Source organism: Lactuca serriola, chromosome 7 (genome assembly GCF_051521515.1).
Source record: "Lactuca serriola cultivar US96UC23 chromosome 7, Lser_US96UC23_V15, whole genome shotgun sequence".
NCBI lineage: Eukaryota > Viridiplantae > Streptophyta > Magnoliopsida > Asterales > Asteraceae > Lactuca > Lactuca serriola.
In genome coordinates, this window is record NC_136414.1 from 180,458,831 (window position 1) to 180,530,919 (window position 72,089).

General features: G+C 34.1%; 1 protein-coding gene, 1 long non-coding RNA gene and 1 pseudogene across 2 annotated transcripts; 1 reads left to right on the top strand and 2 right to left on the bottom strand.

Moving 5' to 3' along the window:
- The first annotated feature begins 23,365 nt into the window (after positions 1 to 23,365).
- LOC145064600 (cytochrome f pseudogene) lies at positions 23,366 to 25,708 on the top strand (annotated as a pseudogene).
- A 10,232-nt stretch (positions 25,709 to 35,940) lies between these two features.
- On the bottom strand, positions 35,941 to 38,162 carry CAT8 (cationic amino acid transporter 8). The gene is made up of 2 exons (XM_079008290.1): positions 37,448 to 38,162; positions 35,941 to 37,358 (listed from the first exon to the last, which is right to left on the bottom strand). Exons 1-2 carry the CDS (start codon positions 38,022 to 38,024, stop codon positions 36,064 to 36,066), a joined length of 1,872 nt encoding a protein of 623 aa, XP_078864416.1. The 5' UTR covers positions 38,025 to 38,162; the 3' UTR covers positions 35,941 to 36,063.
- A 653-nt stretch (positions 38,163 to 38,815) lies between these two features.
- LOC145060957 (uncharacterized) lies at positions 38,816 to 46,787 on the bottom strand. Its single transcript, XR_013687068.1, has 3 exons — positions 46,559 to 46,787; positions 46,309 to 46,444; positions 38,816 to 39,518 (listed from the first exon to the last, which is right to left on the bottom strand). It is a non-coding gene; the product is annotated as an uncharacterized LOC145060957 (long non-coding RNA).
- Between the last annotated feature and the right edge of the window lie 25,302 nt (positions 46,788 to 72,089).

Consider the following 72,089-nt stretch of genomic DNA (forward strand, 5'->3'; position numbering starts at 1 on the left):
TTGAAAAAGATATTTAAAAAGGAAAGAATTAAGAAATTGAGTTTTTGGCCAGAAAGTGTAAATAATGCGAAACTTGTTGCGACTGGGAGAGGTTAAGTTTAATATTTCGGGGGATTGAAACCAAAGTTCAGTTGGTTGAGTTGGCTAAGCACGCTTGGTTTGTGAGCAAGTGGTCGCGGGTTCGATCCCCGCCTCCCCCTAACTTCGCGTCCTTTATTTTGCTGAAGCGCTAATGCAAGCCGGCTGCTGAGCCGAGATCCACCGAGCCGATCTGCCGAGCCGAGCCAATCTCTAAGCCGCGATTCACCAAGTCGAGCCGCAAGTCGCGAGACGCAAACTCCGAGCCGCAAGTTCTGAAACCCTAGCCGCAAACACGAACTCCGCCGCCGACCGTGAACTGTTTCCGGCAGTAAGCTCCGGCCGAAAACCCTTCAACGATTACGTGAAAAACAACGATTTTTCGGCTTTGAAGCTCCAAAACTCGATCAAAAATCTTTTTTTATGAAAAACACGAAAAACAAACCCCCTTAATTTTGCGAGATCTATCCAAAAACGCAAAAATATTTCGAAAATAAGATCAAATAATGCTCCAAAATAGAGTTTACGGCCCAAGAACTCGGTGTTTACGGCCGTAAGCTTGGACCGTAAACACAGAATATTCGATTTTTGGATGAAACAATAAACCATAAATTAATAAAATATTACATAAACTCCGCCGTAAACTAGACCATAAATTAATAAAATATTATATAAAAATAATTGCCTAGAAAAGTAAAGTATAAACCATATTTTTGACCCAACATTCTCTTCTTATCCCCCAAGCATTTTGGTCCCTTATGATTAGACTTCTCTTTCTGTAGTTTTAGTATATTAAGGTGAGCATTGAAGCGCTACAAGAATCTTTTTAGAAATATTCAGCTACGAAGTTCTATCCCACAGTGCCCAGCTCCTAGCTAAAACCCCTTGTAAGTGAGTTATGTTTACCTTACTTTAAGTATAACTTATGTGTAAGTTCTTTATCGTTATTATGAACCTATAAACAATACATGTGCTAAGTGTTATAAATTATACAAAATGTTATTATAATACCTTTTAACTGCTCACAGTACTGGGAATCTGGTTTGAAGGGCTGCATATGGTTGTTGGATTTTGAAACATCCAAAAAATACGGTGCAAAATTTTCATTTTAAATCATTAATAAAAACCATAAGTATCATTCTTCATATAAAATTCATAAGTCGCGTATCTCAAAAATATCGTAACATCTATCAAGATATTGAAATCATATGTCAAAACATCAGGATGAATCCTCCTAGGCTAAAAGTTGTGGTGTGTGCAATGTAGTCATCTCGAGGTCTTCCCCTTACTAGCGGAAGTACCTGAAACCAAAACTAAAAACTGTGAGCACGAAGCTTAGCGAATCTCCCCAAACTACCATACACCATACACATAAACACATATAACATACATTGGGCCCTGCCCAGCTACATCGGGCATTGCCCGGCATCATCATTGTCCGACATTGAGCCCCGCCCGACATCTGACCGTAGCTGGCATGGGGCCCCGCCTGGCATCGAGCAAAGCTCGACATACATACTAGTATATCTACTAATACACATAACATGAGCATGACCACCTAATGAAAGATATATAAACATTCCTCGGGCCCCGCCCGGCATAGGACTGAAATCCGAAAGCATACAAGCATTCCTCGGGAACTACCCCGGCATCGGACCGTAGTCCAGAAACATGCAAATACATACACATGCAAGAATCACGAAGACATCAAGCATACTAACATTCTTCGGGTACCGCCCCGACATTGGATCGAAATCCGGAAAACAAATAAACCTACATCATGTTGGATTAGTGTCTAAGTCCATAACTATTTTGGTATGTACTTGACCCGATGGTGCATGGTCCTTTTGGGTTGCCTTCACCAAAACAACTTGATAGGATGAATTATGGAGAGAAAGGAATAATTATGATTTATTAATATATTATGAGAATAATATATTAAAGGAGAAATCATATTCTTTAATTAATATTAGTCAATAATTAATTAGGAATTAATTGTGTGGCTAAAAGACATTAATTAAACTTAAGGGACTAGAACTGTCAATTGTATGATAGTTGAATATTGAGCTAATGGACTCCATATTAAAGGGGTGGACGAATTCTATGGGGAAACCCATTAGAAATCATCCTAGGCCTTTAAGGAAGGAGTCCATGGGTTGCTTAGGGCCTAAGCATCCAAATTAGGGTTTCCTTGTTAGATAACCCTAATAGCCTCACTATTTAAAGATCCCTGGTGCACCAAAAACGTGTGGAAGTAACCCCTTAGGGTTTTGGATGGTTTTGGGCAGCCTCCACTCTCCTTATTCTTCATCCTCTTGCTCTTGGTGTTTGTGAACCATTACAGGAGTGACATTTGTGACTCTAAGCTTTCTAAAGTCATTACAAGGAGGAATTGAGATTGTTATTGCTACATAACAATCAAAGGTAATTCTTTAAACCCTAATTTCAGTTTATAATATGTTAGATCTAAGATTGTAAGTCTTGGATACATTGCATGTACAATAGAGAAACCTACATCCAAGCATTAGGGTTTGTATGAGCACATAGGATTGTTCTTATGTATAAAACCCATCAGTGGTATCAGAGCCTTGAGTGGTTTCTGTTGTATGTGATGTTATGTTGAATTATTTACTGAAAATCGAATTCTGGCCCTCTGTTCGAATTGACTAGGCGAGTCACTATATGGACTCGGCGAGTCTGCCCTACTCAGTGAGTTCCAATGTGTGACTCGGCGAGTTGGAGCGTCAGACAGAGGAAATTTCGGATTTACTTGCTGTTTTGCTTAAGGATAATTACCATATTCGTTTTAAACTGATAAAATACGATTTTTAATGTTTCTAAAAGATTATCCTTACCAAAACACAAGATAATTACCAATTGATTAGATAATAACTTCCTTATATGATTAAAGATTGATTATTTGTGTTAATTGGGAAACTTATCTTGCAAGAAATTGAAATTAGGTCAAATATAGATAATGACAAAATTAATTGTTTAATTTCTATTATTTGTTGTTTGATCCTTGTGTTGTGAAAAAGTTTCAATTATGCCCATGTAAGTTTTATGGTTTAAATTTGAACTTAAGGTTTTGTTTTTAAATTTAAATAGTTAAAACCCTAATGTTTTGAAATGTTTCAAAACTTGCCCTCAAGTTTTGGAATTTAGAAGTTGATTAATAGTTTAATTTAGAAATGTTATATTCTAAAACCCTAGTAATGTTTTGAAAAGTTCAATTCACACCCTTATGGTTTTATTAATTAATTAAAGTGTATAATTAAAGGAGGTTTAATAAATCCATAAAGTTTTGGTTCACAATTTAATTAAATTAAAAGTATAATTATTAAATTTGACCACCTAATATTTTAAAAGTGTAAAATACACCCTATACTATATATAACATTAAAAGTCTAATATTATATATGTATGAGTAAAAGTCAGTCTTACCGTTAGTAGGTCTCATTCACGAAGCTGGTCTTTAAGGGGTATTTAAGGAAATTGCCTATAAAATGGCGATTGAATGGGTATCTACTCTTACCCACCGCACTCTTGACTAGTGGAGGGTCGTTAGCCGAATGGGTAGGATAGGACAGAAACCTTCCATTATAAGTATAATGAAGTACAAAAGTAACTAAACGCTTTTACAAATTCCCAATCTTAGTTACTTTAGGCAAAAGTGAATTGATGCAATTCCATGAAATTACACTTTGTGCCCTTGCGAAGACGTTAGTGGAGCGTGTGTGGTTAACCGGCACACTAAATGGTTCTAAGCAAAGGTAGCAAAGGGTGACTCAATGTTTGTCATAGTTCGGTGGAGTGTGTGTGGTTAACCGGCACATCGAATAGGTGATTGTAACATGTGGGGGCACCATGTAAGTTTGCATGGTTATTCACACCCGCTTTGTGATCCTCGGTATCCCAGTCACAAACTAGAGGGGGATATCAAGATTTAAACATGCCATTGAAAAGTTCAATGAATCTCAAAGATCTAGGAATTTTCAATAGATTTAAAACTTAAATTTCTTTTTTGTTTTTCATGGTGGAAATTAGTGAATCGTCATTCACTTACCTTCAAATATTCTGCAACTAGATTACGGCATCCCTTTTCTAGGTTGTAGAGTATTGTGTTGGGTCCTAGCCTTAATATCTCATTTGGGTGATTTATTAAGGACTCAATCAATCAACTAACTTGAATTTCATTTTTCTCCCGTTTTGTAGATGTCAAAGTATGACAACTATGGTATTACCAAATCCCATGGAACAAGCTTTCCACATGAAGATGATATTCCAAGATTCGATCGAGGAACAAGAGATCATGCTTCACTTCTTCCACCTCCTCCTATTATTCTCCCTAACCCACAAATTCAAAAGATTGAAAAGTTCAAACACACTCAAACCTTTTTGGCAAGTAAACATGAAGAAGGAAAGTCGGTGTGTGCACACATCCTAGAGATGAAGTCACACATTCATAGATTAAGAATGTTGGGATCTGTTGTCTGTGAGGAGCTGGCTGTTGACTGGGTTCTTCGGTCACTTCCTGAGTCATATAGTGAGTTCGTAAGAGAGTACTATATGATGAACCACGACGTAACCCTCATTCATCTCACATATATGCTTATTGCTGCTGAATCAGCAATGATTTGGCGCATTGGAAAAGCAAAGTTGATTGGTGGATCTGCCTTCCGGACCTCTATGGATATAGGCAATGGCAACGAAAGGCATGCCATGATCGAAAAGTTTGATCATAAGAGAAAGGCAAAGTCAGAAGTAGTTACGTGTGTTGTTCCAAAAGAGTCAATTTGCTTTTATTGCCAAGAGAAGAGGCATTGGAGACGAAGCTGCCCTATTTACCTAAGAGATCTAAGAGATGGGAGAGTCGAAACGTATGGCTCTGCTTTAGTTAAAATCCATTAACTAACTCTTTTAAGTTCCTATTCTAGATTCTTAATACATGATGTGATAAGATTACAATTGATGTTTTATAGGATCAAAGAAAAGGAGAGGAAGCTTAAGGGAAGAAGTGAGCGGAATCTAATCGTGAAGAAATGGATTTCGATCGCATTGCTTGAAGATTGGATTCTTGAGCTACTACTTAGAGTTAGAAAAGTTTGCTAAGAAATATGTATTAACATAGTTTTTCGATGAGTTGCACTGTAAGGACAAATTTTTCCGCAATAAAATAAAATTTTATTACAATGGCATGCATGAAAAAATTGATGTTTGAAGATTTCTATTATTAGAAATAATGGATTTGATTCTTAATTATGGTATTTGTGGAAATGTCAAGAATTTACCAAATAGGGAGAGTTTCTCATCGTCCAAGTTTCAATTGGACAGAAACTTGGAATCATACAACAAGTATTGCATGATGAATGAGAAGTTTCATATTTGTAAATTAGACTAATTTGTTGACAAAGTGTCAAGTGAAGGACTAGGAGATCAAGTACACAAGGTTGTGTGTTGATCAAGTCCACCACAAGAGTAACAAAGATATTCGTCATGATTTACTAAGGTTAAGTAAACATGACTATACTTATAAGATTAAGTGTAATTCTGAGTTGATTGAGAGAGTTTCGATCAATAGCAGAAAGAATAAGAAGAATCAAGTAGGCAGAAAGATAAAAGTTTCTCTATTCTAAGAAGAAGGGAGAGTACCTTTTATTATGTTTTATGATAGGTCTTGATGATTAAGAACCATATCTCAATTGATCCTTTAAGTGAGTCTTAGTACAATTGTATGTCTGCGAAGAGGAATCAAGAATTGAAGAAATGGCTAAATCAAGAAGTCAATCATACTTCGTTCCAAAACAAGTCTGAGAGTTAAGATTGTGACATTGAGTGACAAGTCTTAAGAAGGTTTATAACATTCATCAAATGTAGAATTTGGAAAAAGTTTTTCTTATTCTTGCACATTTGAAATTGGTAAGTTGTGATGACAAAGACCAACGAGGACCAATTTTGTGAAGTGTTTTGTCTTGATAAAAGCTACACTAACTCTTGAATATTTGTTTGTCAAGAAATGTTTATTGAAAAGAGAATCTTATATGTCAAGGAGTCATTGGGAGTCTTAATAGTCTTGAAAGGGTTCAAGAGCAAATCAAAATAAACCTTATCGAACATCACTAGCACATGACTTGAGGTTTACAACCTATCGTGTTGACACTATATTGTTTCTGTGTCGTTCCAATTGAGTTAATTATGCATATGAGTTCTCATTTGAACGCATAAAAGGAAAGCACCTTGATCAATGAAAAGTACATTGATAGGAAAGGGTGAGCTGCTTAACTACTTGGAACACATGGTGAGCACTCATGTTACCATAAGGCAAGAAATCAAGATTGAGAAGGTTCGTTCCATATGAGTTTGAATTTGTCGTAAACCTTGGTTTTTGACAAATTCACATGGATAGGAAAACATACACCATTAAAATCTAAGTGTCATAAGATTCCCTCCATCATAAAGATGACTGTGAGGAAATGTTTTCACTAAGAGAGATTTTAAGAAGATTGTGATTGTGAAATTGTATTCTCGAATTCGATTATGGTTACGGTATCCCTTTCCATGATTCGAATTGTGAGATTTGGCAATTAGTCTGAATTGTTTAGACACACATATGAGATATCTAAGGCAAAGGTGTATAAGTTTAAGAAGCTTAGATAAAGGATTACATGTCAAAGCTAGTGGGAGCATAAGTGTTATGCTTATATGATAATAATCATCATGATAGTGGGAGCATAAATGTTGTGCTTGTATGATTATTAAGGCAAGTATTGCAAGTTAGCAATATTAATTATAGAAAACAAGAGTTATACTTTGCAAAGTCGTAAGGATTGAAAAGTTTTTCTGCTATAATTAAGGAAGAGAATATTATGCTTTATTTAAAATCTAAAGGCTTAGGTTGTGGAATGTTAATAAATTTAGTCAAGGATACATAGTGCGTTCTCAAATTTCGATTATGATTATGGCATCCCTCTTCATAGTTCGAATTGTGAGAACGTGACACATAAAATATTATGGCAGAGTATCAGATCTTTATGTAAGACATTATGCATCGTGTCCTATATGCTTTGGGTAAAGGATCGATTGCAAATGCTATAATATTTGACCATTCTAAAATTTTCCAAATGTCTAGCGCATTTAGAGGGAAAAAGGACAAGAATCGGTTTTGACTAAGATAATTAAACAACTATCAAAGGACGATCCAAAGCTCGTTGAGGATTGGTCACTTGTGAGTAGTTGGAAGTACGATATTGGATGGACCATATTGACATTATTATGGAGATTCTATTAAGAATAAGTTGTCATATGGCAAATATGGAAATGTGTCCATATTAGGAGTTGGATATTGAGAGTCTATGTCTAGATTAGAAAATTTTATGCGAAAAGGTGTTCGAGGAATGTACTTTGAGTGAGAGACATCACGTCTATGGAATTGTATTGTAACAATTTTAGATAGAGGACTTTTTAATTTCATTGGCAATAGTCATTGTGACTTTTGTACTATGACATTGTGAAAGGATCATTGCATAAAATGTTAGAATCTAGCATATTCTATAAGTGGCAAGAATTTGATATTCTTTCACTTGTGAAAAGGATTAAGAGTTGTGAAATGAGTACGATTGGAAATCTATTCATTTGATCTATTTCACAAAGTAATGACCATAGGTAAACATTGTGTGCATGCTGAGAGCATGGGACAAGTATTGTTATAATTCAAGTAAGAAGTTGATTACCCGAAAAAACAAATAATGAGTAATCGATATGGTGATAAATAAAAGGTGTTTTATTTATACTCAAAAGTTTTGGGGCCATATGGGATTAGTATTATTCTTCTGTTTCACTTTGCATGTTTTGATTTCCTGAATAATTAAATTGGTTCAGAACAATTAAATTATTCGAACGGACCACAGTCGTTCATATATTGAAAGTAGGTATGAATGAAGACTGTCGTGAATTGGTGTGTGGATTGTCTAAAGTGTATTAGACATAAGCAAACTTTTGGTGCAACGTTCATGAGTGCTTATGAATATGAGTTTGAGCATTGGATTAAACCCACGCTCACTTGGATCACTTCATGGATTTTATCACGAGTGATTGGTGAGACGATAATATCTTATATTCTTGAAACCGAGATGTGTGAGTTGTATCTTGCGAGTCGGTTGCACATTGATAATATGTAAACGCACCAGTAACTTGGTGTTATAAAACATATTGTTGTGTGTAATTCGGTAAGTGAGTGCAAGCAAGCATTGAGTCAAAGTTTATCCGTTCCTTTTATCCAAAGTGGGATAAAAGCGATATATTTGGGCCCCTCGATGATTTAGTGATGGCACCTAAGCGCTTGGCCGAGCCGAGACTAAATTGACGGTTCAATTGTAGTCTATTGTCAGTCATCATAAATCGGAAATTCGGGAAATAGTATAGAAGGAATGATTAATTCATGTCTCATGTCTATACGATATCAAGAATGGAGGAATATATGATCCCTTATCTAAAGGACATGCGTATCTGATAAGATCAGAGTTGACAGCAGCTTTGGAAAGCTACGATTGCATATCAGGATCTGAAGTCATACGCAGAATAGTTATTAGACTTATCCAAGTGGGAGACTGTTGGATTAGTGTCTAAGTCCATAACTATTTTGGTATGTACTTGACCCGATGGTGCATGGTCCTTTTGGGTTGCCTTCACCAAAGCAACTTGATAGGATGAATTATGGAGAGAAAGGATTAATTATGATTTATTAATATATTATGAGAATAATATATTAAAGGAGAAATCATATTGTTTAATTAATATTAGTCAATAATTAATTAGGAATTAATTGTGTGGCTAAAAGACCTTAATTAAACTTAAGGGACTAGAACTGTCAATTGTATGATAGTTGAATATTGAGCTAATGGACTCCATATTAAAGGGGTGGACGAATTCTATGGGGAAACCCATTAAAAATCGTCCTAGGCCTTTAAGGAAGGAGTCCATGGGTTGCTTAGGGCCTAAGTATCCAAATTAGGGTTTCCTTGTTAGATAACCCTAATAGCCTCACTATTTAAAGATCCCTAGTGCACCAAAAAAGTGTGGAAGTAACCCCTTAGGGTTTTGGACGGTTTTGGGCAGCCTCCTCTCTCCTTATTCTTCATCCTCTTGCATTTGGTGTTTGTGAACCATTAGAGGAGTGACATTTGTGACTCTAAGCTTTCTAAAGTCATTACAGGGAGGAATTGAGATTGTTATTGCTACATAACAATCAAAGGTAACTCTTTAAACCCTAATTTGAGTTTATAATATGTTAGATCTAAGATTGTAAGTCTTGGATACATTGCATGTACAATAGAGAAACCTAGATCCAAGCATTAGGGTTTTTATGAGCACATAGGATTGTTCTTATGTATAAAGCTCATCACATCGGTCCCCACCCTGCATCGGACGTTAATCCAGAACATACTAACATACATAAACAGGCCGTCCTTGGTGCCTTCGACCTGTTCCTACTGGAGGAAAACTCACCTCGTATGCTAACTGTGAAATATCGTGTGAGGAATCTCTAACAGCTGCTCCAACAACTCCCCGACTATCATCATCACAATAACACTTAGTCAAAATGTGATAATCCTTCATAGGGTAAAATGACCATTTTACCCCTGGTCAAAGTCAACATTTTGGGTTGACTCGAATCACCGAGTTCTATAAATCAAAAACCCTAAAATCGCGATCCAACTCGTCGAGTCATCCCCCTGACTTGTTGAGTTCCCTAGCTACTCATAGTCGCGATTAAGCAAGTCATCTCATTGAGTCATCCTCAGACTCGTCGAGTTCTACCATATTTAGTATCGGGACAACTCGCCTCAACTGGTCGATTTTCTTAATGAACACGACGACTTCCTCTGTCTGTTTTGGGCCATTTTAACGGATTAAGCCCCTACACCTCATATCTGAGCTTCTTGTTTCTGATAAACACTAAAAACACCCTTTTAAGGGTAAAGTTTCCAACTTTACCTGTTCATACCCTCATTTAACGGGTTTGGATCAAACCCTAACTCCTTAGAACTTAGGTCTTGGTCCACAAGTCATCCATACTCCAAACTAAAGCATATAAACAAAGATCTAGGCCTTAAACATCATTTGAACACGTAAAGCTTCTGCCTTTTCCTGCATGCATGGCCTTTTGGGGCTTAAAAGGCCAAGATGACATCTCAGAGCTTTCATGGGGGCTCCAATGGCATAAATTTTGCACCTTTATGGCATAACAACCCTTAATGATTCCAGATCCGAAGGTATCCTCACTTGGGACATCCATATCCCAAGGATCATGCTTCTTGGACCAAAAACTCAATAAAAATCAAATAAGGAGATCTAAGAAACTTGTTAGTTCAAACTTGGAACTCCATAATCATCAATTTTTTGTTTTTATACACGTACCTTTCTACTCCACCTTACTTCACCAATGATTTCGAAGCATCAAATTGCGAAATTAGGGACTATGAAACCCTCCTCAGTGTCAAACCCTTCTCGAATGCTTGAAACCCTTTAGTAGTGATGGTTCGTGAAAGGTGATGGCTAAGGAATAGGTTAGTGGTGACCGGTTGGAATAGGTTACCTGTTGATCACCGGGTATTAGCTCTCAAAAGATAATTCCACGAAAATATCGTGGTCACAATAAACGAAAAATTAAATCCAGGGCTTTTCCTAATTTAGTTCCAAAAACATGGGTCTTTAGTGATGTTAGTCCTTGTTCTTATGTTTTAAAGTCATGCTTTTGATTTCAAATATTTGAATGATTGTTCTTGTTTGTTTTAAAAATTATAAATTTTATTTTTTAAAACAAAAAATTGACAAATTACTTAAAAGGATGCTTATCATCCAAATTTTAGTCGAAAGACTGTGTACATATCCAAGCTCATAGGAACAAAAACATCTATGGCGGATTTTGATAGAAGTTGATTGTAAATGAATCTTAATATCTATGTATTTGCTTCACGATTATTAAGATACATATCCAAGCTCATAAGAACAAAAACACGAGGAGGTGTTGCATAGTGCTTAAAATTAGGAACTAAAATGAAGAAATATAAGACGTGTGTTGTCCGACAAGCAGATTTGATAGACCTTAAAGAATTATACATGTCCTTCCAACTGTATTTGACAGGCCATCCTAACCGTACTTTTGAAGTGTTGTTGATGTGTCCATGTATGGCTTGACAAGTGAGTTTGGAAGGCTATACAAAGTTGAGCGGCCTCCAAAAAGTAGTGTTTTCCTATCAGAAGTGTAGGTCTCCTTCCAAGTAATATTGGTAGGCCATGCATATTGATCATGCCTAATATTTTTAAGACACTTTTGCCCCATTTTTCCATGCACATTCTTCCAAGAACTCCTCTAGGATTTTAGAAAATTTTCCTTCATTTTCCTCTTAGATTAGAGTCTCAATATAAAAAAAAAAAGAGAACTTTGAAGAAAGAAATATTTTAAGGCTTGGAAGCTTGTTGCATATATATCTTCCTCCTCCCTATTAAAGCTTGATTATGTCAAAACTTCCCTTAATGTCTAATTTTCAATTCTTCTATTTTTTCCCCTTGCATCACTCTATGATTATTGTGGAATTATCTCTTTTAGTCTTATTAAATGAAACATTTCTTGGACTTCAATACACAAGATTTGGTATTTTTTTTTTAAATGGTTTTTTTCCAATTCATCTTTGTAATGTCTCAATCTAGAGTTTGTTATTCATTTTACTCAAATTGATGTTTAAACTCAAATTAGTGTTGGTTGATTAATTTAAAGGGCGCAAGAAGTTATTTAGATAATGGTTTAATTGGAATTGTATATGATTATGCTTTTTAAGTAGTGACAACTTATGCTTGAGTTTACGTTTTTAGACATTGTTTGGCCTTATTAAGTATCGGCTATTAGTTTGTGAGGTGGAACTTAATTTTTAATTAATATTATGATAATATATACTATCTACAACTTTAAAGGTTCATTGTTTAGTATACAAACAACTTGGATGCTAAATTATTTTAAACATTTAACCCATTTTTGTGTGTTGAGTGTGGAGGTTGAGTTGCTTTTGGCTATCCACATAAATAGTCTGCTTATGGTAGCTTGTACAAGTAGTCTACTTATGGTGGCTTGCATAATTAGCTTGTTTATGACCGCTCGAATACGTAGTCTACTTATTGCAATCCCAAGAGCATGGCTGCTTATGGTAATCCGTGGGAGCAGGTTTGTTTATGGAAATCCACAGGAGCAGTGCTACTTATGACAATTCGCAGGAGCAGAGCTGCTTATGGAAATCCAAATGAGCAAGGCTGGTTATGGCAATAAGAATCCAACATTTCTTAAGCGGTTAGCAATTGCTTGAGGAGCAGGGAGGGTTTTCTTGGAGAGCAAGCTTTGTCTCGAATAATCAATGTGGTCTATTTTGTTAACATTGACTTTCGCCCGTGATATTTTTTGTCCCATTATTTTTAGGTCAACCACTCTATAAATAGTCTCATTTATTGTAACCCTAATGTATTATACGGAAAATCCTTTTAATGTAGGAAATAATACATCTCTCTTGTGTTCGTTGTGGATATAGCTGAACATCTAAGCGTGTGAACCTCGTAAATTGATTGTGTCTTGTTCTGTTGACTTTGCATTTACTACTCTAGTGAGATCATTTACTGTTTTTCGAAGTGTTGTTTTAACCTAACAACTGGTATTAGAGCTATGGCAGAAGAACGGACGGTTAAGATCGATAAATTTGAAGGACACCAATTCGGGTTTTGGAGACTACAAATCGAGGATTATCTCTACCATAAAAAGCAACATCTACTATTGAAGGAAACGAAGCCTAAAGATATAGAGCCAGAGGATTGTAATTTATTGGATCAACAAGCACTTGGAATGATAATATTATCCTTGGCAAAGAATGTGTAACATCCCTTTTATTGATTAAATAAGTAGATAAAGATTTATAAATGGATAATAGTCATGAATCAAAAATATTGAACGGGGTGTTGGCATTGGGGAGCAAATTGATATAATTATGGATTTCGAGGGTTAAAGTGTAATTTCTAGGCCACTTTGTAAATATTTCTAGAGGTGAGGGCTGGTTGGTAATTGTTGGGACATCTATTGTAATGAATTATTAATGATAGGGGGCTAATTGATAAAAATGGTATTTAAGTTGAAAGAGAAATGGTGGGGAGGGACCAGAAGTGAATAATATATCAGAGTTGAAAAGATCACGGGATTAAACCGTGCCTTCCCCTCGTTGCAACAGAAAACCCTACCCACTATTCCATTGAGCCACCGACATACGGGAGTCTTCCTTTCCGCCGCCACCATTTTCACTTGCGGTGAAGTCGTGAGAGGCGAGATCGTTGCCAACTGTCGGTGAGGCTGCTGCTAGTAGCGATGAGCAGCACAACAAAGCCATTAGTGGGTTGTTGTTGCCTCCTCCAGTGAAGACGCAATCGCTAGCATCCGTTGTAACCCTCCTTCTTTTATATCTTCATGTTGTTCCTCCGTCAGAAGCATCAGGTAGCCACCTTTATTCCTTCCTTGTGTGCGCAATATGGTTATTGCTTCTGCTACCGGCTTCCGTTGCTTTTCTGTTAACCGCAGCAGCGTCAGTCACCAAGTGGGTAGCTAAAGGAGGCCATTTCAGGGTGAAATATATGGTCCGAGCTCGTGAGGACTATTGACTCGAGGTTTGGCACACCACCATGGCAGCCAACGATGGTGGTTGCCATTTCTGCCGAGTCCCGCCGCCACCAACCACGTGGGAGGTGGCTGTGGGTGTGTTTATGGGTTGGTGTTTGAGCGTAATTTTGGTTCTCGAAAATTATGAGGTTGAGTGGGTGTTTGTATGACCGGAAAATACCCACCACCACCGTGAGGTGGTGGCTGCCGCCGTGAGCAGCCACCAACCACCACCACTCGAGGTGGCAGTGTGTAGCGCCCGTTCCAGTGGAACACTATTGGGCCAAAACACTTAACATTGGGCTGGGCTGATTCGTTAGTGGGCTAGAAACCCTAATTAGGGTTTAGAGAAAAAAAAACCTTATTGTGAGTTTGTTGGTTTGGGCCTATTGTGACCCGCATTTGGACCAGTGGACTGAAGATATAACTCATGACGATTCTATTTTATCATGGCTTAGTGGAATAATTGACTTAATGGGTTAAGTCCCTAATGGGTTAAGTGAGAAACACTTAACCCTAATCGTTGTTTTATGTGAAAACCCTAAATTTGTTATGCCTTGTGATGGGCCTTTCTATTGGGCTTTGGTGATTGGGCTATTGATGGGATATCCAAGAGCAATCATGTGGACTAGAATATTTAGATGGGCTTTAGGGTAATGCCCATATGAGGGTTTAGGCCCAATTCGGAAATTTGGGCCATAGTTGGGCCATTAGATGACTTTTGTCGACCCAATTGTTATTGGACCTTGGTGGGCCCATTGGGCTTGGATTATTTGTGAATCGGATTGGTGGACCATATTTAGACCTAATAATGTGAAGGTTGGTCTTAGATCCTAATGGGGTTATTTGTGGGTTTGGCTTAATGATAGAAGTCGGAGTGTAGCAACAGCATTTATAAGATCTTTTCGCCATCCAAAGTGAGTCTTCTCACCATACTTACATGTGATATAATTTGTGTGTACCCGGAGGGTCTTATTCTTGTTGATGACCGGAGGGTCGTATTTACACTATTGACCGGATGGTCATTGTACGTTGTAGACCGGAGGGTCTTAGTACATTATGGACCGAAGGGTCTTGTTTGATAATAATGAGATATGTATTATCGTGCATACAATTTTTGTGACTTATGTTGTTATAGTAATCTGTGAAAATATTGATCTTATGTGCTTACTTGAGTTAGGTGATAGTATGCATTTTCTTATGTGCATATATTATGTATTGACATATCTTGCTTATTGTTGTTGTGACATGTATACTGTGATTAATTGAGTTACCGAGTTGAGGGACTGGAGGGTCCATCTGAGTTGTGGGACCAGAGGGCCCCACTGAGACACATTGACTGGAGGGTCTTGGTGTGAGTATAGCCATGAGGGGCTAATGGGATGTGTGTGGTATTTTGGGGAACTCACTAAGCTTTGTGCTTATTGTGTTATGTGATATGTGTTTCAGGTTCTCTCAGGATCACGGGAAGGCGCCAGCTTGATTGTACACACCAGAGAAAGAGTTATGCTTTAAGGATCCTGGATTTTATTCAAATAATTATTAACACATGTTTTGATAATTGATATATTGAGATTTTGTGAAATTTGTTGATGTCATTTATTTGAATTTAAAAATGAAAATTTTGTTTGAAAATTTTACAGTGTTACGAGTTGGTATCAGAGCCTTGGTTTGAGGGATTCGGATGCACCTTCAAGTATGTCTGGACGCAAACTGGGGATTTGAGAAATTTTTTTCAAAAAGAAATGATTTTACTAAAATGAGTAAGAGTTTCTAAGAGAAAACAAGAAGGATCAGTGTGTACAATCAGCTAGAGCCCGAACGGTGATTTCCCAAAATACCCTTACTTATTTGTGAATACCCTTACTTATGTGAGTTATGAGTTATTATTGAGATATTAGAGATGCATGCTAGAAGATAGGCTAGTTATTTCATATATTAGGGCTAGAGTTGCCTTATTTGTGATGCGTTAGCCTAGGAGTTGTTGTTATCTGTGATGTGCTTTGGGTGTGTGTGGAGTAAGAGTATCCATTAGGAATCTTTTAGAGAGAACTTTAGGTAGAGGAGTAATCTAGGAGAGATACCTAGATGAGCATTGGAGGAGCCTACTGAGGGAGTAGTTAGATACCCGTGATGGGTAGGGATGCTTGAGTTCAGTGATACCTTTTGAGTGTAAGTAGAGCAAGTTAAGTGGCAACCTGGAGTGGTTTTGCGTGCTGGTGGAGATTATTCGATGCCCGAATGTTGTTTGCTTCGTGCCTTGGGGAGCTCTTGATGATAAGAGTCAGCTACTAAGTGAATATGACGATATTCAGGAGGTAGATGGCTGGCATCATAAGGAGTTCTTCAGCAGCTGATGGCAAAGAAATGTGAGAACTTAGGAAGAGCCTAAGGAGTGACCTTTGTTAGATGAGTACGCTGATAAAGGAGAGTATTCGTAGGAGAGTGACCAGGTATGACGGGATTGGTGATTGAGGAGGATGAGCAGCCACTTAGGAAATTTGGGATGATCCGTGTGGAAAGTCTAAGTAGATGTGGCAGGTAGTATGGGCCCGCACTACTGAAAGCAGAGGACCCATACTCGATATAGAGAAAATTCCAGAGGTTCTAAGTAGCAAACTGAGAGGTGATCATAGGGTTCTAGTACCATGGTTCTTGGCGGTTAGCGTTTTTGGTTTTACCAGTTATCCTGTTGTGTTTGAGTAGTCTGAGATCAGATATGATAGATTGTGGGGCCAGAGGGCCATGTCGAGTGAGTTTCAATGGAGCATACCTTGAGAGAGGGATCAAGTTAGCTTCTGAGGGATCTTATTGGTAAGATCCCAGCTAGAGTCTCAAGACTCAAGGATGAGTAGAGATGATGCTTATTGGAGGATCACGGTCTGAGTTGAGCAATCGACCGATAAATGAGACGTCACCTCATGTGACAAGAGTTGCATTGTCCTCGTTTCCTAGGAGAAGCAAAAGAGATAACGAGTTTCCAATTTTAGAATTGGAAGTAAACCCCGTGGGGTAACATATGATGGTGACCTTTTCACCAGTGTATTTGGGCAATGTGTCTGTTGTGAGGTGTATTTCTTATATATATACCCTGAAGGTGTCATCAGTGGGGACTAAGATGGAAGAGAACAAGGAGGTGCCTTATTGAGGAACGCATACTTTAGCAGCAGCTTCGGGTGATTAAGAGAAGTATATTTGGGTGGTGGCCCTCATTCTCTATGTTGTGTATCGACTTTGAGAGTGGGGTCTCTTACTTTTATAATGATTCCAGTGATGGGGGGCTGATCGAGGAATCAGAGATGAGGTGCGCGATAGTGCATTATTTCCAGATTGAGAGTAGAGACTAATTCAGAACAGTTGGGGTATCCAATGATGTGTTGGTTTGAGGCTTCGAGATAATTAGAGGCAGTCACGTTGGGTGGATTGAGTTATGGGATATATGGAGTTGCTTGGCCCTGTCTGGGAGATCATCAAGTGTTGAGTAGTACGTTCCAAGAGTCAAGTGTGGTGTATCTAATGAAACAATCTGTGGAGTAGACTGTATATGCTAATTGGTGTTGGTCGAACCCTGAGTGGGGGAGAACTGAGTATTATGTTGTGAAGATCCATGATATGTTCAAGTTGTGGTTAGAAGGTTTGGTTATGGGGATCTGCGGTATGGTCATATGAGACTTAGGTTTATTGGTGGACGAGGCAAGGTGCAGAGCGAGATGATGTATATGGTACGTGTGTAGGAAAGAACGAGCGCAGACACAACGAGTATCCGTTGGTCAGGGATCTTATTGTGGTCAAGGATCTTATTGTGGTCAGGGACTCTTCGGGGTTGCAATGGTTGAGTTCGAGGCGGGTGATTCGTTGAGGTCCAGTTTCAATTGTTGGGATTTGTCAAATCAATGTGTAGATTGTTATCTATACCCTGGGAGGAGCAGCATTTGATTTGTCAATTAGTTTCAAATTTTATTATGATTAGTTTCGCATGGGTTTTGATCAGTAAGAGGATGGGGTTTCAGATGATCCTCAATGTGATCTCAGTCATTGACGATTTCTCTATATTTCAATTTGTGAGTGGAGTATTTCGAGGTTATGAGCTGTGCGAAAAGAAGATCAATGGTCGTAGCGAGACATTATGAGATTATGTGATGGTGTATCGCGGCATCCAAGTATGATGTCGTGAGTGGAAGATCAGAGGCTGAGGCAAGCGAGCGTGAGATTCGATGATGATGTATTGGGGTATCCGAGTATGATGCCCTAAGTTGTTGGGTTATTTTGAGTCTCGAGTTTATGATATGATAAGTGGAGTATCGAATAGCTATCTGGTCCAATGGGAACCCATCAATTAATTGTCATCGGACGGGGATTGTCCAATAATGTGAGCTGTATCAAGAGAAAGTGTGTGATTTCTACAATGGGCGTCAGGAGTAGTGATGCTCAGTCTAGGTGGGTGGGGGCACCTATCCATGATGGATCATGGAGCATGAGTCCAACGAGCGCAATGCGGTAATGGCTTAATGATGAGATTGTGGGGTGGTAAGAGAGTGGAAGGATTCAGGTGGGAATAATCACTTTGTAATATCAAGGAAAAACCATGGGGACAGCCCATGGCGAGTGAGTGAGTGATGTAAGCCTGTGGGGAGCCGTAGCATTCACGAGTCAGTATGAGAGTGTCGTAATACTGCAGGAAGCCGTCGTAATCCTTAGTCAGAGCTTGACACAGAGGAGTTCCTTGGCTTGGGTAGCCCTATCAACTTAGTCTTTTGGGAACCTGGTGGCCAGGCCATGGGCAACATTGAGGTCTCCATGATGGTAAGGAATGATTTCGAGGACGAAATCTAATTTAAGTGGGGAAGAATTGTAACATCCTGTTTATTGATTAAATAAGTAGATAAAGATTTATAAATGGATAACAGTCCTGAATTAAATAATATTGAACGGGGTGTTGGCGTTGGGGAGCAAATTGATATAATTATGGATTTCGAGGGTTAAAGTGTAATTTCCGGGCCACTTTGTAAGTATTTCTAGAGGCGAGGGCTGGTTGGTAATTGTTGGGACTTCTATTGTAATAAATTATTAATGATAGGGGCTGATTGATAAATATGGTATTTAAGTTGAAAGAGAAATGATGGGGAGGGACCAGAAGTGAATAATAGAGCAGAGTTGAAAAGATCACGGGATTAAACCGTTCCTTCCCCTCGTTGCAACAGAAAACCCTACCCACTATTCCATTGAGACGCCACCATACAGGAGTCTTCCTTTCCGCCGCCACCATTTTTCACTTGCGGCGAAGTCATGAGAGGCGAGATCGTTGCCAGCTGTCGGTGAGGCTGCTGCTAGCAGCGATGAGCAGCACAACAAAGCCATCAGTGGGTCGTTGCTGCCTCCTCCAGTAAAGAAGCGATCACTAGCATCCATTGTAACCCTCCTTCGTTTCTATCTTCACGTTGTTCCTCCGTCGAAAGCATCAGGTAGCCACCTTTATTCCTTCCTTGTGTGTGCACTATGGTTAATGCTTCTGCTGCCGGCATCCGCCGCTTTTCTGTTATCCGCAATAGCATCAGTCACCAAGTGGGTGGCTGAGGAAGGACATTTTAGGGTGAAATATATGGTCGGAGCTCGTGAGGACTGTTGACCCGAGGTTTGGCGCACCACCATGGCAGCCAACCATGGTGGTTGTCGTTTCTGTTGAGTCCGCCGCCACCAGCCACGTGGGAGGTGGTTGTGGGTGTGTTTATGGGTTGGTGTTTGAGTGTAATTGTGGTTCTTGGAAATTATGATGTTGATCGGGTGTTTGTATGACCGGAAAATCCCCACCACCACCGTGAGGTGGTGGCTGCCGCTGTGAGCCGCCACCGACCACTACTGCCCGAGGTGGCAATGTGTGGTGCCCGTTCCAGTGGAACCCTATTGGGCCAAAACACTTAATATTGGTTTGGGCTGATTCGTTAGTGGGCTAGAAAGCCTAATTAGGGTTTAGAGAAAAAAAACCCTTATTGTGAGTTTGTTGGTTTGGGCCTATTGGGACCCGCATTTGGACCAGTGGACTGAAGATATAAATCATGACAATTCTATTGTATCATGGCTTAGTGGAATAATGGACTTAATGGGTTAAGTGAGAAACACTTAACCCTAATCGTCATTTTATGTGAAAACCCTAAATTTTTTATGCCTTGTGTTGGGCCTTTTTATTGGGCTTTGGTGATTGGGCTATTGATGGGATATCCAAGAGCAATCATGTGGACTAGAATATTTAGATGGGCTTTAGGGTAATGCCCATATAAGGGTTTGGGCCCAATTTGGAAATTTGGGCCAGAGTTGGGCCATTAGAGGACTTTTGTGGACCCAATTGGTATTGGACCTTGGTGGGGCCATTAGGCTTGGATTATTTGTGGACCGGATTGGTGGACCATATTTAGACCTAATAATGTGAAGGTTGGTCTTAGATCCTAATGGGGTTATTTGTGGGTTTGGCTTAATGATAGAAGTCGGAGTGTAGCAACAGCATTTATAAGATCTGTTCGCCATCCAAGGTGAGTCTTCCCACTATACTTACATGTGCTATAATTTGTGTGTGACCGGAGGGTCTTATTCTTGTTGATGACCGGAGGGTCGTATTTACACTATTGACTAGAGGGTCTTAGTATATTATTGATCGGAGGGTCATTGTATGTTGTAGACCAGAGGGTCTTAGTACATTATGGACCGGAGGGTCTTGTTTGCTTATAATGAGATATGTATTATCATGCATACAGTCTTTGTGACTTATGTTGTTATAGTAATCTATGAAAATATTGATCTTATGTGCTTACTTGAGTTGTGTGATAGTATGCATTTTCTTATGTGCATATATTGTGTATTGACATATCCTGCTTATTGTTGTTGTGACATGTACACTGTGATTAATTGAGTTACCGAGTTGAGGGACTGGAAGGTCCATCTGAGTTGTGGGACCAGAGGGCCCCACTGAGACACATTGACTGGAGGGTCTTGGTGTGAGTATAGCCATGAAGGGCTAATGGGATGTGTGTGGTATGTTGGGGACCTCACTAAGCTTTGTGCTTACCGTGTTATGTGATATGTGTTTTAGGTTCTCTCAGGATCGCGGGAAGGTCTCGGCTTGATTGTACACACCACAGAAAGAGTTATGCTTCGAGGATCCTGGACTTTATTCAAATAATTATGAACACGTATTTTGATAATTGATATATTGAGATTTTGTGAAATGTGTTGATGTCATTTATGTGAATTTAAAAATGAAAATTTTGTTTGAAAATTTACAGTGTTACAAAATGTAACTTAAAATATTGTCAATGTGAAGACAACCTACAATCTCTTGAAGGCATTGTCTAATATGTATGAAAATCCCTCTGTTACAAACAAGGTGTATTTGATTCGTCAATTGGTAAATCTAAAGATTAAGGAGTGTTGAATTTGGTTGATATTAGATTTGAAGATGTGGTTTTGGCGCTACTGTTATTATCATCTTTACCTTATAATTGGTATGGTGCAATGACGACAGTAAGCATTTCAGCAGGAGGTGCTAATCTTACATTTTAAGGTATTTGCGATTTAATCCTCGGTGAGGATGTGAACAGAAGGAGTACCAAAGAAATATCTAGTAGTCTTTTGAGTACAGAAGACAGATGAAGGAAAACCAACAGAGAACGCAAGGTAAAGGAGGATCAAAACCACGGAAGAGAGGACGTTCGAAAAATAGGAAGGATATTACCTATTCGAATTGCAATGAGAAAGGTCATTGCAGAAATTAGTTCCCAAATCCTTCAGCAGATAAAGGAAAGAAGGAAGTATATATGGCTGCAGATTCTTAAGATTATGCGTTCATTTGTTGTGTTGAAAACTCAGTAGAATCCTGGAGAATGGCTTCTGGTGCATCATTTCATGCCACTCCTTCCAAGAGTGTGATTAAAAATTTTAGACTCTATATGGGGGAGGTTCGATTAGCAGATAAAAAATGCTTAGCTATCACGGGTGTTGGGATGTTGTCCTCAAGACGACTTTGGGTATGAACTGGACTTCGACGAATGTTAAGTATATTCCAAATCTGAAGACAATGTTGATATCAATAGGGCATCTTGATGATGAGGGTCACCATGTTACTTTTGGTGATCATCAATGGATGGTGACAAAAAGGAACTTGGTGGTTGCTAAAGGTCAAAAACAAGGTACACTTTACATGGTGTAGGTTTCTGAAAATGAATCAGACATGGTGGAAGAAGTAGAGGAATCCACTTTATGGAAGCAACAACTTGTACATGTGAGTGAGAAAGGGATAAAGATGTTTGCCACCAAAGGGAAGATTCTAAACTTGAACAATGTGACAGCTGACTTCTGTAAACCATATGTTCTTGGAAAATAGAAGAATGTTACCTTTACAAAGATGGGTCAACCGCCTATGGTCAAGAAGTTGGAGTTAGTGAATTCTAATCTGTACAGTCCCACCTTAGTATATTTAGTAGGAGGTCCCAAATACTATGTCACTTTTATTGACGAATGCACAAGAAAAGTTTAGGTTTATTTCTTGAAGAACAAATCTGAGGTATTTGGTACATTCAATAAATGGAGAGTTGTTGTGGAAAATGAAATGGGTATGAAGATCAAGTGTTTGAAGTTAGATAATAAGGGTAAATACAACAACAACAAAATTCATTGATTATTGTACTGAACAAAGGATCAGAATGTTGAAAATGGTTCCTAAAACGCCTTAGTAGAATGGTGTGGCTGAGAAAATGAATCATACACTAAACGTAAGGGCAAAGTGCATGACACTACATGCAGGGTTGCCCAAGATGTTATGGGAATAGTCAGTCAACACATCAGCATATTTAATCAATAGGGGACCCTCAGTCCCCATAGGGATCAGAATTCCATAAGAGGAATGGAAGGGTTGTGAAATTCCTCTTAGATACATGAAAGTGTTCGGTTGCATCTCTTACATCAAAATCAAGGAATTTGAAAGAGACAAGCTTGAGGTGAAGGCAAAGAAGTGTACCTTGATAGGTTACAGATTGGGTGACATGGGTTACTGCTTCCGGGATAACCAAAATAAAAGGGTTATCATAAGCCAATATATGGTGTTCAATGAAAGTGCAATATACACGGATGATTTGGCAACAAGACTCAAAAGAGAAACGAAACCAGAAAACAAAGATCAAGTTGAGTTTGATGAAATTTCAGATGATGACATTGTAAAATCTATTAGTACCCTTTATATAGGTGAAAGTTCAGAAATCAGTGGGAGCTCAGAAGAGGAAGAGTAATTTGGAATGAGTAGGAGTGACACTGAAGGAGAAGTTGTGGATAATGAATCCACACACATGAAGTCAGGAGTAGGAGGACTTTGTGTATCTACTCGAGTTCGTAAACCTTCAGTGCGATATCTCCCATCAACAAACTACTTATTGATGACAAAAAATGGTGAACCTAAATGTTATCTAGAGGCTTTAAAGATACAAGACGCCATACAATGGAAGGATGCCATGAAAGAATAATTGAGCTCACTTGACAAGAACCAAACTTGGTCCTTGGTCAAGTTACCGGCGGGGAAAGCACTGCAGAACAAATTGGTGTTTCGGGTCAAAGATAAGATACATGGAAGAAAGAGACAATGATCGATTAGTGGTTAAAGGTTTCCACCAGAAAACAAAAAGTAATTACAATGAGATCTTCTCTCCAGTATTAAAGATGACCACTATCAGATTGGTCTTAGCTATTGTGGTTGCAGAAAATTTCCATCTACAGCAACTAGATGTAAAAACAACTTTTCTTCTTGGTGATCTGGAAGAATACATCCACATGGCACAACCAGAAGTTTTTCCTCTGTTAGCAAAGAAAATTTGGTGTGCAAAATTGAAGAAAACTTTGTATAGGTTGAAGCAAGCTCCAAGACAATGGTACTTGAAGTTTGATAGCTTAATGCAACAAAACAGGTACATGAGATGCGAGATGGATCGTTGTTGTTACCTGAAGAATTCTTGATCGTCATACATTATTCTCTTATTTATCTTTATGACATGTAAATTGTTGGAGCAGTATCACACCCCGTCCAACTTGGAAGTGTTGGGGTTGCGACGCCAATGTTGGTTCCTAGTCAAAAAATATATATTGAACACTACAATAAGTTAAAATAATATATTACATTCTTCCATAAATTCAAGTACAAGAGTTACATTACTTGGTTTCACGAAAAGATGATAATTCAGAAACAAGTTCAGCAAAGCGTAATTCAAAATAATATAAAGAGCAAGGAAATAGAATTTTCTTGCAATACATGACATATGCCCAATTCTAAGTCCCTTAGAATACACGCATTTGAAAATACGTCAAAAAAATTTGGTGAGTTGCACAGGTTTTAACTTTATGTATTTTGTTAAAAGTGGATTTTTATATAAATGAACTACTATCAGAGTATATAAAAAGTTACCTTTACAATTCAATGTATAAAATCATAATGAAAAGTGTTGACTTAACTCAGGTGTGATTGTACTTGTAATACTATACAAGTTTGGATATTGATTTACTTATGATAAATAAGTTTAAAATCAACATAATCTTGGGCCATGTTATTAAGTGTTTATTTTACCTAAACAATGCACTGACACTTAACCGATAATCTAAGTGTATAACTTTATACTACATATAGTCCTATTTCAGATCATATTAGTATTTTATAGTTTATAAATCCTATTTTAATCAGATATAATTGTTTTTTATATTGAATTATGGGGATATGTTGAGTTTATAATCGAGTTATATGACTTGCATCAGCCTCTGCGAAACACTAACAAAGGGTTGTGTTGTAGTGTCACCAAAACTTCATCAACGTTGTAAATAGGGAACAAAATATAAAGTTATCGCCCGTTTTGACTTGTCAGACGGAGGTTGTAGCTAGAAACCACAGACGGGAGTGTCAATCCATATAAATCTATACACAACGTTCTCCGCTCTCAAATATTAAAGGCTATTCCATAGGTATTTACTAAGTTTATGTTCTTAGTTGATGAATATGAAACTCACATAGAAATCCTACATTATAAAATTCTACAAATGTGTGTGTTCAACTAGAAATAATTTTTCTTGGATAAAGGAACAGATTAGTCGATCTATTTCCGTATCGCTCATGATATATATCATAACTCTTGCATCCATTTCAAATGCATATCCCCTTTTTGCACAGAAGGGCTATGAAAATCCACGAGAAGTGACCGGACGTATTGTATGCGCCAATTTCCATTTAGCTAATAAACCAGTGGATATTGAGGTTCCGCAAACGGTACTTCCTGATACTGTATTTGATGTAGTTGTTCGAATTCCTTATGATATGCAACTAAAACAAGTTCTTGCTAATGGTAAAAAGGGGATTTAAATGTGGGGGTTGTTCTTATTTTAGCAGAGGGTTTTGAATTAGCCCCTCCCGACTGTATTTCCCCCGAGACAAAAGAAAAGATGGGCAATCTGTCTTTTCAAAGGTATCGCCCAAATCAAAAAAATATTCTTGTCATAGGCCCTGTTCCTACTCTGAAATACAGTGAAATCACATTTCCTATTCTTTCCCCGAACCCTGATACTAAGAAAGACATTCACTTCTTAAAATATCCTATATACGTAGGCGAAAACAGGGGAACGGGCCAAATTTATCCTGACGGGAGCAAGAGTTACAATACAGTTTATAATGCTACAGCATCTGGTATAGTAAGCAAAATCCTACGAAACGAAAAGGGGGGATATGAAATAACCATAGCGGATGTATCGGATGGACGTCAAGTGGTTGATATTATCGCTCTGGGGCTAGAACTTCTTGTTTCAGAAGGCGAATCTATCAAATTTGAGCAACCATTGACAAGTAATCCTAATGTGGGCGGATTTGGTCAGGGAGATGCAGAAATAAAGATATACAAACAAAAACCAATCCCAACGAAAAGGCAGAATAAATAGGATTGGGAAGTAATACTACTCCTAGACCCCTTAATATAAGACCCAATCCCAGAAAGACTAAAAGAAAATCATGTATTAGTCTAGGTAAATCCATTATATATAAAATTAGAGATAAATAAATCAAAATCTTTCATAACTTTATTGACCAGGTCAGGAAAAAAGAAGTAACTCTACTTTTTTATAATAGTTCTTATAAAAAAATTCCATTTTCATGGATATAGATTGATGGAGATATAGTTATTGTCTTCTTCGTGCTGATCAACGATGATTACAATATCGGGTAACCCTGTCATATATTTAATCCCGCCCAGATATGTTTGCGTATGAGATAATTGTCTTTTCAACATAGCCGCATCTCTTTTCGGAAGACAGTCGAGCCCCCCTATTTTTTGTTCGGTTCTCAAGTCTCTAAACTTATGAAGTCTTGTTTCTGTAGTGGACCAATTCGTTAACATATCACCGAGCCATTTTTTATTAACATAATGACACCGAGCCCATATTGCATATCTTGAGTTGGTGCCGAAATCGGATCTCAAATAGTTGGAGACAAAAGATTAATATGAGAAAACATAAGTAAACGTGCCTCTGCTTGAGCCTCCAAAGATAAAGGCACAAGAACAGCCGTCCATTCTTCATACGATTGTCAGACCAAAAATCTTGAATGCAACGAAATCGATATTTTTATCAAGCCACGATCTCATAGCTAATATCTAAATATAGAAATATTATATAGATATAAATTAATCTTGATTCTGTAATCAAAGAAAGATAGTGAAAAATTTTCTTATCTTTTGACTTAGAATAAAAGGTTCTCCATGAAGGAACCAAATGATAGTTTATTCCTATAGAACATCTAGCAATAAGACGATTGAATTGGAAATATCAACAAATTCTTACGGAGTCCAAAGAAATGAAAATAAATAAAAGGTCAACTTGTTCCAATTTCATCTCTATTGAATTTGAATATCAGAATAGCGGATATAGTAATGATTCAATGGGTCAGGTCCACTTATTTTTCTTTGATTGATCTATAATCTTTATAATGGATTTCGTTGGCCTAATTGAAAATAGGAAGATTTGATGATTCAACAGATGACTTATCATTATTCATGAAACTTCGTACACATTAAATTTCATAGGACGAAAAGAGATTTTTTAAGGCCCTTATGCTCAGCCTAGCATTGAATAGACTGGGTATTCACCTTATCAATATATCAAATCAATGATGGGGTCTGTTTGGCACCTAACTGGGCACCTAAACGGAATGAACCCTTGTTAGGCTATTGTTCTCTTCTTCCCCCATTTATTATCTTGTCAATTTAGGTTGCGCGATAATGATAAAGAAAGGGAAAGGATGATTTCTAAAAATGGGGATTTATAAATGGTTTGTAGAGGCGAGGTCGAACTAGGTATATGGAATTGAATGGCTATAAGTTAACTCTTGTCAAGGGTTAGACGCATCCTTATCAAATCAGCTTGAATTAAAGATTAGGGAAGAGTTGGTTTACATTGTGGAAGAAAGACATGTATATGTGATATTAGATATTGACTAGTTATATGTGAGCTAAAGATAGATCTAATTTGCCCTACTAATCAAATGTGAATGTAGATGGGGATTCTATATAAGTCCTTCTGTCTCATCTGTGACTGTGAGTTCAATGAATAAACGGATGAAGTCAATAAAAAAAATCAAAGAATTCAAAGAGCGTTTCGGAACAAAGAAACGGAAAAACTAAAGTTGTATGGATTCACAAAGACTTTCTCAAGAGAAAAAAAAAAGATATCAAAAACTTTGGATGTAAGATTTAATAAACTTTAAGTGTAAAACCTCAAAAGTTTCCTAACAAAAATTGGGCAGCATAACGAGTGCATTTTGACTAAAGCTGGATTCCAACCAATGTGAAATCAACCAAATAATCAACAATTTGATCGTAGATAAAACAAAGCAATTATTATAACGTACAATTATAATATTTCTTTTTATATTCATTTGACAAGGATAAATATAAATGAAAATTTGGAAACATATATATATATATATATATATATATATATATATATATGTCTATTTAATGTTATGAAACATAGATATACACTCGAGACTTGACCAAATACACACGAGGAACCTGGAAAAATAATTTATAGACCTAGTGGAATCACCGAGAGCTTTGCTGGAGAACACACATGTCGTCGGCCACGTTGGCGTGTGGCTGGTGGTGTTCTACTTTGTGGGGTTGTTTTGCGAAGATAATGAGAGGGGTAGCTCACCTATGGTCGATTTAAGGGGTTAGGAGGGTTGAAGACAGCGACATGAGGTGGTAAACACCGACAGTGGGCATCGAGTTGGCTACTTCGATGGCTCTTTTCAATTGTTTTCCCTTCTCTTTGTTGGTTATGGAGTCGAGCAGCAATAACAGTGATCGAAGGGGGTGTTTTGGGGTTGTGATCAACGAAGAAGAAGGGGCTAGAAAGGGCTACGAATGAGATATTAGTAGCCTCTTGGCTTCACCAAAAATTCACATGAGCAAGAAAGAAAGAAAGAAAGAAAGAAGGAGAGTGAGAGAGAGAGAGAGAGAGAAAGAGAAAGACAGAGAAAAAGAAAGAGTAGTGAGACAATGAGAGATTATGAGTGAGTTCGAGAATAAGAATGAGAGATATAGATATCATGAGATTTAGTGAATGATTTTAGAAGGATTTAGAGTGTATAATTTTTATCTCTCGTGTACTAGCTTGGATTTGAAGAAGATGTTGAGGACTTCATGAGTTACACCCACATTCATAAATATGATTACTGAGATTTTTAGAAGGTTCAATAGTTTTTAGAAGTACATACACCACGCATATATTTTGAAGATATGGAGATATAAACATATAATGGAAGATATTGTAATGGATACACACACATGCATGTGTACTAGATTTTAGGGAGATAGTGATAGAAAACGTGAGAGATGAGAGGAAAGAGAAGTGTGCATACATGTTCTTTGAAGCATGACTGATCATTTTTTAGAGACACGCACACATACATGCTACTTGGCTTGTACCATGCATGATGTCATGCTTAATGTTAAAGCATCCATTATTGCATTGATTTGTGTGCCAACAATCCCAAAATCATAAAAATATTTTGAAGGTTCCTGCTTATATACTTTGAGACGGTGATTGCAAAAATGTAAACGAAATTTAATTCGATACATGGAACTTCGTAAAATGACGATTAAAGTCTCGCAATTAAATAGCCCAATTCGACAGTTTTCACGAAACCAATTTAACTTCGGGTCAAAAATATTATAAAACTGAAACTAAATAATAGAACATAGTCTGAGTTCAAAAACATGCTCAAAAACGATTTACAAAATACTTAGCTATTCCAAACAACGCAATGCAATGTTCGTTTTAGGAAAATCAAATAAATACTGATTTTATAACTTAAAAAGAGTGTAACTTCCTCATACGATCTCTATTTTGGACATTCTTTATATTCACGCAAAGTGGAGAACATAATTTATCCAATATGTAGTTCCGAAGTATCCTTAATGTAAACTTTTACTTTTAGGGCATTAAATAATAATTATTTTAGTAAATTGTTTTCTGTTCGTTAATGATTGTCAACTTTTGAGAAATTTAGGGTAATCTGAGTGCAATTATGATTAACGTAGCTTCTAATGCATTTAAATACATATAACAACCTACAATAAACACTATTATAGTGGGGTTCGTGGTGGTTTGATCGGAGAACCTTGACCTATTTTTACCAATTGTTACAAGCATACATGTAGGAGATTAACAAGTTGAAAAAAAAAGTTATCCAAAGAGCATGAGATGAAGCACCTGGGGGCTGCTAAATAGATATTGGGCAGAGATAGAGATATGGGTACTTTGAAACTTTCCCAAACAAAGTACATCAAGAAAGTTCTAGAGAAGTTCAGCATGGTAAATGCAAAATCCATAAGCAAACCCTTGGGGAGTCACTTGAGACTATCAAAGAAACAGCCCCCTAAGAATGAAGCAGACAAAGAAGAGATGGCTAAAGTTCCTTATGCCTCTGCATTTGGTAACTTGAAGTATGCAATTGTAAGCACCATACCAAATATTGTTCATACAGTGAGAGTTATGATTTGTTTTATGTCTAATCCATGGAAAGAGCATTAGGAAGGAGTCAAGTGGTTGTTACGCTACTTAAAGGGTACTTTTAAGTCTTCCTTATGTTTAAGAAGAAAAAAGGTAGTTTTTGAAGGTTCTACTAATGCAGATATAGGAGGTTGTATGGATTCAGGAAAAAGCACAATCGGGTATGTTTTCACATTTAGAGGTAATGCAATCAGTTGGATGTCCCGGTTACACATGAGTGTTAATCTTTCAACCATAGAAGTAGAGTATATGGCTATTACAGAAGCAAGCAAGGAGCTTATATGGTTGAAGAATTTCTTATCACAACTTGGTATGCAACAGGAAGATTGTGTATTGCATTTTGATAACCGGCATGCAGTTTATTTGGCAAAGATTATAGTGTTTCACAGTAAGATGAAGCACATTCAGATGAGGTATCACTTTACTTGTGAATTGATAAATGATGGAACCTTGGATCTGAATAAAATCCTTGGTACGAAGAATCCAGCAGGTGTGTTGTGGTGACTACAAAGAAGTTGAAGTTGTGTATGGCTTCAACTGGCAATCTAAGTACTTGAAGCAAAGGTGCGAGCAAGCGAGAGGGAGATGGGGGTTACATCATTCTTGTTTTGGATGGTAATAAATTGTTTATGAGCCTCCAAGTGGGATAATATTGAGTGTGGAGGTTGAGTTGCATTTTGGTTGTCCGTATAAGTAGTCTGCTTATGGAAGATTGTATAAGTAGCTTCTTATGGAAGCTCGAATAATTAGTCTACTTATGGCAATCCGTAGGAGCAGGGTTGGTTATGGCAATCTAAATAAGTAGGTATGTTTATGGAAATAAGTAGCCAACATTGCTTAAGCAGTCGACAAGTGCTTGAGTAGCAAAGCGAGTTTTCTTGGAGAGCAAATTTGACTTAAAGGATCAGTGGGGTCAGTTTTGGCAGCATTGACTTCGACCCATGACATTTTTTGGCCCATTATTTTAGGTCAATCACTCTATAAATAGTATCATTTATTGTAACCTTAATGTAGTGTACAAAAAAGCCTTTTACAGGAGGAAATAATAAATCTTTTTCATGTTCGTGGTGGACGTAGTCGATCATTTGATCGTGTGAACCACGTAAATTGATTATGTCTTGTTCATTTGATTTTGCATATATTACTCTGATGAAATCGTTTATCGTTTGTGGAAGCGTTGTTTTAATCTAAGAGTTATGTGGGTTTCAAGTATGAATGTTAAATACCCCTAAAAACATGATCATATGGGAGGGGGAGGGGGTTACATATAGAATTAGCCTTAAAGCATGATCATGGTCGAGACTGTAGATAGTAGCGAGATCATTGTCTAGATATTAGTGAAAGCCTATTAAAAACATTTCATTTTCCCTCTATTTTCGATTCTCGGTCTCACGAAAACTATAATACTACCAGACAAATAGCAATGTATTGGTTTTAGTTTAGTATTTCCATTTATTTCATATCATCTTTGTATACATAAAAAAAATACATCACTCATATCACACTTATTTAAAATTTTGAATCCATTCGATTAGAAAACTTTTCAACCAAATTTTGATTAGTAAAACAAAAGATAATGTCGTCTATGTAAATTGGTACTAGCATATATTCTTCATTATCTTTCTTAACAAAAAACTTATACCAACATTACCTCGGTCAAAACCATATTTAATCAAGAATAGGTAAGCATTTGATACCATGCTCGTGGGGCATGCTTCAATTCATAAACAACTTTGTCACTCTTATAGCAGTGTTCAGGGAAGTAGTGGATCTTCTAACCATAAAGGTTGTTGAATAAACACTTCCTCGTCTAGAGTTATATTGATAAATGCATGTTTTACATCCATCTCATGAGCGTTAAACTTTTTGTAATCAACATAAGCAAGGAATATTCTAATCGATTATATCCTAACTACGAGTGCATATGTTTCCTATAGTATATTCATTTTATATCTTCTAACCACCCAACAAACTTTGATTTACCATACACCTAGTGTCATCCTTCATATTTTTAAAACCGTTTTCTAGAAAAGGAGTGAAAATATTATTACAACTTTTAAAATAATTAAAAATAGTTTATATATCTACTTTATGATAATCTAAAATGGTGTAACAAAAATATTCATTTTTATTGTGATAAAGTTTTGTACCGAACACACCCTTAATACGGTATATTTAATATGGTAGTTGCTTTAAAGTACTGATATTTTTTGTTTTAATTCTCTATTTTATTTAAAATGATATTTACATTTTATGTTAAGCATTTTACATTTTACATGTAAAAGCCAGTTTGATACTTTGATATAATATTTACATCACATCAAATATTCATCAGTACAAAATATTTGTATTTTTTCTAATCGTTTATAAGGCATTTCATGACATTTTTTACCATGCGGTTAAAGATGTCATGGTAATAATGAGATTTATCAAAAGAATTTAAATATGAACCAATTGGAATTAGATTCAATTTGTTTGGGAATTTTTTTGTAGCTCATCGGAATCATGAATGTATGAATGATGGAGTACAAAAGGATTTCGTGAGAATGGAAGTGAACTTCTTTAATTAGAATATTTTACAGATATTTAAAAAATGGTATTTTTTTAATAATATTTAAAACAAATTCAAAAGTTATCAATTATTTTACATTTTAAAAATGTTTTTTTTTTCTCTACAAAATGAGTGGCTAGGATTGAGTCTCCCTGTCTCACAAAATATAGTGGTATAACATGAACCTAACCATATATATATATATATATATATATATATATATATATATATATATATATATATATATATATATATAGAGAGAGAGAGAGAGAGAGAGATAGGTTCATGTGTTTAAAATAATTATTGTGTTATTGTATGTATAAATGTTGACCAATCATTTTAAAAACCTGGATAGGGCTAAAATTGTAATCTTAGCTTTTAATTAATTTTGGTAATTAATTATTCAATTCATAAACCCTTTAATTTATGCAAAATCATTTACATTTAACCCTTTAAATCCCTAGACAGAAACGAAGGAACAGGCCATGTCAACGCAATGGAGCTTCTGTGATAGTTGGGAAATCGCGAGGAGGTGCAAAGGGAAGAAGCATCGGGACAGCACCGATCCAAGGGGCGATCATGGCGAAAGAGGTCGATGTTTGCGACGGACATCACCGGCGAGCAATGATGAAGTTCAAATTATCGGAGGAACCGCAGAAGGTCTTGGTCTTCAACGTCAGAATCGCGCCTCCACCGGTGACACTAATCGGCTGTCATCGTCTCTGTCGTCGGTTGTTGCGTCGTCGGCTGTCTCTCCTCCATGTGACGATTCAGTTTTCCCCCTGAAAACGATCCAGGCTTGTTTAGGAAAAGATTCCTCTGCAGTTGAAAAGATCTGATTATTGGGTCCGCTCATCGATCCAATTTTTCTGGAGATAAAGATGATAACGCGTGTTCAGCTAGTGACGAACATACGATGCCTTGATTTATGTTGTTGTTGAGCAGCAATTGGTGTGTTTTCTATTTCTTATAATTACTTAAATCATCATTGGATTATTGTCTAAGATGTGGTTGAATTTTTGTTGAAGTTTGTGTGATTTTGGTTAGTAAAGATGAAATGAATAGGGGATATTTTGCTGCCTTCTTTATGAGATTTGATTGTAGCTCTTAGGATGCATACCAACTAGTCGATAAAATACTTGAACCAACCTTTTCAATTTTTATTTAAGACCGTTATTCAAGGTATACTTAATTTTCCTTTGGGTATGAACTATGAACTATGAACTACGAAGCATGTGTTTTAAAATTAAAATCCAATTTTATCTTTCTTTGGTATAACAAAAAATATATTTTTTTGAACGAATGAGAGAAATGCCCTCTTTTTTGTTGGTTTGTTGGTTACATAAGGGCAAGAATAAGATTGTTCTTATATTTCTTGACTGGAATCCATGTAGAATGAAAAGAAACATGGGGTTCATTAAGAGGAAACATAAAAGAGAGGGGTGAGTGGAATCATGAATTCTAATTATGTTGGCATTTGTTCACGAATTGTATGAAATCACGAATCCAATTCTATTGGAATGAAATCATGAATTATAATTATGTTGGAATGGAATCACGAATCCATTTCTCTTTAATGGGTTTTGCGTGACTTTATTTTGGTTTGCTTCTTTATGCTTGAATTGTATCTTATATTGTTGGTTTAGAATGATACAGTGTTGAATACCATTATTTTTGTAGGTACGAAACGAGAGATATCAAAGCAAAACATGGTACATATGAAACTTACAACATTCTACTAGAATGGAATCTTGAATTCTGATTCTGTGAGAATAGAATTTTGAAGATGAACATTCTATGGGATGAAGATGAACAATAACCACCAATCTTCCAAAAAGAATGGATTATTCTACCAGAATAATATACAATATAATGAAAAAATATATATGTAATAGTATATTTTGGTAGAATGATTCATATATTGTGCTTTTGTGTTATTAATAAGTGTAACATTTACATAGAATAGTATATAATTTTTTTTTCTTTTCTAAGAATGAAATGAAATTTTTTTTAACTTGTATCCAAAATTTTGTTATTCTTCAAGAAGTTTATTAAATCAAAATATATATTATGTCATAATGTGTAATTATTGTATGGTTCAATCATATTTGTTATTTTTCTATATATTGATAAAAATATTCCGTCAGAATTTTCGAATTAGGAGAATTATCATCTATACAATCAGATTTTTAAAATTAATAGAATCTATTTTCCTTAAAATATGTAATTTTTCTTTTTTAAATTTATGTTAATTGACTAAAATACCCTTAGAATGAAATTAGTTGGTATTTTTTAATTATATTTAATTTAATAATATGTATTATTCACTTTCCAAAATTAAGTAAAATGATTGGCCCACAATTATGCATATAATAACACAATACTTAGTTTGAATAGAATAACCTAAGTGTATATATATATATATATATATATATATATATATATATATATATATATATATATATATATATATGCTTAGGTTATTCTATTCAAACTAAGTATTGTGTTATTGTATATATATATATATATATATATATATATATATATATATATATATATATATATATATATAATGACTAAAAAGTATAAATGTAATATTTTGATTTTTTTCCTGTTACTCATAAACCCGAATCTGACCCACGAAACCTTAAACTCAGATAATTAAACGGGCTACGAGGATTGACATGTTTATGTCTAATCCTTGTTAAAGTTGAGAGTGACGACACAAATATTTATATGGATCATCTCTGGATTAAATTTTTATGACCCGTCAACCCGTAACCCGTTAATCCGAAGACAAGATAATTCCCACCATACCTAACCATCATGCATTGTTCGTTAGATCGGCCAATATCCCTTAACCAATTAACCAAAGGCTTAGATAAGCTTTCTGTTTTTAATTGGACTATTCAAACAAAGCCCAATCTTATATGTATTAAAAAGGGTTTATACGCCTATCTCTTTGTAACATTCTAGTGGAGGATGTTGTGTTGAGGCTTTTCTCGGTCATTTTGTCACACCTTGCAACTATGTTTAGTTCTATCCAAAAGAAGTAAATTACATGTAAGAAAAGGAAACATATTTTAGTTCATTTGTATTAGGAAATGTAATTATAAAACTAATATTTAAAAAGCATATGTTATAGCTTTACAATAAAATAACTAAACAATTACCAAAGCTCAATTTCAACTACGGTAATAAGATCCATGTTTATAAGAATTTATAACACAGGCCTCTAAATCTTAATTATGAAGATAAATTTTCAACAATTGAAGTTTTACTAATTTACTTTAAACTTTAAAGTAATAAAAGTTTTAAATGGGCGAGTTTGCCATTGAATTTGGTAATTTATATATATTACACCATTATATCATAACAATTAACTATTGATAATCAATAACCATTACTAGAACTTATAAAAACGAGGGCAATCACTTTCAACCAAACTCATACCAATTTGGGGTTTAAAAGATATGAAGTTTAACATCAAAAACATGAATTGCAAGAAGTTAGATGATATATGATTACTCTTTTCCTAAACCCAAAGAAGTAAATCTTATACTAAAGTTACATTTTTTTCTTCAACCAATTCTTGTTAGAGACAAAATATGTAGATTAAGCTAAAATAATCAATCTATTCACAAAAAAAATCCAAAACTAATAGAAAACTCCATTACAAACCATCTTTAGTAGCATCCTCCTTTCCTTTTTCAATCATCGACTCATGAGAATCTTGATGAGCCAAATCATAAGTAGCATGAACCCCAACAAAGAAATAATAAACCAACATCACACCACTACATATAAAAAACCTCTTAAACGCAATTCCACCCAAAGACCCAATCAAAAACACATTCATCAAAATCGACATCGATGGCAACCACGGAACTAGCGGCACCCCCCAAACCTTCGGCACCCGCCGCTCTCCAACCACCATCATTCCGCCGGTCCCCGCCACCCACAACCCCCCACCCATCGCATACCCCACCCACCCTTTCCGATTCGCCGCCCAAAGCACCGTTATTCCAATCGAAGAACCAATCACCACAAACAAACAAACCATAAACTTCATCAAATCCCTCGAAGAACACGTCTCCTTCACGTAATATCTTCTCACAAGCAATGCAACAGCCATGAGCATGAAGATAAACAAAGTGCTAAAAGATAACACACTCGACAACACATCCAAGCTTGAAAAAAGAGCCACAATGCAACTAATTGTGGTCACTAATAGTGTCGCGTAAACCGGGGTCCCGGTTTTCGGGTGGACTAAAGCAAACCATGGTGGGATCATATGGGCCCGGGCTATTTGAGTTGTGTAACGGGCTTGACCCATTGACCCGATTAGCATACTTGTAAGCATACCTTTTAAAGCACATATACTCACTATATATTTCGCCCATTTCATCCCGATTTTCTCAAACGCAACTGAATAAGCTGCGTCTCTATCGATCTCTGTGTAATTCACCATCATTGTTAGAGCTAATGCCATTAGACAATACACGACACTGATCATGGACATTGATCCTACTAAACCTAAAGGAATATCTGTTGCAGGTTTTCTTGTTTCTTCAGCCATGTTAGCTACCATGTCAAAACCAGTGTAAGACCAGTAAACAACAGCTGCAGCTCTGAAGACTCCTTCAGGTCCGTATGGGAAGAAGGGTGTTAGATTGGAAGATTTGGCGTGAGTAAACCCGACAATGATTATGAACACTATGATTAAGGAACTAATCATGGAAAGAATCATGTTTGAAGATGATGTCAATTTGGTTCCTCTCATTGCTACCATGTTTGCGATGAATAAGATTATAACAGCAATTGGGTCTAGTAAATTGAAACCTTCTGCAAATGAATCGATTCGAATTCGAAGAATGTCAGGGTTAGAACTGAACATACTTGCGAAGTATGATGAGAATGATCGAGCTAATCCAGCTGCACCGGCGACAGCTTCCAGTAGAATGTTACCTGAGAAATCAAGCATAAATCCAAGAAAAATTGTTAATTTGGAACGAAATCGAGCTAATTTAGTTTCAATTGTTGGTTTTGGTGATTACCGGCGGCAATGAAGGCGATGAAATCGCCTAATTCGACGCGGAGAAACGAGAACGAACCACCGGCGATGGGAATTTCAACGGCGAACTCTGTGTAGCAGAAAACAGAGAAAAGGGCGGATAAGCCGGAAAGAGCGTAAGATAAGACGATTGAAGGTCCGGCGTCGTCTCGGGCTTCAAGGCCGGTGATGGTGAAGATACCGGAGCCTACAACTGATCCAAATCCAAGCCAAATTAGATCAACCCAAGTGAGACACTTTCGCATCTCGTTTTCGCTTTGTTTCTTGAGCTCAATGAGTTCAGTTTCATCGGTGGATCGACCGAGGCAGCGGTCACGGAGGCGGTGGAGGGTTTGGGAGAAGGCGGACTTGTAGGCTGAGAGGTTTTGGAAAGAGGGTTCCGGATAGAAGTCTTGTTTGCTGAATCGCCAGTAGGATCTTGGCGGGTGAGGTTGTTGATCCATGGTGTCGGCGGTGGTGATGGCGGAGGAGTGGTGGGGGTTGAGTGGAGCGAGGAGGTTTATACGTGGGTTGTCCTGGTCCGATTGGGAATCAGGGAGCGATTTGTTCGGGATTACCATCGTTCTTTTCGCACCGCCGTAGCGATTAACTTAAAATGGTGTACGGCGATTGATGGACTCATGGATTCCTGATGATACATGAGGTAGAAACTAGCAATGCATACGGAAATTAGCGCGATTTTTTTTATTATAAGATTTATACTTATAATTAATGTTTTGATAAAGATGAATTAATCTTTTATGAAATTAGTTAATGTTAAATAAAATAGGATATTATACGTTTTTTTATTTGATTTTAATATAGTATTAGATGTGAGACCCGTGTATTATATAGATTTATTTAAAATAAAAATTAAATATAAAAATATAAAAATTTAAATATTTAAGAGGTTTGAATTTATAAGAAAAGTGAAAAAATATTGAATTATAAAAATTAAAGTGTTTTTTTTTCTCTTTTAAATTTAAATAAATAATTTAGATAAGTAAACAAAAGAAATTAATAAAACTTTAACTTGGTAATTTTGAAATTAAAAGGAAAGTTCATTAATAAAATTAATATGCATTTATTAGCACATTTAATATTATGTGAAATTTAATAAAATGGAAATATCATAAAATGACATGTGGAATAAAAATTAATTTAAAATTCCTATAAAATTACATGTGGCAAAATAAATGAGTATGTGACATAGGACAAAAAGATATTTATTTATTAAAGTAGTTTGTTTTAGAGTTAGCACATTATATTTAAAAATATTTATTTAATTAAAACATAACGTTGTTATGTTATCTTAGCCAAATTGAGAAAATAATTTAGTTTTACATATAATAGTAATATTTTCTATACGTGACTCTTGATATAACTATTTTTTTTATAAAATTCTAATGAGGTTCCTGAGGATTGTTATCAGGGCCGACCTAATGTTTGATTCTGTAAAGGTAGGGCTTAGGGCCCCAAATTGTAAGGGGCCCCAATTAGTTTCAAGGCCTGCGATTCTTTCTACTACAATCACACCACGAATGATTAAACTTCCCTTCTTATCTCCATAGTCAGACTCGATTCTAGGTCTTCTGCCTTTCTTCTCTGATTGTTTCTTCCACAATTCCACTGCTCCACAGTCGATTGAATCGCTGACTCGCTGCTAACCTGTTGGCTGCTGTTTTCGGTTTCTAGTCTCTCGCGTTTCTCCAGTGATCAAGCCTCAAAGTCAAAACTCTAAAGTCTAAAATCAAAATCAGGTTACAGGTACTTAGGCAATCAGCTATTATGTTCATCTGTTGTCATTGAATTTGAAACTGTATTGTGCTTCAATGCTTGTATTTTCGCCTTTAAGTTTTGATATTCCTATTGTCTGATTATGTAATTGGATTTGAGGTTAATAACCAATTAGCTGAAACCATTAACCATTCAAACCAGTGTTGCAGTTAGCCTGTGACTAAATAGATACAATGGTGCATAAATAGAGCAAATAGTCATTAATAAAAGGTTGAAATCATCCATAAAGTTAATAGTTCTACTCCTTGTACATAAATGTAGCTTCCCATGCTTCTCGACTACAAAAATAAAAGTGAACTTCTCATATTAAAAAGTTATAATAAATATTTATGAAAACTTATAACATCATACATTATTAAAAGGTATTTTTTAAAGATGTAAACATATTACTAATTAGTAGGAAACAATAGCAACATACAATATTCAAAGGAAGAAACAGCAATGTACTTGGTACTTGGTAGAAACAACTAAAAATACAAAAATGGTCATACCAATAGCCATAAAATAGTAATGTACTTTTTTTTAAATTTTCTATCAAAAAAACCACTATCGCAATTCTTTGTAAAAGATTAATATCTACCTGTTTGTATCTAAGATTAATGAACATGATTTCCAACAGAATTGAACTTGGACCTCATTTGCAAGTTGCAACCAAGTGTGGGATAGGAATAGAATTGAATTCTAGTTCTAACCAATCTTATAGAATCCAACAAAAAATGTTGGCAAACGACTCTTAGTAATTGGTCTATAAAAAAAAAATGAATTCATGACTAAGACAATTTTAATTCTTTATGTTTTTAACAATAAGCATTTGGATCATTCTAGCCACAAGCAATCAAATACACACAAGTCATCCACCTCAAATAAGCTTTGTCCCAATACTTTAATTTAATTTGTTTGTTGAATCATTCCTCAAAAATATTGATGCTTTTTGGCTCTTGGTTTGGTTGATTAGCCCTAAACTCCCTCAAAACTGAATTATGATGGAATGTACCCATAATATAGTAAATGTCAAAGGGCCCCAAATTTTTGGTTCGCTTAGAGCCCCCAAACTTGTTGAGCCCCCAAATCTAAGTGGTGAAGTTTTTCTATAAAAGAACAATTGGATCCAAGGGCAACATAAAATTAGCAAACAATTCATGGTCTACAAGACATCTATCAAGATTTGGGAAACAACACTAGACACATTCTTAAAGAAAGACAACACCTTGATTATCTTTAAGATCAAAGGTTTTCTACACAATCTTTGTCAAAGAGAGTCATCAGTCACATGCTATTACATCGGGCTAACTCATTATTGGCAACAACTAGATGAAGTATACACTTCGTTATCACAACTGATTTTTAGTTGGTTAATACACCAACAAAAACTCTACCAAAATCAAATTCAACAATATGAAACACGAATAGGATATGTAGTGATCTACATATCCAGCTTACGGGCAAGTATAGACTTATCTTAGAAATCCATGTTATTACTTTATTATTGCCACTAGGTTATAGCCCGTGGGATCCACAATTAAAATAACATTTAGAATATAATAATAGTTCCATAAATTATAAATTTGAATAAATTTTTATAAAGAGTTTGATGTGTTAATCCTAACTAAATCAGTGGCATAATTTTAGGGATTAAATGTGTTTTGATTATGTTTGATTAGAGTTATTTTTGGTGTAAGATAAGGTAATTGAAAACAGAATTCATGAATCGATATTATCATGACACGTGGCAAACAATAAATACGTATGCTTGTTAGACTGACACGTGGCAACCTAAAACTATTCTTCCTCCATAATAAATAAAGAACTATTTGCCACATGTCCTCTTCTCCTTCATTTGGACACATGTCATTTTCTAGAATTTATGAATTTTCTATTTTCCACTTGTCATTTTATTAAATTAAAATTCCTCATTTAATATTTAAGGTAATATATATGTAATGTATTTATTAAAAAAGGTTTATATATGTAATGTATTCAATACATTAAAACCTCATTAATTTTAATAATTAAAAAAATTTCTCATTTTTCTTATAAATTCAAAATTTTCAAATTGTTAAAATTTCATATTTAATTTTTTCTAAATAAACTCAAGTATTCTCCCTAATAAATAAAGAACTTTTTGCCACATGTCATCTTCTCCTTCATTTGGACACATGTAATTTTTTAGAATTTTAGAATTTTCTGTTTTCCACTTGTCATTTTATTGTATTTTTCATGTTATTAAATTAAAATTTTTCATTTAATATGTAAGATAATATATATATATATATATATATATATATATATATATATATATGTAAGGTATTTATTAAAAAGAGTTTATATATTTAATGTATTCAATACATTAAAACCTTATTAATTTTAATAATTCAAAATTTTTCTCATATTTCTTATAAATTCAAAATTTTCAAATCCTCCCTAATAAATAAAGAATTTTTTGTCACATGTCCTCTTCTTCTTCATTTGGACACATGTCATTTTTTAGAATTTATGAATTTTCTATTTTCCACTTGTCATTTTATTGTATTTTTCATTTTATTAAATTAAAATTCCTCATTTAATATGTAAGGTAGTATATATGTAAGGTATTTATTAAAAAGGGTTTATATATGTAATGTATTCAATACATTAAAATCTCATTAATTTTAATAATTCAAAAATTTTCTAATTTTTCTTATAAATTCAAATTTTTTAAATTGTTAAAATTTCATATTTAATTTTTTCTAAATAAACTCATGTAATATATGGGTGCCACACCTAGTTTATTAATATAGGGAAATTAATTCTAATTATTTTGTATTGTTTACTGAGTTTTGTTTTTCTTTTTGAGAGATAAAAGATAGTCATTCTTGTTTTAAAATTAGGAGTCTTCACTTATAAATATCTTTTTAGGGCTTTTTCTCCTAAAATAACAACACATTTTCCTAATATCCCCAATGCTCATTTTGACCCTCATAGCTCTTAATTACTTATGCATTATAAATAGGGATGAGCATAGGCGGGTACCCGCCTCATTTGGCGAGAACCGGAACCGGCGGTTCCTAGAAAGTTAGAACCAGAACCAGAACCACTCTAGGCGGTTCTTAAATTTTTGGAACCAGTTCTGGGAGCGGGTAACCCGGTTACATTAACTTTGTTAACTTTTGTCGATAAAACCGCAACTTAGTTCGATCCAAATTGAATTAATTCGGACCAAAGAGGGACGAAATCATACCAATATATTCTAAACTAGTCTAAGTAACACACACATATTTATATGAAATACTAATATATATATATATATATATATATATATATATATATATATATATATATATATATATATATATATATATAAACCGGTTTCGGCGGGTACCCAACGAATAGCGGTTTCGAAAAAATGAGAATTGGAACCGGAACCGCTTAAGGTGGTTCCATAACTTTAGGAACCGGAACCAGAACCGCTTAAGACAATTCCGGTTCCAGAACCGGCAGTTCCAAAGCGGGTACCCGGTTCCCATGCTCATCCCTAATTATAAATAGAAATAAAACACCATTTTTCGTTATTATTTAAATTAAGTTCAACTTATTAGTCAATATCTTCAGCCATATTACATACTAAATAAATTGTTTTATTTAGTTTTTTTAAAACGACAAGTATCGTTTATCAATTAATTCTACTCTTAAATCTATATTTTTGTCACTACCCGACTTAAAACCTCGACCACTTGAAAATAAATATTTTTTTCAACACATACCGATACCACTTGACCAAATGCTATTTGTTATTTTTTTATTTAATTAAACCACGACTAATGGATTATGAAGTGATTCAATATTTATTGTTACTAGGTGTAAGACCCATCTATTATATGAATTCATTTAGAAAAAATTAAATATAAAAATTCTAAACATTTGAAAAAGTTTAAATTTACAAAAAAATTAGAAAAATATTGAATTATTAAAATTAAAGTATTATTTTCTCTTTTAAATTTAAATAGATAATTTAGATAAATAAACAAATAAAAGTAATGAAGTTTTAGTTTAGAAATGTTGAAATTAGAAGGAAAGTCAATTGTTGAAATTGATATGCATTTATTATAACATTTATTGCAATTATTACATTTAAAATTTAATAAAATAGAAAAAAAAAAACAACAATGTGTCACGTGGAAAAAATTTAATTGAAAATAACCACAAAATGACATTTGACCAAATTAATAAGATTGTGATATATGGTAAAAAGATTTTCATTTATTATAGTAAATATGATTCTCCACTTCCTACAATCTATTGGTTACTCACTTTGATTCAATAATTCGCAAAAGATACTTGAATAGATATTAGGAGAAATAAATAAAAGTCATTTTTTCAGTTATTTTTATGGTTTAATCATCATATTAATTTCATCGATGAAAACAGCAACTTAAATTTGATGAATTTTTCTATATCGACCGTTTTAACCTTCTATAACATAATAGCATGAATACAATATGAATTTTTGTTAAAATTTAATGGTTTTAATAAAATATTTAAGTTTATCATCAAAATTTTCATTAAATTCATTAAACTTCAACAAAATTTTAAATAGTAACCAGTTTAATTTAACCTATTATTGAAGGTTAAAGTGGTCCACAAAAAAATATATAAAACCAAAATATAGTGGTCCATATAGTTTCTTGCTTGGTGTAGAGGGTGGAAGAACTTGGAGATAGAGAATGAGAATATATGAAATGAAAAAACAATATTATATCTAGCTAAATGTAACACGATGATAAAAGTTATTGATTACATTATTAAATCATCATATAGGTATGGCATTAATTTATGTTGACATTACGTTAATGTGTCCATTTGTTAGAAAATTAAACTTTTTTAAACATTTGGAAATTATGTTTGCCGTGATAGACCCACCAAATAATTCAAAGTTTTAAGACTTTTGTGGACATAAGACATCCACCTAATAAAAATAATAATTCAATGACTTAGCTACCGGATGCAACACGAAAAGAGTTTACCAATTTGTAACACACTCACCACTAAATAGTTTAATCTGATTAACCTGTTCAACTTATTTTAGACTCGGACTAAGACTAGGAATAATACAAACATCTTTCGAATTAATATATATATATATATATATATATATATATATATATATATATATATATATATATATATATATATATATATATATATATATATATATATAGGATTAAGTTCAAATGAGAACACTATTTAATGTGAGAACACTACTTTATGTTACTGTTCTACTATGAATTTAATATGTATAGTATTGTAGTAATTATAATATGAATATATATTTAATTTTATATTGCTATTCTACTATAAAATTTATATATATGTGTAGTATTTTAGTAAATTCTAATGTGAATGTTAAATATGTGATTGTTCATATATTCGATGATGAATAATGTCATAAAGTTGTACATATAAAATTTTAATGTGTGATTGTTCGTATATTTGTTGATTAATAATGTCATATCGTTGTATATACAAAATTCATAGTAGAATAGTAACATAAAGTAGTGTTCTTACGTTCTCACATTAAATAATGCTCTCATTTGAACTTAACCCTATATATATATATATATATATATATATATATATATATATATATATATATATATATATATATATATATAACATATTGATTATATCTTGAATTTTAAGAACTATAAGTTATAAAACTTTTTGTACAAATCAAATAATTCATTAATATTTGTCAAAAGTTTAAAAACTTAAATTAAGAAAAATAATTAAGAAATTCAGTTTGGAGCAAAATGAAAATTTTAAAATATTAAATTCATGTATATAAATTAATATATATTTCTTAAACTAGATATCAATATTAATTAATTTACATGAATAACATAAACAAACAATATAAATATAAGATATACCGTTACACATAAATATTTTATTTAAAAGTGATAATTTTTTATTACATAATAATTAATAATAAAATTAAATAATTATTTCCTCGTAAGAAACTATTTATCACTGTTGGCTTTGCACGGACAAACAACTAATTAATATATATATATATATATATATATATATATATATATATATATATATATATATATATAATTTTGCCAACAAACAAGATGGGAAAATTAATAAAATAATGTATTATGTACACAATTACATGCAAAGTTTCTCTATTACTTGTCATCTAATTGTCTTTGTCAATAAAATAAATTCATTTCTTGTATTGAGGAAGAAAAAGTCAACGAACAGCAAACATTTTGGTTTACAGTTGATTCATAACTCAAAACAGGGTTTCAATTTTCAATTCTTCTTTATCATAATTCCTTAACAAGAATGGAAGTAATTGCCATCACCATTATTGCTTTCATTTTCTTGGTGTTATTATTAACAGTTTTGATCACTCTCTTTTATAATGGAGGCAACGGTGAACACCACCGGAGGGAATTTCACAAAAGATCAACCACCATGGATCAAAGCCGGGTGCCGCCAGCTGATCAGTGATGGTAGGCGGCGGGTGGTGGCGGTAGATGGCGGATGATGGTGGAGGAATATATGAAGACTGAAGAGGCTGACATTGAAGTCAAACTATGAGGTAGCTTGTGTTTATATGTTATTATGTGTTTGTATAATTTTGAAATTATATTTAATATTTGTAAGTAAAGTGTAAAAGTTTTGTTGATTAAATTTCGTATAACATGATTAAAGCGACAAGATCCCATTAATACGAAACAGCCATGAAAAGTTGAAAACACATCTTTAAAAGTATACGCAAACGCAATCATCGCATTCCAAGAAACTTAATTTCTTTAAGACATTTCATCAAACACTTTCCGGGCATTCCTGGAATCCCATTATCTTTGCGTTAGAATATTGATATCCGATTGAGTGGCGTTAATCATTTACTCTTCGTATTATCATAATAAAGTATAGCGCATTGAAGATCATTACCCTAAATTCGTGGCGATAATCGATATCTTCTTAATGATGATTACGAAACTAAAGTGGAGGAAACAGTTGATTAATCTAGAATTACGGTTTTCCGAATTTGATGATAAGGAGAGAATTACTTACGAATCACGATATAGGTTATATGTGACATCTGCGTTCAATACGAAATATGCTTTATATCAGATTCCACTAGTGTATAGCTTTAGAAAGCGAAAAAGCTTCATTCAACATCAATGGTGGTAGTAAACTGAAATTCCTCCTGATTTGAGTCCAATAAGATAAAAGCATCGTCAACCCACGATTCATTTGTTTATTGTTGGTAAAACGAGAGAATATAATCATATATCACCACCTTTTCGGAACAAGTTCTTACGTTTTTTTGGCAATTAGATGCTAATGTTTTTCGGGCATTTCAACAAGTTTGGAAAAAAAAATCAAAAGCAGAAGATGCAAAGCATTTGAAAAAATGGTCGATAGATGCTGATTTTGACTTGTACCTCACACTCACAATTGCAGATTCCCTCACGTACACCAAGAACTTGTCCCACGAATAATATTAGTTCTTGCTTTTTGAAGAACAAGTGCTAAAGTGGGGTTCTTAGCAAAAGGATGAAGGGTAAATCCGTAACAACCATCGAATCCACTTTAAGTATGTTTTCAAATTAACTAATTATTCGCAATATTAAAAAAAAATGTAAGTTGAGCTAAGCATAATAATATAATATAGCTAGTTGAAAAAATAATTTTAATATGTTTGACAAGTTTGATGAAAATTACCTTATAAGCTATATAATAATTATAAAATGACATAAATTCACAATTAGATATATAACTGAAACCAGATTTACACCATTTTATTGGAGGCAAAATGCATTGATGTGCCCTCCACTCTTTGTCCCTTTGGAGATTATGCATGTGTTTATTTCTTGTGATTTAGCCTTTTGATTTATGGGCTTTCATACAAAAATGGTGTGACATAGATATTCCGAATTTTATAATTATGGTCAAGGTAGTGCAATAGATTGATATCGTTCATTTGTCTAGTTCTTAATCGTATGGCGTTGGAGGCGATTGTTAGGACAATGTAGAAGTTTATTTGGAATTTTAGAAATTGTATTGTTTGTAATGATCATAGATTGAGAAATGGTTCTATAAAAGATCCAATAGTTGAAGTGTTGAACAACCATTTTCCTGGTTTACGTATAGGAATAGATGTGCTTGGTCCCAAGAAAAAAGGGGGGTCATACATTTATTTTTTTCAATCCACTAATGGCCACATATACGTTACTAGTATACTTTTCGTGTGTACTAAGACTATACCATATGGTGGTGTATTGTCATAGGCATCCTAGATTCCTATCTGGTCAACATTGTCAGTAGCAATTTTTTAAAAACCGGTTTGAACCGCCCGGTCGAATCGGTTGGACTGAGAACCGGGGAGGGAGCGGTTCAACTATTACCGGTTTTACATTGATTTCTGAACCGGATTGAACCGGCCGGTTTTTAGAAAAACCCAGTTGAACCGGTCAAAATAAACCGGTTAATCCGAATAAAAACACATGAAAAATAATTATTTACATAATAAACTTTGGTATTTTTTTCTCAAATATATTTAGTTTTCTATAAATAAAAACATATGTTAAATGTTATAAAGTTTTTTGATGTGGTTGTATTCATCTAAAACTATATTTCGTTTCGGTATTATATTTTATTTTCTTTTTAGCATATATCGATTGATGTAAAACACTAAAACTTATGATTATGTTTTATTTTAATGTATTTTGATTCATTTACAACTTATTTTTATGTGTTTTTTAATGTTTGAACTTGTAAACATCAAATTCATAATTTATATATGTATGTATGTGTAGGAAAATAAAAAAAATAAAAAACATGAAAAATATAGAAACCGGTACACTCGGCGGTCGAACCGGTTACCATACCGGATCAACTAAAAAACCGGTTTTTAAAACATTGGTCAGTAGTCGATACCAAACACTAGGGGTGAACATTTAGATCAGATCGGACCGGTTTCGGAGAATACCGTGGATCATCAACTGGACCAGATGAGACTTACCAGGTTCTAGTCTGGGTTTTCCGGTTTTTGGACCCGTTTGGACCAGTACAACTTTATATACGTACGATACAACTTGTTAAAATGCGTTTTTAGGTTTGATACAACTCGTTAAAACAAATATGTTGTTGGGTTTGATGTGTTACAACTCGTTAAAATGAATATATTTTTTTGGGTTTGATACGATACAACTCATAAAAATGAATACGTTTTCGTTTATTGTACCCTTTGTACCGGTCAAACTTTGATTATTTATACTTTATACCATTTTGTTTGAAAGATTGTAACTCACCAAATATAACACCAAAAAACAACAAATTTATAGTCTAAAATCATCTACAAATTCTAAATTACATGTTGAAAAAAAATGCATGTTAATCCGACTTAAAGTGAATAAGATATGCTTGTTTAAAGAATTTCACAAGATACAAACTGTAAATTTCTTGCTGAAAAACTGAAATATTTCAGCTTTGATATCTCATCTTTGAAAGATTGTAACTCATTGAATATAACAACAAAAACAACAAAAATATAGTCTAAAATCATTTACAAACTTTAAATTAGACGTTGGAAATAAACGCATGTCAATCCGACTTAAAACGAATGAGATATTTTTATTTAAAAATTTCATAGAATACAAAAGTTTAAATTTATTGCCGAAAAGCTGAAATATTTCAGCTTTGATATCTCATCTTTGAAGCATTATAACTCATCGAATATAATACCAAAAACAACAAAATTATAGTCTAAAATCATCTACAAACTCTAAATTACATGTTAGAAAAAACCGCATGTTAATCCGGCTTAAAACGAATGAGATGTGCTTGTTTAAAAGATTTCAAAGAATACAAAAAAATTTCTTGTTAAAAAGCTGAAATATTTCAGTTTTGATATCTCATCTTTGAACGACTGTAACTTATCAAATATAACCAAAAACAATAAAATTATAATCTAAAATAATCTACAAACTCTAAATTACACGTTGGAAAAAACCGAATGTTAATCCGACTTAAAACAAATGAGATATGCTTGTTTAAAAAATTCTACAAAATACAATTTTTTTAAACAAATAAGTCGATCCAAAATCGGTTTTTACGTGGAACCGGCCGAACCGGAACGGTTTCGTTGAAATCCTAGAAGCGAGAACCGGCCCGGGGTTCAAAAAATGGTCCTGTCTAGTCTGGTCTGGTCCGGTTTGCTGGTCTGATCCGGTCCACAAGTCCAAATGCTCACCCCTAGCAAACACTGCCCTTGCTCATTTTTATGGCAACAATAAACCAATGACATGCTATTGTCGTTCAAAAAAATAATTGTTTAAGTGATATAATCATTGAAATAGTTGTTATATATATATATATATATATATATATATATATATATATATATATATATATATATATATATATATACACTAGGCGAATGCCCGCGCGTTGCGCAGTGGGATAATTATGTAGTTTAATATGGTTATATATGGTTTAATGTATTGTGAATAAGTCATACATAAAACTTGTATGCGATTAAATAGCATGTATATTTTTTGATTTATAGATTTTTTTATCATAATAAATAATGAAATTTTTTTACTATTAGTTTAAAATTTTAAATCTAATTTTTATGTACACATTAGTATCTAATGTAATTAGTTGATGATTGATTAGATATGGATTCTCATTTGTGGTCGTCTATTTATGTTGAACCTCATAAAAATACATATTTAACGACTTTTGTTAGTTTTACTATTGAATAGAAAATGGTGCCGTATTTTAAGTAAATATAAAAAATCTCATTTTCAATCTATTTTAAGATAGTGACATATTTTAAGTTAATATAAAAAATCATATTCTAGAACCAATGAAAAGAAAAAACGGAGCCAAATTTTTTAACTATAATAAAGTTGATTCAAATTAAAAAGTGCTCAATCGAAGATAATATCATTCAATAAACATCATAAGATATTACGTTATATTCAAATTACAGACATCATTTTTGTAAGAGTCATTCAAAATATACGAGACTATAGTGCCTAATACAACAATGTAATAACCAAATGACCCTAACATATTTTAAATGAAATATAATTATAATATATTATCTATGCAACTAAATTTCTGCACAACATGTGGGATTCGTCTACTGTATGGTATTCTTCTAATATATTATATTATAGTATAAACATTATATTTGGAAAACCACTTTGAGTTTTATTGTAACTTATAACATTAAATTTGTGATGGGCTGTTTTGATACACATTTGTGTATTTATATCTATATTATATATTTAAATCAAATCTTATATAAACATCCAACCTAAATATTCATCTTCAAGTTTTATTTCTTCGCCATGTAAACAAACTTTTGTTATAAAGCCAAAAATGGAATAAAAGACACTTAATTGTATGATCATGATATATTTGTGTTTTGATTGGGGCTTGTACAAAACATGCATGAGCATATATTATTAATTTATCTCTTGTTTTGGGTAATTCGAATAAGATGGCTTCAAATCCAACGTATCAAACGGAAAATGCAAGCTTTGGGGGTTTCAAATGCATGAGGTTTTAGTAAATTATTGTGGGGGGTTTTAAAATGCATGACAATCAAGGGAAAATGCAAGGTTTATAAGTATGTAAGATATATATATATATATATATATATATATATATATATATATATATATATATATATATATATATATATATATATATAAAGAAAGAAAGGATTTCTGAAACATAATGTTACCAAATGAACCAAAATGATTATTTTAAACCTCATATGAAAGAACTACCTTTTAGGGAGAAGGGAGTGGTTCCCTTCCAGTGGCGGAGCCAGAACCAAAGTAAAGGGGTATCCCAATTTTTTTAGGGTAACCTAATTTTTTTTCCTGGGACTTGGGTTTCGGTTTTAAACCCAAATCTTAATCGAATATTTAACTAACCTCAAGTCTTGTTATATAAACATGAAGTTGAAGTATATTTTGATACTTGAATCGATGTGGGACTCAAAGTAGATATCAAATAAAGCATGAGCATAACAGGTTTATATAATAGAAAAAAATGGTTGAGTTTACATGTGTTTAGCGATGTGGGATAGAATAGCTGGGAAAATAAAACAAAAATAAACAAAGAATATGTAAGAAGCAAGAATAGAACTCAAGACCTTTGCTTGAATAAACCAACGTCTTAACCAACAGACCAATTGTTTGTTTGTGTTTATAAGTGGAGGGATGCATATATATACATTATACCGATTTTTTTTTGAGGGATGCGTAAACAAAAATTACACTACCGAAAAAAATTTGAGGGGTATCCCGAGCTACCCCGGGATCCCCTTGGATTCGCCCTTGTTCCCTTCCAATTCACACAACCCATTATCACATTCGCTCAATATCAGGTTTTTTTTTCTCTCTTTTTTATTTTATCTTTTCCAACCTACAGCACATGGAAATACCATTTTTTCCAACTTACTCAATTAAAAACATATAAAACAATATAGTGTACAAATTCTTAACCATACGGTACGAGAGAGAGAGAGAGAGAGAGAGAGAGAGGAGGAGGAGGAGGAAGAGGAAAGTGGCTTCCTCAAACTGCATGTGATGCCAAAGCCTCAACCCGCTTGTTCTCGAGGCAATCCCCCAACAGTACTTTCGGTACCGCCAACCCAAAAATGCCACTTCCAAACCAGACCTCCATTACAATTTGTGGCGAAAAATTAATAAGAGTCAATAACATTTACTAAATCAGGTTGGTATATGTCTATCTAATCTGATCTACACACTATTAATTACATGTGGCATTTTTGTGGTTAACATTTATCAAAATGGGTAAGTCACCAATCCCTAAAACGGACTACGTAATGATATGTAATGTACTTTGTCTGCTGGGTTATGGGCAATCATTTTACTAGTTATAATCTACCCTTGTGTGATTCTTGTTGAAAAATATACTCGGGGGGTGGGTGCAGGGCAGACGATTCTAAAGCGAACTCCAGAAGGTGAATCTATCAAATTTGACGTTGACAAGTAATCCTAATGTGGGCAGATTTGGTCAGGGAGATGCAGAAATAGTACTTCAAGATCCATTACGTGGTTCATATTTTGGATTGGGTTAATTCCCATAATAATTGGATGAGTTAAGTTATAGACATGAAAGCGTAAGAACTCAATAGATTCCTTTCTTTGTTTGTCTGATTTGAGGGAGAAGGTCCCGTTGAGCAGAGGTTATTAAATCGGTAAGGGTGGGCGTATTTCTTCTTATCATTGGGAAGGAAGATTAGAATTAGATATTGATAGAAAAACAAGGATATGGGTTCGTGTGAGTAGGCAACAAAAACTATATTCTACTTCTATTATCAACTATGGGATTGAATATAAGAGAAATTCTAGAGAATGTTTGCTATCCTGAACTATTTTTGTTTTTTCTGAATGATAAAAAAACAAATAGGGTCAAAAGAAAATGTTATTTTGGAGTTTTATCAACAATTTGCTTGTGTAGAGGGAGATCCGGTATTTTCTAAAACATTATCTAAGGATTTACAAAAAAATTCTTTCAACAAAGATATGAATTGGGAGGGGTTAGTCGACGAAATATGAATCAGAGATTGAACCTTGATATACCCCAGAACAATACATTTTTGTTACCACGCGATGTATTAGCAGCAGCGGATCATTTGATTCGAATCAAATTTGGAATGGGTACACTTGACGATATGAATCATTTGCAAAATAAACGTATTCGTTCTGTAGCAGATCTTTTACAAGAGCAATTTGAATTGGCCTTGATTCGTTTAGAAAATATGGCTTGAGGAAAGATGTATGCAACACTTAAGTATAATTGGACACCAACTCCTCAGAATTTGATAAATTCAACCCCATTAACGTATACTTATAAAGTTTTTTTCTGTTTACAATGTATATCGTTATTCTAAATACATATCTTTACAGCTATGATTTATGAGATTATATATATATATATATATATATATATATATATATATATATATATATATATATAAAAGTGGAGGTTGTTGTAATGTCATAATCAAGCTAAAAATTATTTAAACCAATCAACTATTTAAAATTACATATTGAAATCATGGGCGGATCTGCATTGGATCCTGGGGTATCCCTGGATGCCCTTTAAAAAAATTTCAGTAGTATAAATTTTTCCGAAAAATTTTGTTTATGTTGTAGTCAATAGTATAAATATGTTTAGTGAATTAATAACAAAAGTCATAGTTGGTTTAGGTGGTTATGGTGATAGAGTGTTTTTTGGAGGCTGCAAATTCAAATATACTTACAATCATTTATTTTCTTTTATTTTCGCATCTATATAAAGGGATTTTATATAGAAATATATGAATTTTATACCTATTATATTATGATCTTGTGAAAATTAAACACAAGTACTAAATTGTTCCTGTGGTAGAATGCTAAATTTTTAACTTGGATGTTCCAATTTCGAATCTCGACCTTGACATGGGTGCATTTTTTTTTTATCTGTTTCTATCCTATATTATTTCAACTTTTTTCTTATAATTCTAAAATGTCCCACATCGGCCATAACATATAACATAGCTTCTATACATCTGTTATATAAGCAACACAAGTTTCTAAATTCTCAGCAAGTTAAACTTTCGAATGAGTTTGGGTTTAAACTCGAAACTAAGTTTGAAAAAACGAAAAACCGAACTCATCGGCTTGGGAAACCCCTTTACTTTGACTCTGGCTCCACCACCGAATGAAATGACCTATTTCATTTTAACAACTTACATTTATCTATAACTTTAGTGTGTAACTTTATTGGTGTTCAAGACCTACATACATCTAACTTGTTTATAAACGTCATACATGGATCTACTTATGTTATGTTTCATGCGCCACAAATAACTCACAAGTTTGTTTATTTTTCGAATTTTTTTGACTGTCTTGTTTGAAAAATCAAAAAAATATGTCATACATTAACTTTTCGAAAAAAAAAATGTTATACTAGTGTTTCAACCATCTTATGGAGATTTATTTTTATAATTCTCCTAAATATATTATTTATTAATTGTAAAAAAAATCAATCTTCTAAACGTCATTTTATATATTTTAACTATTTTATCATTAATTTTTTTCATCAAAACTCTATTTTTATTGGTTAGATTATCATCTAACAACTAACTTATTATCTTGTTTTTTCCGCTATTAATTAATCTGTCAAATATATTTTTATTTTTTAGAATAATCAAATATGATGTTTTCGTGTATATATAAATTAATAATTAGTACGAGATAACCCCTTTTCTTGTTTCGATAGTCAATCATGTAATGGTTTGACTAACATGATTCATAGACAACATGCGTTGTTGAGTTTAAGGTCTAATAATTTGTTTTGTTTTAATAATTAACCAAATCTCCATATCCTGTTAATCTTTATTAAAGTATGTTTGATAACTTATAACTAGCTTTTTTAGACTATGTTAGGTGTTTAATGAACTTATAATGAAACTAGGCGAATGTCCGCGCGTTGCGCAGAAACACCTATATGGTTGAAGTCTTTACAAATATATGTTTTTGTTTTTTTTAAATATAACAATAAAGTTATTGTTAAATTTGATATAATAATTTGTATACTAAATTGATATAATATATAGATTATTTTGAACTATATGATAATATATAAATCTATTATAACTGTATAATCTCAATCGTTTGAATGACTTCTATCAGCGACTTACTTATGAATAAATTTAAATATAATATATGGTTTAATGTTATTTATAGTTGTTGTTATTAATAATTAATTTTTAAAATTTATTTGCTTAATGTTTTAATTTCTATCATTATAACTTGGTAAAATATCAAACATTGTTTTTTTTTTTATTTTAAAGGTAACAATATAATTATTTATATATATTTATTTTTAACTATTTTTATTGTAAATTATTTTAAACTACTTATTTGAAAATTTTCACGATTATAAAAATATCTTTAGGAAATATTTTAGTTAAATTGATATTACAATTTAGTTTTTGCATTTATCACTACAATTTATCACTTTTAATTATTTACAAAATATTCTTTGTTTTTTAAATAGAACTAAAATTTATATTTAAGTTGACACTGTAATTTTATATTTAAATTAACAATTTAAGTATTTTGTCCAAACTGTTCAAAAGTTGTAGCTTTAAACTGATAATGGTTTACATATAACAACATTTTAAATCTATTAAATTAAGTATAATATGTTAAAACTTAAAGACATAAGTTTATAATTATAAGTAAAAATATTATTTTAAAATTGAAATTAGTTTATTTATGATTACATTTTAGGTTTGATATTTATTTAAACTTAATAACCAACTTATAATCATTATTAGAAAGACACTACAATTTATCATTTTTAACTATTTACAAAATATTTTTTGGGTTGTTTAAGTTAAACTAAAATTTATATTTAAGTTGACCCTATAATATTATATTTAAATTAATAATGTAAGTATATTATACAAATTGTTCCAAAATTATATCTTTAAAATGATAGTGGTTTACATCCAACAATATACTAAAACTAATAAATTAACTATAATATGTTAAAAGTTAAAAAACATAACTTTATAAGTAGAAGTAAAAATATTATTTTAATATTGAAATTTATTATATATGATTACACTTTATGTTTGATATTTATTTAACCTTATTAACTAACTTATATGTATTATTAGAAAAAATTAAAAAGTCAATGAAGTTTCAAATGAATGTGGTGAAAGGAAAAATGCATGTGAGTTTCAAATGAATGTGGTGAAAGGAAAAATGCATCCTTTATAAGTAGAAGTAAATATATTATTTTAATAAAAAAACATAATTTTATAAATAGAAGTAAAGATATTATTTTAATATTGAAATTTAGTTTATATATGATTACACTTTATCTTTGATATTTATTTAACCTAATTACCAAATTATAATAATAATAATAATTATTATAAAGAAATTGAAAAGTCATGAGAGTTTCAAATGAATGTGGTGAAAGGAAAAAAGAATGGGGGTTTCAAATGCATGAGATTCAAGAAAAAATGCTAGCTTTATAAGTATGTATGAAGCTTAAGTTTAGGAAGCCTAGACGTATTGTTACGATCCAACACCCACCATATTTTTTATATGAGCAATGTTCGTTTCTAAAAGCCATAGGAGCCAAGATTATTTTTCTAAGATATATGGGCTACGTTTTTGTCTACATTAAGATTGTATGTGTTAGTCATTGTCCTCTGCGTTATAACTGTTAATCGGTATGGAACGTGGAACGTCATGTATAGATTGACGGTAACGATTTATACAGGTAGACATTACGCTAACGGTTGCTAGCTACAACCATCGTATGGCGAGTCGAAAGCAGACGTTGACGTTTCTACACTACTTATTCCATGACATTTACAAATTGTTGATGTGGACTTTCAACACTCTCCTTTGTAGTGTTGGTGCAGAGGCTTCGAGTCGCAGTTCTGTTATGAGCTCATTATAAATCCCATATTTTTTCCGTTACCGTATAGATCTTAAATAGGATTGCGTGGTTTTGTTCACATATAGAAATTGAAAGAGACAATAGATAATTGGATAGTGTGACTAATAATGATAAGTGTCATTACTAAAATTAAGTCATATACTTAATTAAATTCATGACCCGATTGAATAAAGGTAGGGATGAGCGTGGGACGGAATCATTTTTTGAGAATCTTCTCCTGACACAAACATAAAGGTAGGGATGAGCGTGAAACGGAATCGGTACCGACCAGTACCGTTCCCGATTTCCCGAAAACCGAATTCGATCAAAAGTTAATCCCGAGTACCGAACCGAATTAAAATCACTGGTACCGGTACCGGGAATGGTACCGGTTTTCGGTACTAGTACCGGTAAACCGATAACATTCCCGGTACCGGCGGTACCGAATCCCAAATTTTTTATATTTGGAGTACCAAGTACTGTCCCGTATTTTTAAATTTGATACGGTTCGGTACCGGTTCCGGTACGGTACCTGTACGGGACCAGGATTTGGAAAAAACTGTTCATCCCTAAAGGTGTAATATGATACTTAAGAATTATTCTGACAGGTAAACACAATGTTCATGTAGGAGAATTTTTTCCTGCTGAATGGATGTCGATTCCAAATTAAATAAGAGGACACTTAATAAATACTACGATACGACCATATTAGTTTTATGAACTCAAAATTTATAAGTTATACAAGTAAACGATACAACCACTTGTACAAAATTAAAAGAGTGCAGTTGATTATTTTATACTTTCACAAGGTGTGACACTTCTTTATTTTATATAACTTGATATTTAAAATCTTTATATAAATACATTTGATCATAGAAACGGTAAATTTTGTTATAAGTTTGAATTACTTTTATATTTTTCAAATGTTTTACTTTGGATTTGAGCAAGCAATATTTATATATGAGTCCAAAAACACTTTTATAATAAATATATTTTATACTTGATTAAATTAGTACGGATTTATAAAAGCTGGTCAACCAGATAACGTTTTATAAAACATTTTTTGTTATAAAAGTATTTTGTGTTAAAACTTGTAGAACTCACCAACAATCTTTTGTTGACATATCTTAATGCATGTATTCTCAGATTTATTATCAGTTCGGAAGAGTTTGCATATAAGACTTTCCGTTATTCTAGTATTCCTTTGTAAATGCTAAATTACAAGGCGTGTGTCGTGATTTAGCAATAACCATTCACAATGTATTTTCCATTTCGGTAATAATATAATATTATATTTGTAATGTTCAATGTATGTTCAATAGTTGTGATCACTATTTTACAATGTTCTAAAAATCTTGCCATTCCATGTCATGGCCACAAGGCTTGTATTTGCTGCCAAACTTTGACAAAAGGTTGTCTTAAGTCACATAGGTATATGAAAATGAATAATAGTCGAAAATATATAAAAAAATTATTAATTATATACAAAATTCTCGCCTTAAGTCACATTTTACAAATGACATGGCTCACCACTATTCAAAAAAGTTTGAGGCTTGACATTGCCGTCAAGTCACATCTTACGTTATTTAGAACCTTGCTAATTTACGTCGCGCACTTCGGCATTTCCACCGGCAGTCTGGGGTGTGACAGATTGGTATCAGAGCTATTGGCTATAGCGAACAAGTATTTTCTTAGGAAAACATGACTATGGCCTAGGGCTTACTCTCTTAGGTTAGGTATATACCTTAACGTACAAGTATAGAGTTATATATAAACTCGAACCCTCGAATACTAATACGGCATGTTAAAACGTTGTCGCGGACGTCTGAAACAAATAAAGTATCGTTGCTCAAATTCACTAAAGAATAGCATGGGAAGCAGGGTCGAATCATCAGGGACACAGTCTAATGGTCAATGCCTCTTTGCGTAAGGCATACACACTAGTCATAAAATAGAAAATATAAAATAGGGGATTTTGTTGTAAATTATTAACTAAATAACAGTGAAAATAAAATAAAGTACATTCAATAATAAAAAGTGATTTCAGTTTAGTTATGACTTTCCTAATTATACAATCAAAGCAGAGCTAGTTATCTAAAACGTGTTCGATCTAAGTTGGTACTAAGAACAACTAATAAGCTCTAGTAGATTCTCTTTTACCTAGTTAATTAACCAAAACTAGCTCTTCAGTTAATCCTAACTTTTTACCAACCTAGTTAAACAAGCTCTTAATCAAGTTAGAAAAGCAGAATTATGATATGTGTAAAATTCCCAGGAATATTTCAATACTTCTCACAAGCTCAGAAACGTATTTCATTTTTTAACAGAATCAACTCCCAACAGGTACGAATCTATTATTTCTTACTTATTACCAACTGATTAAAACAATTGTGGATTCCATTATTTGATTAACTAGATTGATTTAATCTTAAATTAGGTGATCTGGCTAAAAAGTACTAAAATCAAGCATTCATTAAGCACATAACTGAAATAACTAGATAGAATCACAAATTAAAAACCAAATCTAATGATTGATTACATTAAAAGTACTAATATTGTAGAACTGAAATCTAGGATTTAGTCATACATGGCTAAAATTCAATCAAAACTAATGAAAAGAAAGATTAAACTACTAATTGTAACATCCAAAAAATAGTAATAAAAATTCTGATTTTCAAATCATCAAATTCCCACAATCTTTGCTCCAAAATCAGCCATAGTAAAATGTATCACAATCATCAATGTAGAAAATCAACATGGGATGTAGTGCAGTCAAGTCGGACCCTTCCATTAGGAACTGGAAGTACCTAAAAATGTTTAAACCATAAAACAGTAAGCACAAAGCTTAGTGAGCTCCCCAAAATACCACATACCATACGTAACATCTGGCCTCGCCCATCATATCAAGCCCCACCCACACGTCGGGCCTCACCCATCATACAAATGGCCCCCTCCTAACATACAAACGCACCCAACCCAACATACAAACGGGCCCATCCCAACATACAAACATGCCCAACCCAACATAGAATGCAAGAGTCTTAAAGATAGTTAGCATCCTACACATCTAACATCCAACAACTCACATATCGAATCAAACAAGGTCCAACCTTAGTCTATACTCTAGAACTAGCAATTTTGACCAAAAGTTAACCCAGATGAGCAAGTCAAAGGTCAAAGTCAAAGTCAATGGTCAACATCACTGTAAGCTGAATCTCATTTCATGACCAACCCTTGGTCATGTCGTGAGAAAAATGAACTCGGCATAATCAAAAAATCGGTCATGATCCAACTCAGTAACGATTCAAGCTAATGTCACATCGTGAAGATCAACCCATCAGGTCATGACATAATCAGTCCAAAATAATCAGTAACCCCCTTCCCTCAATGACTAGGAGGTTGTCATGTTGTGAAACTAGCCTTTCCACAACTTAATGGATTCAGATTCCAACCATTAATCTTTCCACTCAATTCTTCCAAAAGGCTTTCTAACGTCCAGTACAACCTAAAGATCAATGCTTTTCAGCCACACATGTCTATTGTGATTCTAAAGCTCAAACTAGGTCAAAAATGGAGGGACAACACCAAGAATCTCATGCATGGATTCAATACACTAGCAAACTTCAGATCCAAAGCATATAACACTCAAATAACCTCAAGGATACATAAACTTGCCAACTTTATGGAATCCCACCGATTCAACTTGTTCAAACTTGAAGATAAAGGGATAAAAAAATAGATCTAGCAACCTAGAACAATAAGGTTTTGATCTTGAACACTTGTAAAGGTCCACAGATGCCCAAATGAAGTCCCAGAGGTTGCCAAGATGCTCACAACACTACCAAAGCCTTCTTCTTCGTTCAAAAGCAACCAAAAGCACCAAGATGAGCTCAAAAATGGAGGAGATGGATTAGGGTTTCTTCAATGGGGTTTATGAGGCGATGAAGGTTAAGGGCGAAGGAAACCCTAGCCACCCACTTCCTTTAAATAGGGTCCAACTCTGAAGATTAGGGTTTTCCCCTGATCAAGTGTCTAGTCGTCATCATCATAACATCACATCGTGGTACTCAAACGAGACTCATGTCTCTTGCGGCCATGTCACATCGTGATGGTGCCTCCCTCACATTGTGACCCACTAAAAACTTATAATTCACTTACAATTCCATACCTAGAGGATACGGATGTTACACTAATTCTTACTAGACTAGATGACATACACGATCCACATCCTTTAGATCTTTAGAAAGTGGTGAAAACTAAGAAAGATCACCTCAAAATCGTCTCTGGTCGACTAGGAACTATTTGTGGTGACTAGGGTTCAAATGGGGGATTTATACACGAAAAGAACAACAAAATCGAAGGAATCAGAAAAAACACAAACAAGGCGTGTCGCGGCCGTCCTTAAAAAGCTGTGAATTGGTCTTTTAATGGAGTACGTTGCTAAATCTGACACATATATGAAAAGCATGATCATGGTTTAGGCATAAACACGATCGTGTTTTGTCTTCGATGTCCCGAAACTTGATTTCTGGCCCAAAAAAGTTGTGAAGGTAAAGCACATTCATATAGGGAAAAACATAATCGTGTTTTCTAAAAAATGCACATTTTAGATGTGATCTCTTCAGTTTCATCAAATCCAATGCATGTTTTAGTTACATTAGGTATTTTAGTTCCATTGAGCTCCAAATATGCATCCAAGCTGCTTCCAATGTATCGCTCGACTCGAAATATCTGAAAATGACATAAAACATGAATAGTATGAGAATTCTCACAAAATACATGAGCTAAAAATTATTTAAACTAATCCACATGAAAAAACATTAAATATGACGCAAGACACTAATAAAAACTACCATACAACATGTATAAAATGACATATATCACAACACAAAGTTTTAGGTCAAACACCTTATCTACGTTTGTTGTACATGGGCCGAACCACAACAAAACGTAGACTGATCACCTATGCTTAATTATGGTTAAACTGATGCACATTTAAGCTTGGATTCAATAGTTAGTAGATTAAAACGCTTGAATTCTATAAATTTTAAGGAAGATCACAGTTCGAATTGCTTAAGAACTCTCAAAAATTTAAGTGAACACTTTACAAGCATTTGAACCATCTGACTTATGTTTGAACCATCCAAGTTCAAAAGAAGGAAACCTACACTTACCCTTCGTCTTTTGTGACCCTTTTGAATGTGAAAAAAAAAAGACTAAATAAAAGCATGAAACATGAAAGTTGTTAGAAATCTTCTTTAGTTTCCAAAATATCTCGATTCGAATAAATCAGAACTTCAGAAGTCGAGATTTGGTCAAAACATCGAGTAGTGGTCAAATGTCTCTGCAACATTTTCTTTATGAATTTGCACAATTTGTTCCAATACTTGATAGTTCCTTTTCACTCGTTCGAAGTGAAAATTTTGCCCTTGGAAGAACGTTTACTACACATAATACTCATAATAAAGTTAATCTTCGGCAAATCCACGTCAATTCTAAATGTTTAGCACAATTGTAATATTATCGCTTATAGCTACAATGATATTCTCATGCAAACCATTTCTCTTTAAAGCAATTGTAATCAGATAAAGAAATGTCTCACAAGAGATCAATGAGTGAGCATCCAACACAATCACTTGACATAGCTACAACCAAGTTAATTATCGAAACAACAAGTAGCTAACACATTGGCCACTTACGAAGCCAACATGAACAAAGCCTTTGACCAAATTAGAATTAGAAGCAACAACCATAGAAATAATAGTGATCTTCCAAGGACATGCACACACGAAGAATTCACAAACCACCAACCGAGATCCTTGTACGACAATGAACGAGTTTTTAAGAATGACACTTTCGGTTGAAAAGATGGAATCAATATTCCATGTGAATTCCTGTGCAAAAAAATGCCATGTTAAGTTTTCCACTTGTAGTTTTATAAACATAGCCCTCACCCGGTGGAACTATTGGATTAAGATGTCTAAGATCGTAACTAAACTGGTATATACTTGAACTAAAAGAAAAGTCTTTTTTGGGTTGCCCTCAAAATTAGTAATTGTGTAGAATGACATTTGGAGAAAGAGGTTGATTTATTGATTTATTATTATGTGATTAATATATTAATTAGAATAATATTGTTTAATTAATAATTAATCATAAATTAACCGGAATTAATTTTAGGATTAATTGGATTAATTAAATATGCAAAGACTTAAGTTGTAATTGCTTAAAAGTTGAACAAGAAAAGGATTCTAGATCCTTCGTAAGGTGGCTGAATTTTGGCTTGCCCATTAGCGTTTCTAGAATGCTTAATGTAGATAATAAAGAAACTAGATAAATACTAGATTTGTAATAATATTATTTTATTTCAAATTAAGATTTTTAGGGTTTTACTATAAGCTACAAATAGGACCTTCTGGGTGCCTCATTTTGGTCCAACCACACATACACACACACACAATAAGAGCCAAAATTTTGCTCTCGTCTCCTCTCTCCTCAAGTCTTCTTGCTTCCCAAAGCTTTTGAAGAAAAAATTTATTTGGTTATTTGCTATGAAAATCAAAATGTATGTAAACCCTAATATCTTGTATATTGCGATTATTAAAGGGTTCCTTTAGGGTTCTAGATGTTCAATGTTTTATTGCTATCAATTAGAAAAAAATATAGATCCTTTATAAGTTGCATGTGCACTTAAAAGTTAAGATTTTCCGCTTCATATGTTTTGTTATAACCTATAAAACCTATCAGTGGTATCAGAGCCATAGTTTTCTATTAATTGTGCATAAAATTGAATGTGTTAAAACTAGGGTTTATTGAAAATAAACCATTTTGGCTTGAAAATTTCGACTTTGGCTAGGGTTTCTTGAAACCTTAGACTCCACCCCTTATTTTAAAAAATAGCTAGGATTCCCTTAGGGTTTTCTAATTTCCTTATATATTATTTTAATTGCCTTAAAATTTGAATAGTTAAAACCTGATAATCCTAAGCCCTAATTTTCAAAAATTAGTAGGTTTTTGGATTACAATTAAATTTGAATATTATATTAATTTAATTGAAATAATTATTTAATCCCTAAATCATTTACATTAATTTAATTAATAGTTTAATTAAATGATAAAGATTAAATCATAATTGGTTTAAAATTTAATTAATTAAAAGTTTAATTTAGATAATCAACATTTAAACCTTGTATTTTGAAAAGTTTTAAAATATAACTTATATATAATATTAAAAGTTTAATTACTATATGTATAAGAAAAGTCAATCAAATTAATAGTAGGCCTCATTCATGAAACCATGCTATAAATAGGGTATAAGGAAACGGCCTATAAAATGACCACTAAATGGGTGTCCTTTTCACCCACCACTCCTTTGTGTGGTGGAGGGTCATTAGCCGAACAAGTTTGATAGGACATAATCTCATTAAAAGTATAATGATATAAAGTACTAGAACCTTCTTTAAGAATCCCACTCTAGTTACTTTGGGAAAATGTGAAAAGTATACTAATCCATTAAAACACACATCATTCTTTATAAGTCATTAGTGGAGCGTGCGTGGCTAAACGACACACTAATTTAGGACTATAAAGTTGACATGATGACATAACTTGAAAATTATCATTGTTAATGGAGTGTGTGTGGTTTACCAATACATTAATTAGAGATGATAAATAACATCGAGGTTGTCAAGCGTGTTTGCATGGTTATTCACATCTTGTTTGTGATCCTCGGTATCCCAGTCATAAATAGAAGAGCATAATATGAAACTGAACATGTCATTGATAAGATTCAATGAATCTCAAAGATCTAGGAATTTCATATTGCATTGAAATTGGTGAATTGTTTTACCTGCCTTTATAAATTCAAAATAAGACTATGTCATCCCTCTTATTGATTGTGAATTGTATTTTGGATCCTACTTCTGGAGATGCTATTGCTGCTCAATCTTCCACCAACAACTCAAGCTTCACTCTTTTATCGATCCTATCGAAAGACAAAATTATTGGTCCAAACTACATGGACTGGATGCGAAATCTCAATATGACTCTTCGATACGATAGAAAAGAGTATGTTCTCAAAAAACCTTTACTCAAAGTCAACGAGTCAACTGTTACTCTAGAGGAGCTTGCCACCTTCAAGCAACAATATGATGACGTAACAAAGGTCACTTGCATTATGGGTGCATCCATGGTACCTGATTTGCAAAAGTTATATGAGGACTATTAGCCATACGAGTTGTGCTTGGATCTTGTTGAAAAATTTCAAAAAAAAACGCACGTTAAGAGAGGTATGAGGTCTTCAAGGTGTTAATCGCATGCAAGTTGAAGACAGGAGAACTTGTCTGTAATCATGTGCAGAGAATACATATATACATGGAGCGGTGGGAAAAGCTCATTGTGTCCTTTGACAAGGAGTTGAACATAGAGATGGTCCTAAACTCTTTGCGTCCCAGTTATGATCAGTTTATTTTAACTTATCATTTGAACAACACAGATACCACATTGACCTAACTCCACAAGTTGTTGTAGACCACTGAATCAGGGATGAGGAAAAATCAGGTCCCTTCTGTGACAAGTGCTCCTGTCCTAGCCATTGGGCAAAACAGAGGAAAAAAGAGGAAGGTCATCCTCAATCAAACTAGAAGGGAAAGGCCCATGCTGCAACATCTAGTAGTGGGTGAAAGTCAAAGCCTAATTCTAATATTCCTGTTGTTAATGAGGCCAAAGAGGTCACTTGCTACTATTGTATGCTGAGGTAATTATTATTCGGATGTGCATAGAAATATTCATGAACCCTAAATTTAAACATATACTAAGGCATGAATCCAATAGATGGAAGGAAAACGATAGAGTAGAGACAACTAGTGAGTTGTCGAAAATCAACTTGCAAAATTTAAATAAAATTGATCCTAATGCATACCAAAACATGTTTTCACGTCAATCTTGTGCGTATGTCCACCAAAATTCCAATATCAATGTCTATATGAGACGATTATGTCTGTGACATGATAAGTTCTTGTGCGGAAAAGACATTGTATGACCCTCCCCCTTTATAGATAAAGTAACCAAGAATGATCAACTTTTTCTCATAGACTTTATGCCAATTTCGACTAGAAGCTTTGATATTATCATAGATATGAATCAGCTATCTCACCATTATGTCTAGATATTGTGTTACGAGAAAGTCGTATGACTAAACCTACACAATGGGAAAAGCAGGGTCATTTACGATGACAGGTCAGAGAAAAATCTTAGGCTTCCTTTTCTACCTTTAAAATAAGAAATATCTAAACAAAAAACACTACACTTTCCTAAAACATATGGTTGATAAAAATAGAACAAAAGCCAAAATCACGCTTCAGGAGTGTAACGTCCCAAAAAACCACAAGGTAAAATTTTCATTTTTAACATAATCAAAATACCAATTCCCTTTTTCTCAAACATTAAAAGTATTTCATAAATAAACAGTTATCAGAGTATAGTCTCAAAATCACTAAGTTGCGGAAAAACATGGGTGTATGCGCTGCGATCTAGTCGGACCTTTCCCTTTTGAACCGGAAGTACCTGAAACCATAAATAGAAACTATAAGCACAAAGAATAGTGGGTTCCCTAAAATACCACATTCCATACATATAATATAAGGTGCTATGTGCCAACAATAGTCTTGCCATTATGCCACGAGTTGTATCATGGTCTTTCCTTGTCAGGTTGGGGGCTAAACACCCCGGGTCTCATAGACAAGTGCTAGGAGCCACCTCCTGGTCTTCCATGCCAACATCATAAAGACAACTAGCATACAATCTACAACTAACTATTTACTTAACTGCCAGGGTCTGAACCCTGGTTTTGCATATAGATTTGCTAGGAGCTACCTCCGGGTCTTTAATACGAATGCCAAGGGCCACCCCTGGTCTTCCAATAACATAAGACAATGGGCCAGCATTAGTGCCTTCGACCCATAGTATATTGATGAGACTCACCTCAAACCAAGATAACCGAACACTCGAACTGCTGCTACCAGAAACCTCGCACTGTCATCAGAAAATAATATTCCATCAATAACTGATTCCTGATCCAAACAAGAATGCTAGTCCAATGACCAAAATTTCAGGGTAAGAGTCTATTTTACCCTTTTTCTTACTTTTCCAAAGTCCAAAGACCAATGCACTAGCATCATAAGCCCAAATCCCTTAAATGGCACCACCAGGCCCAATAAGGCCCAAATATCCAAATTAGATCCAAACCCATCATGGGCTTAACTCGAGAAGGCCCAATACCCTAAACAGCCCAAAATATCTAATGTTTAACCCTGGTCAAGCTTATGGTCAATGGTCCAAGGTCACAAAGTCAGCACATCGAGAAAATCCCAACAGACTTAGTACGCCTCGCATACTCAGTTGGTACACTCAGCATCCTACAACTTGGCTTAGTACGCGCCACATACGAGGGATGAGAGTGGGTCCAAATCCGGACTGGTAGACCCGGACCCGGAAAACCCGGGAAACCAGATTTTGTAGGACCAAAAACCAGACTAGTATATAAGAAACGGTTCTAGTTAAGGTACCGGGTAAAGTGGGTGTAGAACCGGAAAACTCGGAAACATCAAAGTGGGTCGGATGGAACCGGATAAAGTGGGTCTAGAACCAAAAAACCCGGGAAAACTAGAATTTTTTGGTAATTACTTAGTGGTTAAACTTTGAAAATCTTCAAATTTGATATCCCAACTTTGGGGGACTGTAAGTCATTGAATATTAAACCAAAAATGACAAAATTATAATCTAAAATCATGTACAAACTCTTAACTAAACGTTGCAAAAAACCTCATGATAATTCGACTTCAAACGAATTAGATATGCATGTTTTAAAATTTCACAAAATACAAAAATAAAATTGAAAAACAGAAAATTTGTAGCTTTGATATCCCGACTTTCGGAGACTATAAATATATGAATATGATACCAAAAATGACAAAATTAAAGTTTAAAATCAAGTACAAACTCTATACTACATTTTGGAAAAAACCGCATGTTATTCCGACTTCAAACGAATTAGATATCATGTTTTAAAACTATCACATAATACAAAAAAACTAAAAAACATAAAATTTTCAGCCTTGATATCCCGACTTAGAGAGACTGAAAGTCAATGAAGATAAACCCAAAAATGACAAAATTATAGTCTAAAATCATGTACAAACTATAATTTACACTATGGATAAAACCTCATGCCAATTTGATTTCAAACGAATGAGATATGCATGTTTTAAACTTTTCACAGAATTCGGTTTCGGTCCCTAAAACCGGTTCTGGTTCCTAACATGGTTCCGATTCTTAAACCCGGTTTACCCGAACCCGAAGGACCCGAAACCCGAATTACCCGGAACCCAAATAGATCCATTCTTTAAACACGGGACCCATACCGGTTTTACATGTTCTGGTTCTAACGGTTCCGGTTCCGGATCGGTTTTCTGGTTCTAAATCTCATCCCTACCACATACTAGGAGGTACGCCCCGTGTACTCACTCTGCCCACAACCAACTTAGAAAATGTCTTAATCCCTTAAGCCAAAACGTCTAATGCCTAGATCTAGTTCCAAAACATGCCTTTATCCATAAAGTTGTTAACTTTAAGCTTTTTCATGGCTTAATGGGTCCCAAATCCAAGTTCTTACTTTACCACTTCAATAAAGAGGCCAATACACATGCGTGAGTTGATATCAACTATCAAGATCACATTTTTATGCATTTGGGACACCTAAAACGTCCAGATATAGTTTCCAAACTCTTGGGGTAAGCTCAATCTCATAAATACAAACCAAAGGGACCAAAATGAGCCATAAACCACTGCAAACAAGATCTAACCAAAGATATGCCAAGATGAGAGCTTTTTACCTTCAATAAGTTGCAAAAGATGAGAAACTTCTAGGTCTACAAGCCCCACTCCAAGTGATGATCCTTCAAAAACCTTCAATCTCTTCAAAATGATCAAGAACACTCCAAAATCACTCACAAGAGCTTAAGAACTCCAAGATGGTGGTTAGGGTCAAATATTAGGGTTGAGGTAGCGTGGAGGCTAATAAGGAACAAGGCTCAAGAATAAATTAGGCTTAAATAGGGATAAAACCCTAGAAATTAGGGTTTCTTACTGAAGGGAGTATGCCTCTCATACCCCTTAGTATGCTCGGCATGCTAAAAAAGAACCCGCGATCTGGCCATGCACTATGCCCTGCATACACGACGAGTACGCCCCACAAACTCGATGAACCTTCACAAAGCTTTAACTTCATTTGACCATAATTTCATCATTTGAAGTCCCTTTTCGATGAAATTTATATCCACGGAAAGACAAGAATCCCTACACTTCTAACAACCCACCCCGCCTTAAGACTTCCTGAACAAAAACCCAGAATTCATAAAGGCCTGAACTGCCAAATTATGATTATACCCTTGGGCTCCGAAACACAATCGAACACTTGGATCACTTGATTTGTAATACCCACATCCAAAAAGGGCTAATTATATCTTCCCCCAAGGCTCGAAGCCTTAAGATAATTGATGATCGGGTAACGACCCTGAATAATGAAGCGATTTGAAACCGAGTGTTACAAGTAGACTCCATCAGAGATTCGAGAACTATCTAACGAGCTACCAGATTTTATTGACGATGACTTTGTCAGAACGAGTTTCTCACCTATAAGAGCAATAGTTCTATCTGTCAAAAGAACAAATCCTTTAGGATGTATGTCGGTTATTGGAAATTCAGTCAACTCAGCAAGCAAGAACCTATACCCCCCTCCGTTATGAATTTTTGTACTCACTGTGAATTACACAATCTTGTGAGGGAATTTATCAAATGTGAATGATTTGTAAAATATGAAGGACTCGATCAAATGTGGAAGATTAAGTGAAGACTTCTTCCTGAGAAATGGATGTTGTAGTTTTAACAACAAAGGAAATCTATTGGCTACTTCCGGAGATCCATCAAGAATTTCTCTAAGATAGCCTAACTACTAATTGTATTGACACCAAAATGAAACAAAGTCTAATTGGGGAAAATATGTAAGAAATTGCATTCAAGAAATTGGGACAACTATTATGTAACACACCAATCCTACATTTTCGGAAAGAACAGAGGACTTGTTCGTATACAATGACATGTTACATGAAGGATCGAGGTGCCTTTAGATGAATAGAGACAAATTTCTTGCCTATGTCTTCTTATAACTCAAGTTGCATACAAACAACTAAACTATCCATGAAGGTGAGCTGGGAGCTATAGTTTTGCTTTGAAAAGTTAGAGATGTTACATGAAGGGTACCAACTATCTCACCTCTATAGATCATAGAGAGTATTCAACACCTCTTCAAAAGAAAAAAACTCAACATGATGTAAAATGATGAGTTGATTTGTTAAACGATTACGAATGTGAGATTTGTTATCATCATGACATGTGAATTTTGTTAACATTATGATGAGTCTAACATAGTAGCAGAGGTCTTAAACTGAAAGGAACACATTGAATCCCGTTGAGTACGAGCATTAACTATGACCATCCATTTAAACCTTAATTCTCAAATTCAAGAATTAATTCGAGAATCCAATAGAGAAAATATTTGTAAGTAAATCTTTGCAAGGAATGGATAAACAAGTCAAGCTTAGGGATGACAGGATGTGATACTTTATGAACCAAATTTGGATGCCTAAGTATAGTAATCATGACAACATAGTCTTGGACGAGCTCACAGATTAAAATATTATATTTATCCAGGCTCTGACCAAATGTTCATAAATTTGAAGGAAACATAAATGGTGAACATTGATGAAAGAAAAGATTACCATTGAGTAGGAAAATATCAAACTTGTACTAAAGGTAGAACATCAGAAACACTTAGGATCATTGTACTAATCAGAAATACCCAATTAAAAGTGGGAAAAAATATCTATGGACTTCATACCTAAACTATCCAAGAAGCCTAGTGGTTTCTTTACTATTCGGGTAGTAGCTAATAGACTGAATAAGTCCACCCACTTTCCACTAATCAAAGAAACAGACGAAATGGAAAAGTTGATCATGACTCATGCCGAGGAAATAGTCAAACTGCAAGGGGTTCCGATCTCTATCATCTCTCACTAAGATAGTGTGGATTCACCTATCAATCTTGAAAACCATTAAAAATCCTTGGGGACACGTCTGAGAATAAGCACAACTTACTATTCTCAATGGTCAAAACTGTTCGAGTGTTGGAAGAAATGCTATGAGCCTACATGATAGACTTTGTAAAATACATGGAATACTCATTTCCGTTGATTAAGTTTCTCCTACAACATTGATAGTTATGACGGGTTTTGAGCATTACATAAATCCTATGGTGCACATGGAAAACCCTAAAACTTTGGATCTAGGTTTATCTAAATGTACATGCAAATTATCCAAAGCTCATAAACCCTAGATCTAACATACAATAATCGAAATCACATATGAAAATAGGGTCTAGATCTTACCTTGATTGTTATGTAGCAATAACAATCTCAAATCCTCTTGATCTTGACTTCTGAAAGATTAGTGTCTCAAATGTTGCACCTCTAATGGCGTCACAAACACCATGAGCAACAAGATGAACAAAGAGAAGTAGGAGAAGGAACAAAACGTCCAAGAACCCTTAGGGATCACTTCACCACATTTTTGGGGCCTTAGGGGTTCCTTATATAGGTAGGCTATTAGGGTTTTCAACTAGGAAACCCTAATTTGACTGCTTAGGCCCTAAGCAGCCCATGGACTCCCTCCCTAGAAGCCTTGGACGAATTCTAATGGGTTTCCCCATAGATTTCGTCCACTCTAACTTCTATTGAGTCCATTAGCCCAATATTCAACTATCACACAATTGATAGTTCTAATCCCCTTTATTTAATTAATGTCTTTTAGCCACAAAATTAATTCTTATTAATTCTCGACTAATATTAATTAAACAATACGATTTCTATTTTAATATATTATTCATATAATATATTAATAAATCATAATTAATCCTCTTTCTCCTTAGTTCATCCTATCGATTGTTATTGTGAAGGAAACCCAAAAGGACCATGCTCACAATCGGTTCAAGTACATACCCAAATAGTTATGGGCTTAGACACCTAATCCAACAAGTTATTACCCCCGCATCAAGGTCATACAGTTTGAGTTTTCATACAGATGAAAACACTAATCCTCAATATGATGAAAAATGATTAGAGATACGAAAATGAATAAAGTACATACATATGATACGTTGCATTCTGACCCAAGACTCACTCATGAGATTATAGCAAAGATTCTATGAACCTAAGAATGATTACAGACTGTACACTAAC

Coding starts and splice junctions, on each gene's coding strand:
- CAT8 (XM_079008290.1), bottom strand. CDS start 38,024: ATGGTAATCCCGAACAAATCGCTCCCTGATTCCCAATCGGACCAGGAC. Junction 37,359..37,447: donor CATCGCCTTCATTGCCGCCG/GTAATCACCAAA, acceptor TTGATTTCTCAG/GTAACATTCTACTGGAAGCT.